At 37.6% G+C, this 72,089-nt stretch overlaps 1 pseudogene; it reads right to left on the bottom strand.

Moving 5' to 3' along the window:
- Positions 1–5,912: 5,912 nt before the first annotated feature.
- Positions 5,913–31,256, bottom strand: LOC149179751 (uncharacterized; annotated as a pseudogene).
- Positions 31,257–72,089: the final 40,833 nt, after the last annotated feature.

Here is a 72,089-nt window from a genome sequence, read left to right on the forward strand (position 1 = left end):
TTGATGGAGCCTCAGATATAAATGGCCGCTGTGGGGCTGGTTTAATAATTCATCTTTCAAAGGATAAGACTGTCAAGGCTTCAGTTGGCCTCGGACAAGGCTCCAATAATTTTGCTGAATTGAAAGCCCTCCACCTTCTCCTCGGTTGGCTTGTCCTGCGGAACATGCATGAGGTTCAGATCTTCGGGGACTCTATGAACACTGTGCGTTGGTTCAATGGGACGCAGTTATGCAACAATTTCACCCTGCTTCCCTTGCTCAGAGAAGTTTCTCGACTAAAAAATCACTTCACGGAGATCTCTCTCAATCACATTTACAGGGAAAGAAATTCTGATGCTGATCATCTCTCCAAAGAAGGTGTTAATCAAATGATGGGGTCGTGGATTGTACTGGAAGAAGAAAATGGGGTTGCTCATCCTCTTGAGCAGCCCATTTTCGCTTAGTTCTCTTCTCTGTTTTTCCCCTTCCTGTGCTCTGTACATACATGTTTTGTTTCTCTAGTTTTTTCTTTGCTGTTTCATTACTCTTTCTCAGGTCACTCGGGCTGCTTTCCTTGTAAAAGGAGGCTCGCTTCGACCTGGTCATCATTTCTATTTTCCTTTTCTCCAGAATCCTGGTCGTGTTTACATAGGTTTTCTGCCTGGACGATGGGTGCTCCTTCCCTGTGCGAAATCTTTGATTTTTTATGCATGGGAATTACTCTTCGTCGGTCTGCCTTTCCTCGGGCCTCAGAGAGGCGTGTTATCTGACAGGCTATATGCCTCTCTTCTTTTGGCTCTCTTCGGCGCACGACTTCTCCAATCTGAATGTAAACATATGGGATCTCTGCGTTGGTTCATAACCTCCCGGGTGCGCTTGACGGTGCTAATCTCTTTTTATTTCAGCAGCGACTCTGTTCTTTCCCCTGCCTCATGGAAAAGAACGAGTCCTCTTGCAATGCGTTGCATTTGCTGTGTAACTACCTATTATTCTTAATAGCTGGTTCGCTTTTTTCTGTGGAAAAAAAAATAATACTTCATTTCATTGATGTAAAATACTGAAATATGCTTACAAATAGAAATGGAAATAAACTAGCTAGAGCGATGGTAGCTTATCTCTGAGAAGATATGTGATGGCTACATGCCTCTGAACTTTCTTATAATGAGGTCCGAAGGCCTATTTATTGTTGAGAAACAATGGAAAACCCTAAACATCCAAAAACCTAACCCTAGGAGATGAAGCGCCAAACTATGGGCCCCGTTTTGGGTAAATTGGTACATCAACTTCCTGGGGTCGTAACTTTGGCATACGATCTCTGTTTGACACGCACAATACCTCATTAGAAAGATCTATCCGAGGACTACAACTTTGGGATGAGCAACATCGGTCCATGGACCCATTTTACTCCCAGGTTTCCCAAAAAACACTGTTTAGGGCCTCAAAACGACTCCGGAAATTCAAGACCCGAAAAACTGCTAAAAATAGTAAAGTGTGCTGCAATTAAGGAATTTGAAAAACTGAAAGAGACAGTTGTGGGGGTCCAAGTGGGATAGGTGGGTGGCCACGAACATCCACCTGGATCAAATACTATAGAGTTTAAATTTATGATGCTCATCCAACCAAGTTTTGAGAGGGAGAAGAGACTGAAATTGATGCAAAGGTTCTTTTCCATCATACTATCTATCCATATACTAATTTTCTCCCATTACCAGGGATCCAAGTTAACTTAATTTGGAGGAGAAGGAGGGTTGCAGAGAGAAGCTTCCAAATCTGTAATCCACTTCGTGACAAAAGGAAGTGGTGATATAGGTTAAAAATTCATTCCCCTTCCAAATGTTTTTTAACTATATCCTTTTTCCACCATTCATTTTTTACCTGAAAATGAACCTCTACAACAACTTGGATCCAAACACTATGTGAACCAGAGCGAGGTGTTGGATCCATAAGGGCTCAAACAATATTCCAATTGATTAAGTGAAACTTTTTTTATTGGATTCCATCCTTGCCACAAAAACCACCTTATATATTTTTCTATGGAGGACATTGACATTACACCATAAAAAGGTGCTTCACATAATCTTTCATTTGGAAGGAAACTACTACTTTTTTTCCCAAATCACACATATGGAAACTTTCAATAAGATACAAGACTAAGATATCCAATGTTTGTGGTGTTTTACAATAAATAGTACAAGGATAAATTCTTATCACAATTAGATTTATTTTTAAAATTTCAGCATACTCGCTTGTAATTATGTATAAAGATTAACAAACATTCTAACTTAGCAGTAACATTTGAAACTTTGCTAGCCACACAGGAAAGATCATACCTCTAATGTTCTTTGGTACGATTACAAAATTATGTTACGATATCTTCGTGTTGATAAGACACTAGAACCTCCCTCAGGTTGTGTGGGTGATGACATGCCACATCTTAATTTTAAAGAACCTCAGAAATTCCTGAGATAGACACACTATGTTTCCTATATTTTGAACTTGGAAAACATTAGAAATTTCTCAGGTATACACATTATGTGGTAAACAAAATAGGTCAAATATAAGCTTTAAGAAAAAAAAATATATATATATATATATAGAGAGAGAGAGAGAGAGAGAGAGAGAGATACAGAGAGAGAGAAAGACTTGTTTGATAAAAAAAACGTCAACTTACACTGAAGGAAAGGAATAAGATCTAAGAGTGTTGTATCATCTAGTTCAAGCTTCCATGGCTTAGTAGGTAGAGCATTCTCACATTGCATACATGTCTCCAAATGTCTCCAAAGCATGTCCACTCAAATAAATCACTTTTGCAAAATCTCTATTCAGCTTGGACAAGTCCTGCAATAATCCCCTGAACAATTAGACTATATGCACTAGAAATAAATAACTGGAATAAATTAGAAATAACTAGTATATAATCTTCAGAAAGGACCAGATTTGACATTATATAGAACATAATAAAAATATCAAATTAAGAGGAGAACGTATATCAAACACTTTAAAATAGATCATAAAAGGAAAATACAAGTTAAAAATTGAAGGCTCAATCCACATGTATATAATCTATATAACTACTAATTAATTCATAAGGATATCAATTAATATATACTATGTAGTAATAAGAATAATGCAAAGTTTGAATTGTTTGTAGATCACACATTAGCTGCGTAGGTTATAAATATACGAGGATTATATCAAGATTCAAGACTATCAAACATGATAATAAATCACATTACTTGGTTCATATAGCATTCCAATAGACACTCAATGTCAACTTTATCACCAAAAACCAATAATGAAGAAACTTGATCACCATGTACCAAAAAATGAAGTGTTTGATACACGGAAGAGGGAGAGGAATGTTCAAACCCCTAAAAATTTCAAAACTTAATAATAATGATTAAACAAATTAGATGATGCCCAACAAAATGAGAAAGGATTGAGAATTCTAGCTAGATAGGAAGGTTGTTGTGCCACGCACACAAACACAAGTTGTCTATGTAGGACAAATAGAAACTTTATCCAAGGTGATGCAAATAAGTGGGAAAAAAATATGAGAAAAGTTGAATGGGCTTTGTATGAGAAAACCCCATTGGAAAATTTTCAAGTCGTTCAACCCAAAGCGAGGCACAAAGTGAGAAAATATCATTAGAACAATCTAAAACAAAAGAATATCAACTTCAAAAAAGTTCATCAATTCAATCAAACCCCAATCTCTAATTATCACTCCTTTAAGAGATGCTCAGATTAAGAAGTCTAGAGAACAAACAAGTATTGTTGTTCCAAAGATTATTTCTAAAATTCCTTTCTTCCCTTCCTGGGGTTTCATTCCCAAAAGTAATTCATGTGGATTGCTTGACACCCATTGAAGAAAAATATATTCCTTCTCATGATGTCTAGCCTCGTAACTATGGATGGAAGTATCATTACCAGTTAAGGTAGCAATGGACCAAATGTGATATGAAAAATAAATACAATGTGATGAATCATCATATTGTATGTTGGTTACAAACACAATAATAGTGAATTCCATGCATGCAATCATTAGTTGTAAGAGAGAATATGGATGGCCAGTTAGGGTTATACGACATGCATAACTTGTAAGATGTATTTTAAACACAATAAACACCTACCTCTCTTTAATATGTACTTCATAATCCATAATCTTATTTCACTTTATTTAAATGGATAAGGAGCACTTCAAGAGATATACTAACTTGCAATCTCACATTGATTTTAAACAACATACATTATTGATTATTAACTATTAATATCTTAAAAATCCAAGTACCATGTCAAGTACTTTAAGGTATTTGTAGGCAAAAGTATCTACTTTGAAAATTACTAAATTGAACAATTCCAAATGCATGTCAAAACAACATGGCCTTTAATAGAATATCTCCTTGACAAATGCATATATTAATGTGTAAAAAGAGTTATCAAAACCCGCTTGAACTTAGAAAGTTACATCCTTGAGTATAGATCATATTACTTCTCATCACCCTTCGCATGATGCACTCTTTGAGAAATCAAATTCCAAATAGTTCATGGGTACAATGCTTCACCTCATTAGCTTATTCACTATTTCAGAAAAATTATCAACCTCAAGTGTAGAAAAGGGATTTTCTTGAGAGTAACTACAAACATGAATAGCTATGGAACAAACTCCCCTTTAATGTTAAGGACCCTAATGAAAATTTCATATACCAGACCAAGGAAACATCACAATAAACAATGACCTATCAAGGCCACACATGTAACTCATATCCTTTCACTATATATTATCTTATATATTAAAGTTTCAATAATAAACCAAGGTATAAGTTTTCTTTGTAACCCATTACCCACTACTTTGTTCTTAATCATAACAAGCTCATTAGTTCCATTACCACCTTTGGTTCTATGGCGACATATTATATGTCCTTCCTATTTTCTTATGGATTCATGTCCATTTAAATATAGTTTCCTTAGTTTGAATAAAAATAACTTTTGCAGTAATACGAGTGATGTTCATACAAATAGTGCAATGTGGTGCACATTTGTTCCGTTTTCTCAACATAAATAACTTATGGATGCTATGATACCTTAAGCTTTGGTTGTATCCACATTTTTTAGCAAAATATTCATCTTAATTTATATAAGAGTTGTGATATCATATAGAAAATTCATGTCTACCTAATTAACTCTAAAGCAAATTTATGATATATAGATGGCTAAGCTTTATGATTGATATTGATTTGTGCATACTTGAAATCACGCATGTTCCAATTGCCCCAAAATTTCTTAAGAAATATTTTAACTAATTGACATGTCATCCATTCGAGCATCTACAAAACCTCTTAGTAATGGCCCTAATATAAAAATAAGTTAGGATCACTAATGTTATATCCTAATATTTAGGAACAAAACAATGTAGCTACTATTAACCTAGTTAGTGGTATTCTATGGTATGGATTAAGGTTGTTATTTGTGCTACACATGGGCACATTTGCTATCAGAAATTTCAAGATCCAACAAAACTGACACATTACCAAATATTTTATTGCTCTGAAATACCATTTTTTTCCAACCCAACTATGCAACAAGAACATCTCAAATTTCTGCAATATCTAGTAAATATTGTGAAATAATAAGCTATATCTACTTACATGGGAACATCAATGTATAAGTCCATAAAACCTCAAATTGCCCTTGATGCCTTTTTTCACTATTAGTGTGAAAAATCCACTAAAAACAAAGCAATTGTTGAATAGATATATTTGTAAGAATACCTTTTTCTTTGTATCCTTCTGTTTTGACTTCAAAGTGTTCTACTCATCCCGGCTTAGCTGATTTACAAAATTCAATTCCAAAATTGGCATAATTCCAGGAACAACACCATGCATACCAAGTCAAGAAACCATGACTACATGCAGTTGTAAGCCTATGTTATGTTAAAGTGCCATGCCCAAGTTCAATTTTAACAGATCATAACCAACCAAAAAAAAACCCAAACAAACAAATATTCTTCCAGTGAATGATACAACTAAAAAAAATACGATAAACAATTACCAACTTTGAAGAAATCAAAATATAATTGAATCTATTCATAAAAAACAACTAATGTACAAACTTTTATTTACAAGACTTGAATACAAGATGAAATGAAAGTGTGAGTTTCAACCATAAGTATTTTTTCAGAAAACTGTCGTAAAAATGAAAAATACCTGGGTTTTGCTGCCAAGGCATTCCACTAAACACAACTGAACATTGAGTAGTAATTTGCACTTCAACTCCATACTTCAGTGCTTCATCAATCTAAATACCAAGAAAAAGCACTAGACAAAGGAAACAATCTTCTATATATTGTTCAAATAGAGTGCAATGCACCACTCCCTTAAAGAAACCATATTGTCCCGATCCTGGTCAGAGAAATCCCAAACTTGCTTTAAAACCTCTACATGATGCATCCAAGAAAACACCAACAATTAAAGTCAGAATAGTGTGATGGTGATGTCGCACAATCATTTCGTTCAAAATCTCCATTAAAGGCAGATCTTCTTTATAGATATGTGATATGTCATTGATAACATGGATCTTCAATCCTCAAATAATGGAACCAGAGTATATAGTGGCCAGTTGTTAGGATAACCTTATTGATTCAAACAACATAAAACACATAATAAAATGAGCACTAAGAAATTCATGGGCCGACTAAATTATTCTTTCATACAAAATTGAGAACCTTTAGAAAAGTTTCATGTGCCCACCGACATGTCTATATCAACCTTTAGAAATGTTACATTAAATTCCAATATTAATAAAGCCCACAACCAAGAATATATGGAGTAAACTCACACAACGACTTAATTAATCCAACACTTCAGTCAAATGACATAGAAATAATCATCAACTTTATATTCTCATTTGTCTCTTCAATACCTCTAGGAAGATTCTAGCTCAGGAAAATATCATGAGCTTGTTCATCGGTGATTTTACCATCCCTGTCGATGTCCACCTCAGAGAAAACCTTGGTATACTTTTGAGCATCATACTGCATCATCTTTGACAGGGACAATTGGGTGTTTCCTCCCAGACTTGAAGTTGTTGCAGCAACTCCAATAGATACAGGCACAATTGATGTGCTCTGTGATTTATCTAGCTGATTGTGCTTAGCCAGAGCTGGAGCAGGTGTAGCTGGTGTTGGTACAAGAGCCATAGAAGACGAAACATTGTTGACTGAACACAGAGGCTGGGAAGCTACAATCTGTTTAGATTGAGAGGGGTAGCAGAAAAAACATCTCCATCGAAAATTGGATCTAAATAAAAACCATTTCCATCAACAGACATGCCTTTAACATCACTTAGTCGTGCAAACAAGATGGATTGATGTTTTCTTGCAGGGGTTTTGATGGTACTGATGGAATTAACCCTTCTTGAAAAGCTGAATTTGCTTTCCTGAGACCATCTAGCTTGAGTGACAAGGGAGGATTTCCCCCTAATTTGTACATCCTGCGCAATAGAAACAATGCTAATAGGTCCAACGGAAGTTGGTCCAGAAATCCTTGAACCTGGCCACTCTGCCAAACCACTAGAATTTTTTGGCCGCTGACCAGCTGTGCCAACTCCAGGAATTCCCATGGAAGCTCCCTACAAAGGGGTTGGTGTTGGAATAGTTGGTGGAGACATAGGCTGTAAAAACTGATTATTTCCTGGAGGCAAATACTGTTGAGAAGCTCCCACACTCGGTTGTATTGTGGGACCTCTAATGCCCGCTGAGGGAAGAATGGGAGATGGTGTAGCTGCAGTGGGTGGTGAAATTTGAGGTGCAGGAATTTGAGATGCTGCTGGTCCAAACAAAGCTGCCCTCACAATATCTTGTGTCAACTCGCGACCACTCTGTGCTATTGTTACTAGCTTTAAAGTATTTTAAAATTGTGCCCTTCCAAGGAAGCCTGTACAATTCTGATCAGCATGAATCCATATCTGTAGAGTGCATAGAAATAATGATTACATAATGAAAAAGGCAATGAGGTCATCCAACTTCAGATCCAACAAGCTACGTTTCTGGGGCAATTGCTACAGCCAACGCATCTTCCTCTTTCTCAACATCATATTCTATAATATCTTAAGCTAAGGTCCAAACATCACACCAATTTAATTGTATTCAATCAAAGCATCCTTGAAAAAAGAGAATTTGAACCTTGGAAACAAAATGAATTGTAAAATTAAGCATCAAGTGTTTCATTAGTTCTTATGGTAACTATATTATTGTGCACCTGCAGATATCGAAGTCTACTGAGTCAGTGATCTCATCTTTATAGATTAATGGGCTACGTATCGTTGTCATTTACAACCTAAATCTATAACTGATTGAATCATATGATATATCCAGCCGAAAGATCTACGAGATGCCATCAAGTTCAGACAGTTCACTCAAGGGGATAGGGACAAAGAACATCATGCTCTGACCGCTTTTCAAATCCTTCAATTCAGAGTATAAGAAATTAAATTAAACCAATGACACAATCGGAAACTCTGTTATTGTGTCGTATGCTACCAAACTACTATAAGGGTTTAGCCCATCTTTAACATAAATTTCATTGCCAGTAAAGAAATTTCGTAGCTAGTGCATTTGAAGCTACAATCGTGAAAATACAAATAACATAATTTCAGGTCAACTTCGATGAATCATAATTTTGGGGAAAATCTTCATATCTTATTGTATACTCATTTAAAAAAAATTACATTTTAACTTTCTAAAATTACAAAATAATAACCAACTATGTTGTTAGTTATAGTTTTAAACACATTTACATTCAGATTTGGATTTTATATAATTAAGAAAAAAAATTATAAATACCTTTTATTAATGTTAATTATCTAATATTATAGGTTTCCATTTTATGAATAAAAGTGAGATTTAGTTTTATAATTGTTAAGTTAGATTTTAAAGTTAAAAAATAACTTTTAATAATATATTAACTCTCCATAACCAATTTCAATGTAGTTCATTATTATGATAGTCAAAAATGAATCTCATATGTCTTGCTTTTTCCTTAACCCTTTATAACCAATTTGAATGTAGTTTATTATGATGATACTAAAAAACGAATCTCATGAGTCCAACCCTCGCCCACACATTGGTACAATTCTACTCAAGGCGCCATTGATCTTTCTCCTTGAATCAATAATATTGTACCGAGAAACACCATAATGTATGACATTTCTATTTCCCACAATTGAAAAAGCATCATCAATCCTTCTACATGAGCATTTTTCTCCTGTAGTGTTGAGCTAAATATGGCAAGGCCCTCCTGTGGAAACAAGAATTTCCCAGACACCCTCCCCCCCAACAATATATCTTAGAATATTTCATGTTAGAGTGTGGTACCCCTAGTGAGCATATAGGAGTGTAGGGGAACACAACCTCATAAGACAATGGGTAGCCAAGGGGGAAGGTTTGTGCATCGAAGAGGGAGTCCTCGATTACATAGATGTGGTCTAAGCTTTTGCATCAATCAAATGTAGATTTGAGGGGAATTCAGCCAAAAAAAATACTTGGGTGAATTTTCATACAAAAGTGTTGATTCAACTTTGAATTTTGATACTTTGTATTTACTCACTTTAATGTCATAACATATAACTAATGATTTGAAAGTCCTTGTCTCATTTCATCTTATTTTATTTCAATTGTGAAGTGATTAAGCCTTGAACCCCAAATCCTCATAGCTATGTTTTACACTAAAGTACTAATTGCCTCATTTCCTCTCGTTTTACTTCAGTTAAATGGAGCAACTAGGCCTTGAGCCCCAAACCCACACAACTAGGCTTCACATACTACACAAGTCTCTCTCTCCTTGGCATTACACTTGGTTTAGATATCTTTTTCTTAGAAAAGAACCAATGCCTCACTAAATACCTTGCATGTTAACTTATCATCCAAACCCATTACATTTTCCAAGCATTGGGGACATTAATTAAAATTCTAAATTCAATTTCATACTCATTTGATGCAATCACCACATTCCATCAATTTCGGTTAAACTCTACAAACAAATCTTCTTGGGTTCTGACTCAGAGTCAGAACATGCATCTGATTCCAAAGCCTTCAGCTCGGACCCAACTAACATTTAGGACTCAGAACATGCCTGCATTCCTATGCTAAGATTATGCCTAAATGTTGCCCATCTAACTTAGAGGAGTGCTTGAAGAGTCTTGGCTTGGACTTGGACATCCACCAAAAGGAGGTCTCCAACATCAAGGCAATGGTTGTATGCTTCCCTTTTTGATTCATTAATATATACATCTGATGTTCACTTTCGATAAATGTCTCGATATTTATGCATTTAGATTGATACTCCTTGATATATCAAGTAGTTTATGTTTTATATATACTACGTATGCTCTTGTATCTTGTATTGTCTTTTGATCTCTCTTGCAGGTACCCGAACATAAATAACAAACAAGGAGTGAGCCTGGAAACTAGGAGATCAAAGCCATCACCAAAGGATTGAGCGATTAACATCAGAGCAAGGTAGGTTTCTCCTTCTCTCTACATTTTTAAACATAAGTGAGGAAAGTTTGAATTAGTTTGTTCAGTTTGTTGCTAGACCCACTCATTGGGATAGAGAGATTGCCTTTGTCCGCAAAGGGGACTGCCTGGTTAACATTGATGAAGATCCCTTGTTGTGTCTCGATGCAACCCTTCAATGCTTGATAAAACCTGCAACCATAAACATAAGAAGGATCAAAAGCATAGGCAACATAATAGTTGAAACAAACTTAACCTAATGATCAAGGATATTAGGAATTGAAATTGCTTGATGAACATTTAAACAATTATAGACCATTCATCATTCTGATGAGACAATTTAATGGGGGCATTCATTTGTGTTAATCAAAGATAAAGAAGAGCCTTACAACCTTTGCCTTGATGTAGCGAGGTTCCTCCCAAGTGCATCCAGTCTCCTCCTTAGATAATAATCTTTCCAATCTCAAACTAGCAACATAAGTTTATCTTCTTTGAGTTCTGACCTCCTCAATCCCTCTTCCCTCTAGTCATTTTATAGGCCAAGAGGAAGAATTTTCAAATCCAAAAGAGGAGGGTGAGATCCTCTAATTGAGGGATTATAGTTCCTTGAGGAAAGGTATTAAGATCCATCATCTGAGGGTTATGGCTCGAATAGGAATCGCCTGGAATATTTGAGTTGGGATATATTCGACCAACTATGTTTCTATAATGTACTTTTTTTTATTTTTACTTTCTTTGATTCACCTGCGCGGTCCACAGTGGTAGACAGAGCACAGTTCTTTGTTGTTCTCAGGGATAAGTTCAACGAATGCGCAAAAAAATCTAGGTAAAAGAGCGTAGGGCCTACTTAACAAAGAATACAAGACATTTTTCCCAAAGTTATCATCTTCTTCAAAGTATTTTTAAGGGAGTTCAATGAAACATGTTCACGGATGGTGAGATATTCATTTATATTGATCAAGTGTCATGGTGAAAAAATAATGTGTAATAGATTGCCCCCTAAAGTGTGAAGTCTGTATAATAAGTTTTAAAAGATTGAAGCGATTTATCATGCTAAATATCATATCAGAGACAATGGTTAGAAACTTGCAAGAAACATTCAAGGATTACAATGAAAATATATATATATATATATATATATATCACTGAGGTAGGCATTCCCATACTCAAAGTAAAGCTAACTCAATGAATAAGTGCGGAAAAAATCCAAAATCGTGTCGATAGTAGACACAGTATGGACGTAGCCATCCATTTATGATTTTGTCTACATGATCATGAATATAAAACTCCTCACAACCTGGATTGATGAAACTCGATCTAGGGTCTTGATATTCATCTTCTCGATCCACAGTATGAATCTAACCATGCGAGTGAATGTCTCGAAGTCAAAAACAATAGAAACCACTTGATTACTAATCAATGATATGAACCGTTAACAAGTGCGAGAGAAACCACCAATAATAACAATGGCTCTCAAGGTACTTCCAATACAATCTATAAAGTGCAAATAGGTGATCTAAAGTCGAACACTCATAGATTCATTTGATCGAAGGCCAATGATGAGAACCTATTGTCGAACCTGAGAAACATGCCATTAAGGCATGTAGGCTTCAAGGTATTGAAGGTTTCTAGATCAACTTCCTAGATAATGAGTTGAAGTCGATAGGAAGTGACCCGTCGCAGGAAAGCTTATGACACGAAACATAGTGTCAAGTTTTGAAAAATAGTTTGCAAGGACTAACTTAGGAATGGCTGACACGATTGAAGGCTAAAATTTTCAAAGGAACATGAACTGAGGTTGAACTTCTCTTGAACACATAACAACATGAAAATTTACTTGGCAACATTTGAATCAACGATAATACTCAAAACCAGCTGAAGACTTTCAATGTGGTTTGATTAACTATAAGATGAATGGATTAGCCAACCCGAACATTGGTGTGATGAAGTGTCATGTTCAAGAGCGACATACTGCCTTTATGATAAATGTAAAATGAACACCTTTTCCCAATTTTCCCCTACCATTGCTAGAAAGTACCTCTTTATTTTTTACAAGCTTGAGGAGGATAACATATGCTTGTCCTATAAGCTCATCCTTTGGATGAGTCCATAAAATTATTTTTAATGAACCCTAAAAAGGAATGGTTTGGTCTCGTTATGCTTAAAAAGTACTATGTTGTTTAATTTTTACGAGTCCAATAAAGGGGTAACTCGATGTCATTTTCTTTTAAGAGTTTGAAAAAGACACAAAAAGGAAACTCATTCAGTTCTTTTACTATAAAATTTTAATGAGCCTGGAGAAAGTAAAGTTCAGTGTTTTCACTTTTAGGGAGTCAGAAGAAAAACATAAGTAAACTCCATCATGTTATTTTACATACATTTAGTCTCTCAGGTTCGAAAAAGGATAAAATAATACAAGAGATAACTCTACTAACCATGATTGATCAACGTATACCTTTTTCGTAAACAGTCGTAGCTCAGTCCATAAAAGGGGTAAGCTTATACTAAGTGGATGGTTGTTCATTTACTTTTACGATTTCAAACAGTCAAGTACTCAACAATCTTTTCGTTTTTAAGGAGTCTGAAAAGGGCGTAAAGAGAACTCCATGGTTTCACTTTTCGTAATTTTTAGGAGCATGAAAAGTGATAAAAGTCTGCTGATAGTCAAAATTATTTCTTTTTACGCTGTAACCTATTCTGCACATTTAAACTTGATAAATCATCATAACTGCTCAGTATTAGGGTAAAACATACAATTTTCACTTTTACAAGTCTCAATCATAAAAAATAATATTTTAATCGCTCAAAAACCTATACAAGTTGAAAAAGCAATTCATTTTTTACCATTTGAGAGCAGAGAAAAAAGGATTTTTACCACCGAACTTCTAGGACTGATTCCGAGCCAACCGATGGAAGGAATCGTGAACCGTTTCCTCCAGGTAAGATACCTCCTCACGATCTATCTTTTCATCCGTTTAGATTTTCATTTTAGGCTTGCAATTTATTTTTGGGGGAAAGATTTTGTCAAAAAATGCACCCTTTTCCCTATGCAGACCGTCTTCATCGAGTTAGCACATGCTGATAATTTTTTACACGCAAAAAAGTGCTGCCTATGTGGAAATATTCCTAGAAATTTGCGTCGTTGTGCCCTGTTTGTAAAAGACCTGCAACGCAGGCATCGAGAGTTTTAAAAATAAAGAAAATAAACCCCAAAAATGAACAATTAGCTTCAAGACTGATTCTAAATCCTTTTAAATGTTATTTTAGGTCCATTAATCATTCCAAAATGGAATGGAGGGAGAGAGAAAATGAAGCCAATGATTTAGCAGCTTTAGCAAATCCAACTACTTTGCAGGCCTTGAGAACCTGTTTCCTTTTGAAATATTGGCTCATTCCTGGGATGAAAGCTCAGGTATATCTAATGACATGGTTGGTAAGGACCTGCAATGTCTAGGAATAATGCTTTGTGATCAGATATCATCGTGTTACCATCATGTCGATGTCATATACTTCTTGACTGGGCTTTCTCATTGGTGAGCACCAGTATTGCAGCAATAATGCTGCAACTCTTGGGTTGTCTACTTTACTCTTATCAACCCGGTAGTTCGTAACAAACTTGGAATCGTCAGTGCTATATGCACAAGTACTAGTTCTCACTACAGGTTGTCACTTGGTCAACCGACGCAAGATCACTAGGAGCTCAAGCCAAATTCTATGGATTCCAGAAGAAGCTCTATATGTGATGAAAGGAAAGAAAGATTACTCTACAGATTTTATTCTAATTGCAGAAAGGAGAAAGACTGAAATGTAAAGCAAACCTAGTAAACCCTAATTAACCAACTAATTCTACTTTTGTAGAAGGCACTATGAAAACAATGAAAGGAATGCCATTACCTACTCAAGGAAGTAAACAACATCTAACTATGCTATTTCTGGAAGTAAATAAGCAAAAAACATATTTTTGGATTTTTATGTGAATTTGACATGCATGTAATTTATTGTGTGTGAGTGTGGCAGCGAATAGGTGGCGTTGAAGGGCGGTTTTGGGATTTGAGAGGATGTAGGATGGTGTGGATGGGTCCTAGGAGGTCTCAGGTGGTCTTCTGGAGGCTTTTCCCACACTTGGCCTTCAAAAGAAAGCCTACAGGAAAATCTACAAGAGGACACAGGAAATCTACATGAGGAAAACAGGGAAACTATAGGAGGCCTACATGAGGAGGTCGAGAGAAGTTTTCACTGTTTTGAGGGTGTGAGAGTGGGTGAAAAAGATGGATGAAGGTTGGAGTGAGGTGTTAGGGCACCTAAGGTATACCATGAATCACCAGGAGAGAGAAAGATGATTGGTTTTGCTCAAGGAGAGAGGAAGATGTTCTATGGAAAAATGCAGGAAACTAGGGCAGAATTGAGGTGAGATTTTTTAGACCTATAGGGCATGGATCAGATGGAGGGTGTGTTTTCTGATAAGCTGGCCCACTGCTGGAAGAGATCTACTGCATAGAAACTGACAGTCAACCAAGGAAATCAAGCAACAAGTGAAATGAATGCATTTAGGAAAAACGGAGTTTTGCATAAAAATGGTCTAAACTATGATCTATGAAAGGAAATGCTGAGAAATGTTGTAGGAAAAGGTAAGCATGAAAGAAGACTATTGAAAATCAGGAAGTGAGCATGATGAAGAAGATCTAAAACAAAGCAAAACTGGACTATTAACCTACTAAAAAGCTACAAACACTAGAAGTCCTATGAAGGAGGAAAATCTGTGTTTTTGGGGCAGCAAGAGAGTCTTTGCCTCAAATCATGGTCCCAAAGGGAGGAAGAGAGGCCAAGGCACTATTTCTAGCCTTTTGAATATTTGCTGGTCACTGCTTAACCTACTACAGAAAGCACAAATGGAAGCAAACTACTAAATCATCAAAAGCAACCTATTCTTAACCATAAGAGAAATACATCTAACAACAAACTAATCTACAAACTGAAACAAAGCATACAAATACAAGTAAAGAGGAGCTTGGCTACTTGGATTGGGCCCTAACCCAAGAGCTTCATCCCTTTGAGGTAACTCAGTGCTAGCTCAAAAAGGATTCCATCTTTATTTTCAAAACAATAGCAAGATTACATGAAACTGTCACAAAATAATAAGCTCGAAATTTGAGCAGAGTTTACATAAGCAAAAATCCAACAAAAATCCAACCCTAGTGAGGCCCTAGGCCTCTCTACTTATACAAATGAAGCTACCAATAGCTTCCTTAAAATTAGGGAGGCTTGGCTCCCAAAACTCGAGATAATCATCAGTCATCCTCCACTTGCTCGGCTGCCTTCTAGTGCATGATTCGGCTGCTTGTACTCCGAGCTTAATGAAGGGGAATTCGAAGTGAGGAGTAATAAACGAGGGGGATTCCCTCCTATAAGTCCTCTTCTTTGTCCACTTCAAGTTATTGCTGCCATTTGTCCACTGGATCCTTGACTTTAACCTCGAAATTCATCAATAATCTGCATTAAACACATGTTAGACCACATGGCATCATAACTAACTCAACTCACTCCATAATCATAAATATAATCAAAAAAGCATACAATAAGCTAAGAGAATGGTTGATTTGACTAGGTTAGGAGGTAAAATGAACCCATATAATTACCCATTTATGAGGCTCATCATCGCCCCCCTACTGAAGTTGTTGCTCATCCTCTGAGCAACTTAGTCCATCTCCACATATTTTATAGCCCTAGTGTCCTCCCTAGCATCCCAAGCTTCTGATGTGGTCCACTCCTCTTTGTCATAGAATCCTACCTTCCTTTCTATCTCTTCCCACTGCTCCTCCTCTTCTTCTTCTCTTCTACCTTCCAACATGCCTAACAACAGTGGGGACTCAGTTTGAGGCCAATCCAGTTGACCTTCAGCCTCTGCATGGAGCGCTTGTACATTGGCACTCTTCTTAATGCCTCCTTTAGCCTCATGGGGGAATGATATTCCCTGATCTGCAGACTGTGTGGTAAGGTGTTCCATCTCCTCATGCATGCATGCACATAGTCATCCCCAAGTAGCCTTTGCATATCCTCAAAGTGTGCAATGGCTTGTGCCTGATCATTTAGATATCTAGGGGCAATCTGAGGATTATTGGCAAGCAGGTTGTGTGTGTTGATGAGTGCCATGGGATCTGATGGCTCAGCTCTTATCATTAATGGCTCATTCTGCTCTTTTATCATCAATCTTTTTATTTCTGTTGCCCTCAACTCTTCATGGTTCATCCATGAGGCCATGGCCATTAGTTGCATGTCCCCTAGCCTGGCATTGGGGTCCCACACATTCATGTCTGTGAGGGCCATGTTATGTAGGTAGAATTCTGCCATCTTTGCCTTATCCTCTGATGTGCTTTGGTCACACAGATCCATAAATTGCCTGTAATCTTGGAAAGGCATTGTGCCTCTTTGTGCCAGAGTCTTTATCTGGAATTGTAACCATTGGTCCTTGAGATATAGGCCATAGGATTTTTCTGGTGTTCTACATTGCAATGCCTCCATGGATAAGCTGGCCATGCATGCCAGCTAAGTCTCTTTCTCTTGCAACTGCCTCCTTAACAATTCATTTTCAGTTTCAAGGTGGCTTCTTGTAATTGCTTCCCTGTCTCTGAGAGCACTCAACTCTCTACCCATTTCTCTGAGTTTGTTTTCCATATGGCCAATATCCTCAACTCCTTTGGATTTGGCTATTTGCATCCACCTATGTGTTCTTATTCTTTCTTTCTCTAATTCAAAGAATAGTGGAATTGCAAATTTTTGTGGGATTATCCTTCCTCCCTCAAGTAGATTGTAATAGGAGGCAAGACTAGGCTGGGGATCAGGTTCTTGTAGCTCTGTTTCTTCCTCCTTTACCTGTGGCTGTCCTTCCATCCTTTTCTCAAGCTTTTGGGTCTCTTGTAGTTTTGACAGTGTCTCCTGTAGAACTGTCTGAGCCTCCTGTAGGACTGTTTTTGGGTCCTGTAGTTCTACCTTTTCTTTCCATGTGGAAGATCTAGGAGTCCCCCTTTCATATGTGATAGGTGCCTTGGAAGGGGATTCTTTCCCTTTGGCAGAGGGTGAATCTTCAATTGTAATTGGCATTTTTGAAGAGGGCTGAGGTTTGCCTGTTTTGATTCTTGTGCTCTTCCTAGCCCTGAAATACATGGAGGCCTGCCTTTTCCTCTTTTGCTTTGGCTTGATTGGTGTACTGAGGGCAGTGAGGGTAGCTGCTGCCTCCCTTTCTAGAGTCTCAGGGGACCCTTCTCCTTGTTCTGCCTTTTCTGCCTCTTTTTCTCCTCCTTCTGTCTCTTTTTGCTCTGTTTCTTCAGCTTTCTCCTCCTCTATTTTAGTTCCTTCCTCTTTCCTTCCTTGTTCTTCTAAGTCACCAATGGCTTCACCTTCTCCCCCTTGCTTCTCTTCCTCCTCACTGCCAGTAGGACTGACATCATAGGTTAAGGCCTTTAAGTCATCCTTAGTTGTCATGTTTCGGAAGACTTCCCATGCTATAGGGAGTGTAAATGTATGGAGGGCTTCCTCCACTATGATTTTGATTAATCCATGGTGAGCTAGCTTCTCTAAATTTCCTGTTTGAACCTTAGTGCTGGAGTCAATGAGGGACTGCAGGAGGAAGTAGGGGATACTGAGCTTCTGAGGTGCTGGAGTATCCATGCCATACCTTAATTCATGGAGGATTCTAAAGTGATAACCATAGACAATTTTGTACCTCCCCTCATAGGAAATGCATTTGATTATTTGATAGCTAACCTCATCCCAAGGATATAGTATGCTAGCCATTCTAATTCCATTTTTATCCTCTACAGGGGTTTCATTGTTTTGGAAAAAGTTGTTCTTGGCAGCCTGGCCAATTGTTTTTTCATCCTTACTCCAAGGTAGCCCAAGAGGAAGGGTAGTGACCCTACTGATAAATTCAGGGGTTATCTCCATGGAAATACCTCTAAAGGTGACAATGGCATGTGTTCTGGTGTGAGGGACCAAAGAGAGGGCAAATTCTTGGGCAATCTCCTCATCAAACCCTCAGAATTTCTCAAAGAAATTCATCCAATTTGCCCTTGTGAAGATGTCCACCACTTGTGGATGTGCATGGAGCCTAGTGGAGTTAGTGGGCTCCTTTCTCATAAACCCTCCTGTCATATTATCTATACTCTTTTTGGAAAACCCAATATGGAGGTGGAGACAATGAATTTTGAAAAAAACAGAGAAACAGAGGAGACTGTGTTTTTTTTTAAATAAGCAAAATTTCTTTTATGTATTTTCTCCTCTCCTAAAGACTTATTTCCCCCTCAAATTGAAACCACTTCTTGCATATATTGATATTCAATGGGGGCATTCATGGAACCTACCTCCTCAAACCGAAAATCGTGCTAAAACTCGTGTTTTCTCCCTTCAAAACAACTCACTACCCCTCTGGTAGAAGCATGCTATCCCTCCTGTAGAATTCCTATAGGTGCCCTTGTAGAACCTGTAGGTGCTCCTGTAGAAAATTCCGAGAGCAGGAATATGGGAGAGATTGATGGAGGACGATGGTTACGAGGCTGTGGGGGCACAAGGAGACCGCTGTAGCTGAGTTACGAGGAGAGAATGAACGAAAAGGTGGTGAGAATGCTCAGGGAGGAGTACTTATTACCCTTTATGGATATTTCCAGTGATGGGGGGTGAGCTGGCAAAGTATACGTTGGCCATATTTGGACCGTTGGTCCCCACTTGCCTTGTCATCATGGACCCTCCTCGTAATCATCCCTCATTATTGCGTCGAAGTTCACACTTCCTCCACTACCTGTCCTTAACATCTTTCTTGAGTTGACTGTGCGCATTTGTAGGTGACATCTCGGATGAGTGGAGTCAACTAGATGAAGGTGGGAAAGTTAACTGGCCACCTTTCCCTCGTTCAACCTCAACCATCTCATTTCTTTTGCATGACTTCTAATTACACAAATGCAAACAGAGGAGTGGGTTAGTTACTTACCTATGATCCGAATGTATTTGTTGTGAGGTGTTGTGGCTCTCTCTCTGCTGCATGCCTTTATTTCTTTTGATGCATGTTGTCTACTTGTTGATGTGTGGCTGTGTCTTGTGCAGGTTCTTCTCTAGTTGGGTCTGAGCTTCAGGTGCCTTCTCAACCTTCATGTGTGCATTCTCCTGCTGTTGGTGCTGGGTTTTGATGGGATCAGCTACTACAGGAATTCCTACAGGAGCTCCTGTAGCTGTTTCTCCCCTTGAAACTTCAGCTTCTTTCTGTGCTTGGAGCTTTGAGGATGATGCCAGAGGTGTAGATAGAGATGGAGAGGTAGTAGGTAGGCTTCAGGTGAGGTGGATGGTGCTGCTTCCTCTCTTAATTTTTGTTTTTGTTTTTGTTTTTTTTTTTGAAAACTGTTTTTTCTATGTTTCTCTTGGACAGGAAGAAGAATGATGCTTGGGGTGTGATGTAGGCTTGGAAATGATGGCAAGGAGGTTTGAAGAATGTAGGAGGTTTTATAGGTTCTTCATGAAGCTTCCCTGCCCCTCAAACTACCTTTTATATCCATTTCTGGCTCTCTGTAATTCCTACAGGAGCCTCCTGTAGAAAACACAGTTTTTGAAAAAGAAGCACAGTGGGGTGAAAGAAATGCCAAAAATGATGGAGAAAAGTGTGGAGAAGGTAGGATAGGTGCTAGTGTGGATGTCAAGGTTCCCTTGACACCTTCTTCTGCTTCCTGTAGTCCTCCTACAAACCTGCAATGCAAATGAAAATTCATTTTTCTTTTTCCCTTTTTTTCTTTTTTTTTTGAAAACAACTAGGGCGCCTCAGGGAGGTTTTCACCCTAATTGCCTGCCCTGGGCGCCTCCAAGGGAGGTTTTCACCCAGGGATCTTATTCTTTTTTCTCTTTTTTTTTTTTTTGACATCACTGGGCCGCCTCAGAAGAGGTTTTCAACCCAATGATGGGACTCAAGCGCCTCATGGAGGTTTTCACTTGAGTCCTTATTTTTTATTTATCTTTTTCTTTTTCTTCAGTGAGTGGGTGAAGTGGAGGCTAAGACATGCTCCACTACCATCACTATCTTATTCAAATCTTCAATGAAATCTCACTTGGAGAGGGGTTTCTTATAGAATTTCAACCGATGTCCATTGAAAAGCATGGGTATGGCTTCATCATCAATGGTTCTAATCAGAACTGAACCATTGTCATTTCATTTCTCCACAGTGTAGGGTCCCAACCATCTTGTCCTCAGCTTTCCTTTGAAATATTTGTATCTTGAATCATAGAGTAGTGCCCAATCTCCCTCTTGGAATTGCTTCTCCTTGATATTTTTGTCATGCCATATATTTCTCTAAAGCTGAACTACCTCTGTATGGATAAGGGCCTGCAATTTGTGTTCATCCAATCCATTGAGCTGAAGTAATATTTCTTTCTGTGCATGGCTAAGGTCTAGGTCCAGCTGAGTTGCCATCCATAGGGTATTGAATTCAAATTCTATTGACAGCAAAGCCTTCTTCCCATAGACTAGTTCATAGGGTGTGAACCCTGTGGTGGTCTTCCATGTTGTGTTGTAGGCCCAAGTGTCTTCAACTAATCTGTCCGCCCAGTCTTTTCTGTTGCTGCTCACTACCTTGGTCAGGATCCATTCCAATGCTCTATTAGTGACCTCCACCTACCCATTAGCTTGTGGATGGTAAGGGGTGGAAGTCCTGTGCTTGATTCTATGATGTGTGAGCAGATCTTCAATCAAATTGGAAGTGAACTAACTACCTTGATCTGTGACCATCTCTCTTGGATATCCGAACTTTTAGAATATGTTTTCTCTCAAAAACTCAACTACTTTTTCCTCTGTCGCTGCTTTGATTTCTTTTGTCTCTGCCCACTTTGTCAAGTAATCAGTGCACACAATGATGTATTGTTTTTGCTTTGAAGGAGGGCTGATAGGACCCACAAAGTCCATGCCCCACTTCTCAAATGGCTCAAAGGTCACTTGAGGTTGCATGGGCATCTCATCCTTTGGAGTAGGTTTCCCCATCCTCTGACACCGATCACACTAGCTGGTATATCTCCTCACATCCTGATGAAGAGTGGGCCAATAGTAGCCTACTTGCAATATCTTGAAGGCAGTTCTTTTTGCTGCAAAATGACCTCCACAAGGCTCGTCATGATAGGTCAAGAGGATGTCAAAGACTTCCTCCTCCTTGACACATCTTCTCAAGATCTGATCTGGGCCAAGTTTGAAGAGATTGCCCCCAATCCAGGTGAAAGGGGCACTTTTCCTTACTATCTTGCTCTTCTCTTTTGAGGACAGGTGTGGTGGGAACTGTGCTGAAACCAAGTAGTTTGCTATATCAACAAACCATGGAGAGAGTACTGAGATAGCAAACAAATGTTCATCTGGCATTTGGTCATCCACCATTCCTTCTTCACCTGCAGGCAAATTTACTCTAGACAAAAAGTCAGCAACAACATTTTCTTTACCAGGCTTATCAATAATGGTCAAATCAAACTGCTGCAGTAAAAGCAACCATCTAATAATGTGAGCATTTACATCTAGTTTGTTCATTAAATATCTAATTGCAGCATGATCAGTGTGCACAAAGGTTTGATAGCCTGTGATATAATGTTTGAATTTGTTTAAGGAATGCACGACAGCTAGGATTTCCTTCTCGGTCACTGTATAGTTTAACTCTGCCTTTGACAAGTTTTTGCTTATAAAGTATATGGCATAAGGTAACTTTTCATCAATTTGTCCTAAGGCTGTCCCTATTGCTTTGTTCGAGGCATCTGTGTGAATGCGGAAAGGTAGGGCCCAGTTTGGGCCTCTCAAAATTGGGGCAATCACAAGCTTGCTCTTCAAGGTATTTAGGGCTTCTTGACAGTTAACTTTTCCGACCATATGAACTCAACATCTTTGCCTAAGAGGCTAAACAAAGGAGAGGCTAGCTTGCTGAAATATTTAATGAATCTCCTGTAATACCCAGCTAAGCCTAGGAAACTTCTGACATCTCTCACCTTTTGAGGAGGTGGGACCCTTTGGATGATGGCAATTTTGTTGGGGTCCACCTACAGTCCTTGCTGAGATATTGCATGACCTAACATTGTCCCTTCAGTCATAAAAAATTCACATTTTTCCGAACTGAGGGATAGGTTCATCTCAATACACTTGTCTAGAACTTTTCCTAGGTTAGATAAAGCTTCCTGAAAGTCAAAGCCATAAGGAGTAAAGTCATCCATGTATATCTCTACTGCATCATGAACTAATTCAGAAAATATACTCAATACCGCTCTTTGGAAAGTGGCTAGAGCATTACACAAACCAAAAGGAAGGACCCGGTATGCAAAGGTACCCCAAGGACAAGTGAAAGTGGTCTTATCTTGGTCTTCCAGGCTGATTTGAATCTAATTGTACCCACTAAACCCACCTAGGAAAGAGAACAAAATTTTCCCTACTAGACCGTCTAACACTTGATCTATGAAAGGTAAAGGAAACTAGTCCTTTTTAGTGGCTTTGTTCAATTCCCAATAGTCGACACAGATTCTCCACTTACCATTTTTTTTGGCACAAGCACCAAAGGAGAGACCCATTCACTGTCAGAGATGGGATAGATGAATCATGCATCAAGCAATTTCTGTAGTTCTTCCTTAACAATATCTTTAAGTGCCGGATTCATCCTCCTTTGAGGCTGCCTGACTGGCTTGCAATCCTCCTTGATGTATATATGATGAGTACATAGTGAAGGGTGCACTCCCTTCATCTCCTTATAACTCCAGGCGAAGGCATCTAGGTGTTTTCTCAGTAGGCTACACAGTTCCTTTTCTTGGGAAATGGATAGGGATGGATTGATTTTCAAGGTTCTTTCTGGGCCGAACTCTATATTCTTAACATGGAGAGAAGTGGAGATGGCCGCACAGAGATCAACGGAGGGGTTGTTTTGGGTTTCTCTTACTATGTCCTCTAATGGTGATAAACTGGGAGGTGGATTCTGAATCAAATTTTCAATCATATCTTCCTCATCTTGCTATTTCCCCCCATGGTGATTTCTAATGCACAAAGAGGTGCAGAATAGACTTCATCCTCATCTTCTTCCTCCAACCAGAGAGGTAGATCATGTTCTAGCAAGGGTTGGGCAGGAGGATATAGGATTAATTGCTTGGACATGTGCCCGTTCTTTATGGTCATGTTCCCAGCTCGACAGCTGATGTAGGCATCGGCGATAGCCAACTAGGGTCTTCCCAGAATGAGAGGATACCTAGTGAGCTTTGCCTTTGGCTAGAGAACTAAGAAATCAACAGGGTACTCCCAAGAATCAATGGAGACCATCACATCTTCCACAATCCCCTCAGGGGTCACGGTGGAGCGGTTTGCTAGCTGTAGCACGGTCATGGTCTTCCTCAAGGAGACCTAGAGGTTAAGTTTGAGCATTGTGTCCTTTGTCATCACATTAATGGTAGCTCCCAGATCAATCAAGGTATGTGGGATCATGGTGCCATTGATGTGGACATCAACTACTGGGCTTCCAAGGTCCAGATATTTTGGAGAGATTACTTGCCCTAACATCAAGTTGGACAATTGCCCTATGACATTGATGGTTGGGGCATCTCTCTTGCGCCTTCCTGGGTGCCTAAAGCACTTCTCTTTGATCAACCTATTGTAGATAGGTACATCTTTTATGGCTTGGAGAAGTGGTATCTTCACACATAAATGTTTCAATTCTCCCAGGAGTTCAATTTCTTCTGGGGTAGGCTGGACTGTCACGGATAGTCTCTCAGGAAAGGGTGGAATTGCTTTAGGTTCACTTTCCTCTTTATCTTCCTCAACCTCCCTGGGTGGAGGCTGGCTATCTGGGAGAACTTTCCCAGATCACAAGTTAATTTCCTGAATCTCCACAACATAAGTTGGGCATGATGGTTCCCCACTATACACTTGCTGAGCCTATCTATTGTTCGGGTTCGGATTTGGCTGGGCAAGCATTTGGGGTTGCTTTGGTGGAGCAGGAGGTAACGGTTGTGGTTGGGCAGGTGGTGGAGGCAAAAGAGCGGGAAGAGAGTTGTATTGGGGCCTCCACCCCTGATGAGGTGCATTCCACTGAGGCTGTGGTTGAGCATAGGATTGAAATGAATGGGTGGCTGGTTGGGCATGATATTGAGATGCGAAGGACCAAGGAGGAGGCGTGGACCATGAAGGATGAGCAGGAGGGCCCCAAGAAGGTATGGAAGTGACTTGGTTGGGGTTGTAGTATGCCTGAGATGTCCCTTGCATCCCCTGCTAGTATGGTCTAGGTCCATGTAGCCTCCTTTGGTTTATGTAATAGAGTTGTTCAGTGACTCCCTCAACCCCTTGATATACAGCTTTAAGTCCAGGTAAGGAAGGGCACTTATCTGTACAATGATTTTCTTCACAGACTGAACAAACCTCTATAGAGTTCAATGGGCATTCATTCCTAGGATGCCTCCTGGTGCATCTAGGGCAAAAAATGGCCAAAGCCCTTTCTGCTTCCTCTTGTTTCCTTTTGATATGTAAGGTATCCATTTGCCTGGCAAGAGTCTGCAGCATCTCACTCTTGAAGTCTTTGAGCAAGTTTCCAATTTCTCCTTTAATGGATGAGTTAGAGGAAGAGGTACTGGCTATGGGTTGACTCCCCCTACCTACCTTTCTAGTTGCTCTAGAATGGTTTCTAAAAAGAGTCTTTATTTCCTCATAGGATAGTTGGTAGATGTCTCCCCTGGCCAATAGATGGAGGGTGTCTAAAAGATCTTCCTGAATTCCCCTGAGAAGGACCAACTTCAGAGTCTCAAGGTCAAGTGTACACCTAACCCTTTTGTAACTGAGCTAGAATCTCTCTTCATAGTCTTCCAGGGACTCATCACTTCCTATGGTCATTCAGAAAATTTCTTCTTTAGTATCTTTTGACCTACAATAGTCTCGATACTTGTTGTTAAAGGCTTGCTGCATCTGAGCCCAAGTTGTGATGCTATTGCCAGGTAATCCCATGAACCAGCACAGTGCTGCATCCTTGAGAGTAGAAGGGAACAATTTCAACTTTTGCTCATCTTCTGCATAGTCACAGGTTCGATAGATGACAACAAAATCAAACATGAAGGCGTTAGGATCTTCTGTAGTCAGACCATGGAAATGAGATAGGGTGGAAGGGCTTATATTCTTCATTTTGGTGTCCCCATTGGTCTCCCGAATGGGAAAGGTACCCTCTATTCTCTCTCCATTCCCCCTAGCATTTCTATTTTCAGCCATTGGCTCCAAAAGAATGTTTTCTTCTTCTTCTTCCACTATGGGTTCTTCAAATATGTCTTGTTGTTCACCTAAGGGTTCTTCTTAATCACAGCCGCCGAATAAGAGAGAAGGTTAGCTGTGTGAAGCAGTGGGGGTGTTGGGCAAAATTTTTCCTAAGTTATCTCTATTCCTGCGAGGCATGAAAGGAAATATTTTTGGTTGGTTTTTGTTTCTTTTTTCCCCATACTGATAGTACCTACAAAACTGAAATTGATTGAACAAAACAAATTGCAACTAACTAAAATGAACTTGCTGAAATGAAATTTGCAGAATTGAAGAGGAAAGCAAGGAGATGTAGAACTGAAGGAAAAGGAATGACTAGTATACTCTTGCTGAAATGAAATTTGAAAAATTAAAAAGGAAAGCAAGGAAATGCAGAACTTAAGGAAAAGAAAGGACTAGTCTACTTTTGCTGAAATAAACTATGAGCAAAATGTTGCAATAGAAAATAGAAGAAAGCAGTAATCTCAAAATACTCTGACGCTTCCCCAGCAACGACGCCAAAAAGTGGTGAGCACCAATATTGCAGAAATAATGCTGCAACTCCTGGGCTGCCTACTTTACTCTTATCAACCCGGTAGTTTGTAACAAACTTGGAAGCGTCGGTGCTATATGCACAAGTACTAGTTCTCACTGCAGGTTGTCACTTGGTCAGCCGGTGCAAGATCACTAGGAGCTCAAGCAAACTTCTATGGATTCCAGAAGAAGCTCTATATGTGATGAAAGGAAAGAAAGATTACTCTACAGATGCTATTCTAATTGCAGAAAGGAGAAAGACTGAAATGTAAAGCAAACCTAGTAAACCCTAATTAGCCAACTAATTCTACTTTTGCAGAAAGCACTATGAAAACCATGAAAGGAATGCCATTACCTACTCAAGGAAGTAAACAACATCTAACTATGCTATTTCTGGAAGTAAATAAGCAAAAAACATATTTTTTTATTTTTATGTATTTTTATGTGAATTTGACATGCGTGTAAATTATTGTGTGTGAGTGTGGCAGCGAATAGGTGGCGTTGAAGGGCAGTTTTGGGATTTGAGAGGATGTAGGATGGTTTGGATGGGCCCTAGGAGGTCTCAGGTGGCCTTCTGGAGGCTCTTCTCACACTTAGCCTTCAAAAGAAAGCCTACAGGAAAATCTACAGGAGGACACAGGAAATCTACAGGAGGACACAGGAAATCTACAGGAGGAGGCCGAGAGAAGTTTTCACTATTTTGAGGGTGTGAGAGTGGGTGAAAAAGGTGGATGAAGGTTGGAGTGAGGTGTTAAGGCACCTAAGGTCTACCATGAATCACTAGGAGAGAGAAAGATGATTAGGTTTGCTCAAGGAGAGAGGAAGATGTTTTATGGAAAAATGCAGGAAACTAGGGCAGAATTGAGGTGAGATTTTTTAGACCTATAGGGCATGGATCAGATGGAAGGTGTGTTTGCTGATGATATGGCCCACTTCTAGAAGAGATCTACTGCATATAAATTGACATTCAACCAAGGAAATCAAGCAACAAGTGAAATGAATGCAGTTAGGAAAAACAGTTTTTCATAAAAATGGTCTAAACTATGATCTATGAAAGGAAATGCTGAGAAATGTTGTAGGAAAATGTAAGCATGAAAGAAGACTATTGCAAATCAGGAAGTGAGCATGATGAAGAAGATCTAAATCAAAGAAAAGTTGGACTATTAACCTACTAAAAAGTTGAAAACACTAGAAGTCCAATGAAGGAGGAAAATCTGTGTTTTTGGGGCAGCAAGAGAGTCTTTGCCTCAAATCATGGTCCCAGAGGGAGGAAGAGAGGCCAAGGCACTATTGCTAGCCTTTTGAATCTTTGCTGGTCACTGCTTAACCTGCTATAGAAAGCACAAATGGAAGAAAACTACTAAATCATCAAAAGCAACCTATTCTTAACCATAAGAGAAATACATCTAACAACAAACTAATCTACAAACTGAAAAAAAAGCATACAAATAAAAGTAAAGAGGAGCTTTGCTGCTTGGATTGGGCCCTAACCCAAGAGCTTCAGCCCTCTGAGGTAACTCAGTGCTAGCTCAAAAAGGATTCCATCTTTATTTTCAAAACAATAGCAAGATTACATGAAACTATCACAAAATAATAAGCTCGAAATTTGAGCAGAGTTTACATAAGCAAAAATCCGACAAAAATTTGACCCTAGTGAGGACCTAGGCCTCTCTACTTATACAAATGAAGCTACCAACAGATTCCTTAAAATCAAGGAGGCTTGGCTCCCAAAACTCGAGATAATCATCAGTCATCCTCCACTTGCTCGGCTGCCTTCTAGTGCATGATTCGGTTGCTTGTACTCCGAGCTAAATGAAGGGGAATTCGAAGTGAGGAGTAATAAATGAGGGGAATTCCCTCCTATAAGTCCTCTCCTTTGTCCACTGGATCCTTGACTTTGACCTCAAAATTCATCAATAATTTGCATTAAACACATGTTAGACCATATGGCATCATAACTAACTCAACTCACTCCATAAGCATAAATATAATCAAAAAATCATACAATAAGCTAAGAGAATGGTTGATTTGACTAGCTTAGGAGGTAAAATGAGCCCATTTAATTACCCATTTATGAGGCTCATCGCTCGTATAGGAGTCAAAATTTCCTTATGTGCACAGAGAACAGGAGGATACACTATTTATGGGTACATATGACATTTTTGTGGGATCACACAACTCAAGGATGATAGGATTGACATTGAAACCATTAGGATTCTGCCCTTGAGGACCATACATTTTTGTTAGGTCCCTATAATACTAGTGATTCCCCCATTACTATTATCATTGTATCCCTTATTGTTATTGTTGTGCCCCTATTGTCCCCATATTTTTATTATTTTGCCCCATAGAAGCCCACTATTTTTATTTTTGTGCCCTTACATTATTATTGTTAGGTTGGATTGGGTTATATTGTGACCCCTTAGACTCCTATATATAGAAGGGAGGTTTTGTTATTTGTATCATCCAAGAATTGTTCATTTGTGTAATGTAAAGGAGGTTTTCCCCTCGAAGTGGATGATTTTTAAGTCGTTGATCTACCTTTTCTTTCTTTTTGTGAGATGGTTTCATAACATTTGGTATCAGAGCTTTGGATTCTAGGGTTTCGCTGCTCCAAATAGGTCATCGTGGAATTTTCTCTATAAATTTTTTTCTGCAACATTTCATAAGCTAGAAAAAACTCATTTGAGCCAAAATCTCTCTAAACCTCCGATCTAAATTGCAGATCTTTTCTCGCTATAGTTTCGGAGATATGATTCAAGAAAGTTAGGGTTTTTGCACAATCTCGAATTATATCTCAAATAGGTGACCTGGGGAAATTGTCATAACTTTTTTCTTTTTTTTTCTCTGAGTATCATATTGAAATTTCGTAAGAATTTGCAAAAATTGGATGACCTGTAGTTTTCTTTGTATTGGTTTCAGGTCCTAAGGTTGAAACAGTTACATGTGGCACTTTGTACAAGTTATTTCTATTGAACCAGTCTATAATTAGGTCATCGTGGGAGATTTGGCATAACTCTTCCTTGGAGAATCCGATATTGATCAGACTTGAGGGGTTAGAAAGAGAACTCGGAGGGCTACCGCAGCAAGCAATTTCAGACCTTTGAAATCCGAAATTATAGAGATACATCAGATTCAATATCGAACTCCTACAAAGTGAAAAAATATGTGTAGTTTTTTTAAATTTTTGCATAAGTTTGGTTTGAAAAATTAGTTTAAAGGAACTCAAAGGGCATAGTGAAGCATTATTATCATTAATTGATGCCCTGAAGAAAGAAAATGGAAACACCTAGTAAGAAACCTGAAATCTCTAGCATGACTCATGAAGAAGAGGAAGAAATGCAACTTGATATATCAAAATTACGAGACCAAGTGCAACAAAATTCACTCTCACAAAGAGTAACAGAAGCTAGGATGGATGGTTTAAAGAAAGGCGTAGAAGCTAAGATGAATGACGTGGAAGCTAATATGGATGGCATGGAAGCTGTTATCACTCAGTAATTTTCTCTAGAAGTTATCAAAAGAAAGAAAATGATAGAGGTAACCACAAACCAACTTTTAAGCATAGGCTCTAGCCAACCTACGCTCAGAGAGGGCTCTCTCTATATGATTTAGCTTTGTTTGCTAGGATTTCAAGCTAGTTTTGAAGGTTCAGGGGGTTTTTGATTTGTATTGAAGATTGGATGGTGGAATCCTTAAAATAGATGGATAGAGTGGTGTCTTTGGACCATTGGGCTATGGAGTCAAAAGAAGGGCAGTAGAACTAGAATTAACTCACTAAAGGGAGTGTTCAAAGGGCAAGCCAGTAGAGTAAAGTGCAGGTCTTTGGGCCAGATGGGTGAAATGGTATTAACCAGGGTGAGAGAGCAATTAAGAATTCTTAGACCGGGATTAAAATGAGGAACAAAGGATAATCGGAAACAAAGGGCAATTAAGAATCCTTTGCTATAGATTACAGAGAGACAACCTAAACTAAGAAGCAATTAAGAATTCCTTAACTCAGATAATTAGAAGAAAACATTTAAATGCATAACAGTTAAAATAGAGTGCAATGAAGCAAATTCTGAGATATCATTCCATATTATAGCATTCAGATTTCAGATATAAATTAAAGATTATGGAAAAACTTTTAAGAAAAATGACAACAACGTAATAAAATACTTGTTTGCACTTTTCCCTACACATGAATCCTGTGAAATATCTTGTCTTTATTCATTAATCCAGCTTGCTGGTCCAGTCAATGATATAATAGCTTTACAGTCCTTTGATCAAGAAGTCTATAGAAATGTCTAAGAATCCACCCTACATACTTCGAATTGTGAAGTATTTATACAAAAGTCTATTACAAAATATCTCAAACTAACTTGAGATTTAATCTAGAAAATACAAATATCTTCTTGCAAGAAGATAAAGATAGCTATTGAATTGTTTTCATGCTATCCCTTTTATTGTGGTGTTGTTGGCCTTTATAGTTTGGTTTGTAGCCCTTTATGCTGGCTTGCTGTTATGGTCTTTTACGCTGGAATCTTCTTCAACTTTTAACTTTCACCTGATACTCTTTGACCCTGATACACTTTGGCATGCCGACCTGTTTTCATCTATTTACCTGGATGTGCTACTTTTAATGTACAGTAACCTTTTTACTGTAAATTTATTATAGTAAATCAGTCATCGTTCCCACCATTTATTATCAGGTAACTTGACATTCATCATTCACCTATATATCTCATCAGCCTCAATATACTTGGAAAAATTGGGCTTGGTGATGAACAATTGTTTTATCTCATTCTAGAGAAAAAACAAGTTCTCAAATGTATTATACAAAACTTTTCCTGTTGGCAGTGCCTTTATTGCTGAAGTGCTAGCTTGTTCTTTAGCCAACTGCCTGAGTCTCTTATCATAGTCCTGTTGTTTCATAAGTTTGTCATTAATGACCAATGGACTGGGCAATCCTTTCTCCCTTAAAATTTGGAACTTAGTCATGAATCTATCAATGGCTACCTGCATGTTCTAGCAGTTTTCTTCTAAGTTTAGCATTAGGTTTCTCTTGGAAAGGACCTTTCTTATTTCGAAAATGGTTTCAGTTATGTCTTCTATATCCAACCCATGAAGCTCGTACCTGTTTTTGCTGTTAAGGAAGTGGATAATTCTATTGGCATCCTCAGGCATGTCTCCCAATTCCTCCTTGACTTTTTGGATAGCTTCTGTAACTATCTTGATCAATTTTGTCTGTTCAAAAATAACTTGAATATATGGCCAAATATCCTTGACGGAGTCAATGATATTGGTGCATAACAGTTCCTTGGCTTGCCCAAGGGGTTTCTCCAATGTTAGGTCTTTCTCCATAGATTTGACTCTCTCACTCATTCTACTAGCCTTTTGTGCCTCTTCCTTTTGCATAATTTGGGCAAGTTTGTAGTCATTTTCTAAACTTGCCACCTTTTCTTTCAGTTTGTTCATTTCTGTATCCTGAATAGACATTTCCTCCATGGCTCTGACCAACTTTGTCGCTTTTTCTCCTGATGCACCTGTTGTTGTAGACTCTGCTGTGACTGGTAATGCTGTGGCAGGTGGAGCTGTAGGTGCTAGTGTGGAAGGGACTACTGTAGATATTGTAGGGATGACATTGGTGGAAGTTGTGGCTATGTCAGTTTGTTTTAATTAGATCAAGCTATCCAATTCTTTCTCTATCTCTCTTAGTTGATCATTAAGTTTTAGGACCAAGTCCATCAACTCTTCATGCCTGGTTTGGCTCTCTAAGACTTCAAGTGTTTGAGGATGTTGCAGCTAATGTATCTTCAATTGCTTCTTAAGTGCAACAATATCATCATTTTTCTTCTTTATGGGCTGCTCTGTAGCTTTAATATCTTTGGGATCATGTCCCAACTCAATAACTAAGTCTTCCAAAGACTTAATCCTGGCATCCTTGGCCCATGAGGAGGCCTTCTCCAATTGAAACTGTGTCGATATATTATTCAATGAGTTCTATAGCTGATGGGCAGCTATGGCTTTACCTGTAAGGGTGGAGTATATCATCTCTCCAACCTATTTATGTAGTTCTATTTGGTCTATGGGATGAATATCCCTTTCCAATACTTCAAAGTCAACCCTCTTGAAGTCTGATGATGTCTTGGGCTGTTGTGCTATAGGTTTGATAAAGGACATTTGAAGCTTTCCCTCCTTGATGTCAAAAGCTGACATCAGCCTTGTTTGATTTGTGGGAGTGATTTTTAGATATTGAGCATATGTATGAGATTTGAGCTTCTCATTCCTCATTTTGATTTCTTTATATTTGTCCTTTATGTCTTGGTCTTTGTCAGCAGGCCTACTGAATGAAGACACTTCCACACTTAGCTGCCTTTCCAACATCTGAGTTTGTGATGTGGATGGTTCCTGTGTCTCCCCAGATGGGGTTGTGCCCTTGCTTCTATCCAAATCAGTGTTGGTCACCTGTGCTGATCCTTCTGTATCTTCCTATTCAGAAACAGGATTGAGCCTTTGCCTTTTGTTGTGACTGGTTTCACACTATACATTAGATGTATCCATGCCTGAAGTGGAAGCTCCCTCTTTGTTTCTCTTGGGATTTCTTTCTTCATTTTGGGAGTCTGCATGATAGGAGGGGTGCTCATGGCTGGCTCTTGCTGTTCAAGTACCTGCAAAAATGAGCTCTCATCAAACTGTCTTTCTAAGTCACATAAGGCATTCTCTACATCTACCTTTGTACTATCTCTATCTACAAGAGTGCTTTCCACCCACTCAGATTGATTTTCATATCTTTCCATCTCTGGTATGGGGTGGTGGATATAAGGTCCCAACTTGGCCTTTTTTCTAAATCTGGTCAGGAATTCTTGAGGGTCATACCTTCACATGAAACTCTGTTTGAACTTCATTTGCTGCAAAATTTTGTCTGCTTCCTTCCCTGCCTCTCTAGAATTGTGGATGAAGGGGTCTAACTGGTTTTTTACTTTGAATTGTGATCTTTTCTTGGCCGAGACAAAATTTGTCTCATCAGAGTTCATTATTTGCCTATAATAATCTAGAGCAAATAACCTCATGGGGAGGTATTTGGGTAGTTTATATGGTGCAAGTTGGCAACCATAAATCCTTATCTCTGTGTGGTTTTTGTAAAGGTACCAATCTCCCACTTTGCTTTGTTTAGACAACTGAATGACCCTTTTGATCTTTGGACTTATCCTGGGTGGAGGTCTCTTTCAGCATAGTCATGACTGGATGAACAAAAGAATCTAAGAAATTTGACTAGGTATATGGTGAGTCATACTTATGGAACAGTGGGGTCCAAAAAATTATAGACCTGGGTTGGCCTTTGGTATCCAGCTTCTGTAAGGTAAAAGGAAATCTGTCTAGCTGATAATATAAGAATATATGGTAGAGGACAGATGAGTATTTGAACATTGTTTCATTGTTCATCCTGGTGAACTATTCATGCATTCTCTCAGCTATGAACTCAGCATAATTGTACACAACAGCAGGAGGTTGTCCTGGGGGTATAGATCGACATGACATCCTGGACAATTTCATTAACAAATTCATCAATAGAGCAACCTAGGACACATGATATCATGGCGATGATTTGTTTGCCTCTTTCAGAGAATATGGCATAAAGATATGGGGCGGGGGGGATTTTAGGAATGTACTGCTCCTCAACAATGAAATCTTGGAACAATTGGGCCAGTCTAGAGGGACTTAATTTGGAATATTGGTCTAACAAATCTCCAATTGAGAGTGGAGTTAGGTTTGGTCCTAGTTGGAGTTGTAACATTTCATTGATGGATTCAGCTGTGATAGTAAACAACACCTTTTGGTCATGAGACATTATGGCTCTATGGCTAGGGATGTAGCATGCATGGCACATATGGACAATTTTTGGGAAGATATGTACTTGGGGGAACTGATATTTTGGAAAATTTGACTCCCAAAGGCCAATATCATCAGCATGGTTGAGGTATCTGTCCCTACTTTGACAATGGATTTTAAGGAGGAGGCCTTGGGTAGATGTATCCTTAATTTGGAAGTCCCTGTCAGCCAAGGGAAGGTGGTCGAGTTCCAAATGGGGAGTTGTGATCGGTCTAACGTCCAAGGCAACAGGGGCAGCCATAACTGAGTTCTTGTGGATTTAAATTAGGCGTTGGGGGTTTATTCAAAGGTTCTAAATGAAAATTGGAAACTTATCAGAGGGTTTGGCCGCAGGTTTTTTAAATTTAAGCTATTTTTCGATTGATTTTACTTAATGAAAATGCTTAACAAGCTGAACTTTTCCAATTTTGAACAGGGAGTGGTATTCTATGGTGAAATACCTGGAATTAGGCGAATTAGCTTCAAGTTGATGGTTCACGACAGCTACAAAGGTTTGTATGGTTCTGGTACGAACTAAGAGGTCACTTGGGTTGTTTGTAGTGTCTTCTGGAGTGAATTAGGAGGTCTGTGGGCAAGTTCGGCATTTGCAGGAGTCACAATGGTTTTCAGAGTTTACAGAGAAAAATGAGTGAAAAGGGCGAAAAGAGGGCTTCGCGAACTTTTATTAAAAAACAATTATTTTTGGCAGGTTCATTTATGAATGAACAGTTGGTGGTTTTTTCAGTTAAGCGGGGAAGCGGTTTTGCTTGGCCATCGCACCGCTTTTGTGGCGAGGGTGGTTTTTAGGAGGGGTCACCCGATCTACCTTAGAGTGTGACACGTAGCATTTGGGGGGTCGGGGAAAACCGCCTTATTAGGCGGGTAAAGATCGGTGATCTGGTTCAGACGATATGGCTGTAGGTTGTTAGATTTGGGCGTTTGTGATCTGACGGTAGTCGGGCGGAGAAGATGCGCAGAGGAAATGAACAAGAGTTGAGAGGGGGCCCATAGCTTTAATCTTCGGTGGTATGGGATTAGTTTAGGAATTAATCCTGGGTTAAGTGATCGGGTGGGGCTTTAATCGTGGGATTAGGGAATTGGGTGAGGTTAATGATGGGATTAACTTAGGTTTACTGGGATTAGGTAAACTAAGTAAGGTTGTATCGGGATATGGGTTATTTATATAGTTTTTTATTAAAACTAAGGGTTGGGATATTTAATTTAGGGGTTTAATTAATATATGGGAAAAAAGTAATTATAGGGGATTTAGACAATAAAATTAAAAATTAATATGAAATGAGTGGAGTGACTAATATTCCTTAAGCATAATGTAACATGTAATATTTGCGCGTTTTACTCAATACTTAGGATAAAAGGTTTTTGTGGGTTTTTCGAATAAAATAGAATTTGCATGGTGGTATTTACTTTCCCTAGGCAAATGAAGTTTTTCCTTAGGAAAAGGGATTTTATTAAGCTAATGAGGGGAAATGAAGGGAGATGAATTTTCCTGAAGGGGATTCTAGTACTTGTGTCCATTAGTCATTAAGTTGAGGGTCCGGTCCTTCCAAAAGTCAGAGAAATGCTTTGAGCCTCTTTGACTTAAAGGTTTTAAGTACTTATAACTTATTTATGGAAAATTAGTAAGTAGAGGGGTGAAATGACTGAGGGGATGTTAAATAAACCAAGTTGTAAACCATTGTCCTTGCTTTGTTTACTGCTTATGAACATTTGAAAGATGAATTTAAACATGACATAAGTGCTTTTGTGTAATCACTTGATATTTCTGCAACCTTTTTTCTACTTACCCATTTACTTACCCTACCATTTTTCCTTCATTTTATTTGGGCGCATTTAGGCTAGCAAACCCTTTTCAATCATTTTCTTTTACAAAGTAGACTATCTAATTCTAACCTTATATCATCCAAGGGCTCAGATTAAATTGGTGAGCTCCTTTTATTTTCTTTACCTATCTAATGATCTGCCAAGATTAAACTGTTTGATCAGATTTTATTCTCTAACTATAAACATAAAATTCAAAGCATGGTATAATCAAGATTAAACAGTGTGATTACCATGGATTGTGGCATGAATAACAAGCTGCACACAATCATTATTATGCATTAAAGTAAATAGTAGTGGCATTTTGACTTGCACACTTTCATGGTCTCTTTTGTTTTTTGGGGTTGATATATTTTCATTTTTTTTTACATTTTCTTATTCTTTTTGTCCTTTGATTTTTCTTTTAGGACATACCCTCTTTACATTTTTTAATTTTTTAATATGGAAAACAGCAGGAGGTTGTCCTCAGGTATAGATCGACATGACATCCAGGACAAGTTCATTAACAAATTCATCAGTAGAGCAGCCTAGGACACATGATATCTTGGTGATGATTTGTTTGCCTCTTTCAGAGAACATGGCATAAAGATATGGTGGGGGGGGGGATTTTAGGAATGTACTGCTCCTTAACAATGAAATCCTGGAACAATTGGGCCAATATAGAAGGACTTAATTTGGAATATTGGTCTAACAAATCTCCAATTGAGAGTGGAGTTAGGTTTGGTCCTGGTTGGAGTTGTAACATTTCATTGATGGATTCAGTTGTGATAGTAAACAACATCTTTTGGTCATGAGACATTATGGCTCTATGGCTAGGGATGTAGCATGCATGGCACATATGGGAAATTTCTGGGAAGATATGTACTTGGGGGAACTAATATTTTGGCAAATTTGACTCCCACAGGCCAATATCATCAACATGGTTGAGGTATCTGTCCCTAATTTGACAATGGATTTTAAGCAAGTGGCCCTGGGTAGATGTATCCTTTACTTGGAAGTCCCTGTCAGCCAAGGGAAGGTGGTCGAGGTCCAAATGGGGAGTTGTGATCGATCTAACATCCAAGGCAACAAGGGCAGCCATGACTTAGTTGTTGTGGATTTAAATTAGGCGTTGGGGGTTTATTCAAAGGTATTAAATGGAAATTGGAAACTTATCAAAGGGTTTGGCCACAGGTTTTTTACATTTAAGCTATTTTTCAATTAATTTTACTTAATGAAAATGCTTGACAGGCTGAACTTTTCAAAGTTTGAACAGGGGTGGTATTCTATGGTGAAATACCTGGAATTGGTCGAATTGGCTTCAAGTTGATGGTTCACGGCAGCTGCAAAGGTTTGTACGGTTCTGGTATGGACTCAGAGGTCTGTTGGGTTGTCTGCAGTGTCTTCTAGAGCGAATTTGAAAGTCTGTGGAAAAGTTCGACATTTGCAGGAGTCGCAATAGTTTTCAGAGTTTACAGAGAAAAATGAGTGAAAAGGGCAAAAAGAGGGCTTCGTGGCCTTTTATAAAAAAAAAAATTATTTTTGGCGGGTTCATTTATGAATGAATAGTTGGCAGTTTTTTCGGTTAAGTGGGGAAGCGGTTTTGCTTGGCCATCGCACCACTTTTGTGGCGAGGGTGGTTTTTAGGAGGGGTCATCCGATCTACCTTAGAGTGCGGTATGTAGCATTCGGGGGTTAGGGAAAACCGCCTTATCGGGCGGGTAAAGGTCGATGATCCGGTTCGGACGAGATGGTTGTAGGCCGTTAGATTTGGACGCTTGTGATCTGACGATAGTCGGGAGAGAAGATGCGCGAAGGAAATGAATGAGAGTTGAGAGGGGGCCCATAGCTTTAATCTTCGGCAGTATGGGATTAGTTTAGGAATTATTCATGGGTTAAGTGATTGGGCGGGGGTTTAATCGTGGGATTAGGGAATCGGGTGACGTTAATGACGGGATTAACTTAGGTTTATCGGGATTAGGTAAACTAAGTAAGGTTGTATCGGGATATGGGTCATTTATATAGTTTTTTTATTAAAACTAAGGGTTGGGATATTTAATTTAGGGGTTTATTTAATATACGGGAAAAAGGTAATTATAGGGGATTTATACAATAAAATTAAAAATTAATATGAAATGAGCGAAGTGACTAATATTCCTTAAGCATAATGTAACATGTAATATTTGCGCGTTTTACTCAATACTTAGGATAAAAGGTTTTTGTGGGTTTTTCGAATAAAATAGAATTTTCATGGTGGTATTTACTTTCCCTAGGAAAATGAAGTTTTTCCTTAAGAAAATGGATTTTATTAAGCTAATGAGGGGAAATGAAGGGAGATGAATTTTCATGAAGGGGATTCTAACACTTGTGTCCATTAATCATTAAGTCGAGGGTCCAGTCCCTCCAAAAGTCAAAGAAATGCTCTGAACCTCTTTGAGTTAAAAGTTTTAAGTACTTAGAACTTATTTATGGGAAATTAGTAAGTAGAGGGGTGAAATGACTTTGGGGATGTTAAATAAACCAAGTTGTAAACCATTATCCTTGCTTTGTTTACTGCTTATGCACATTTAAAAGATGCATTTAAACATGACATAAGTGCTTTTGTGTAATCACTTGATATTTCTGCAACCTTTCTTCTACTTACCCATTTACTTACCCTATCATTTTTCCTTCATTTTATTTGGGCGTATTTAGGCTGGCAAACCCTTATCAATCCTTTTCTTTTACAAAGTAGACTATCTAATTCTAACCTTATATCATCCAAGGGCTCAGATTAAACTAGTGAGCTCCTTTTATTTTCTCTACCTATCTAATGATCTACCAAGATTAAATTGTTTGATCAGATTTTATTCTCTAACTATAAACATAAAATTCAAAGCATGGTATAATCAAGATTAAATAGTTTGATTACCATAGATTGTGGCATGAATAACAAGCTGCACACAATCATTATTATGCATTAAAGTAAATAGTAGTGGCATTTTGACTTGCACACTTTCATGGTCTCTTTTGTTTTTTGGGGTTCATATATTTTCATTTTTTTGACCTTTTCTTATTCTTTTTGTCCTTTGATTTTTCTTTTATGACATACCCTCTTTACATTTTTTAATTTTTTAATATGGAAAATAGCAGGAGGTTGTCCTCAGATATAGATCGACATGACATCCAAGACAAGTTCATCAACAAATTCATCAACAGAGCAGCCTAGGACACATGATATCATGGTGATGATTTGTTTGCCTCTTTCAAAGAACATGGCATAAAGATATGGGGGGATTTTTAGGAATGTACTGCTCCTCAACAATGAAATCTTGGAATAATTGGGCCAGTCTATAGGGACTTAATTTGGAATATTGGTCTAACAAATATCCAATTGAGAGTGGAGTTAGGTTTGGTTCTGGTTGAAGTTGTAACATTTCATTGACGGATTCATCTGTGATAGTAAACAACACCTTTTGGTCATGAGACATTATGGCTCTATGGCTAGGGATGTAGCATGCATGGCACATATGGACAATTTCTGGGAAGATATGTACTTGGGGGAACTGATATTTTGGTAAATTTGACTCCCACAGGCCAATATCATTAGCATGGTTGAGATATATGTCCCTACTTTGACAATGGATTTTAAGAAAGTGGCCTGGGTAGATGTATCCTTAATTTGGAAGTCCCTATCAGCCAAGGGAAGGTGGTTGAGGTCCAAATGGGGAGTTGTGATCGGTCTAACATCCAAGGCAATAGGGGCAGCCATAACTTAGTTGTTGTGGATTTAAATTAGGCATTGGGGGTTTATTCAAAGGTTTTAAATGGAAATTGGAAACTTATCAGAGGGTTTGGCCGCAGGTTTTTTAAATTTAAGCTATTTTTCAATTAATTTTACTTAATGAAAATGCTTGACAAGCTGAACTTTTCCAATTTTGAACAAGGAGTGGTATTCTATGGTGAAATACCTGGAATTGGTCGAATTGGCTTCAAGTTGATGGTTCACGGCAGCTGCAAAGGTTGGTATGGTTCTGGTACAGACTAAGAGGTCAGTTGGGTTGTCTGCAGCATCTTCTGGAGCGAATTTGGAGGCCTGTGGGCAAGTTCAGCATTTGCAGGAGTTGCAAATGTTTTCAGAGTTTACAAAGAAAAATGAGTGAAAAGGGCGAAAAGAGGTAATGATTTTGAAAGTTTGATCAGTTTCGGATTTTCATTGGTGCCTATATTACATTCCTCTACATCAGACCTTAATGGTTCCATTTTAGGTTTCCTAGGAACATCATTTGAGTCAAATAAATCTTCTAGAGGGGTTAATCCCTTTGGTAAGAAGTTATCCTTGAGATTAATTACTTTGGTTTCTTGACTGATTATTTCATCAATCTTAATTTTCTCTAAGTTATCTACATCTAATTTAGTAAATTTAGTTGGATTGACTCTATCTAGTTCATCACCTTCTATCTCGCTTATTTCTATCTTATCATTAGTGTCAGGATCTATGGATGTATTAGTATCTTTATTGTTATTTACAAACTCTTCTTTTGAAATTAAAAAGTTGTTTATATGTTTGTCATTAGAAAATATTTGCCAATTCTTCAAATTATCTGGAATTGCAGGTTTATGCCTAACTTCAGCAGTGTATTGATGGTTAGGTTGGAAAGGTAATTTGCAAGTGTTGGCAAACATTGCTAAACTATGGGCTTGCATATTGTGTTTTCTAGGGATTACTGCAAGCTTTGTTTCTAGGAAAGTATTAAGTATTTCTACAATAGTTCCTCTATAACAACTTAGTATAGGGTCCTTTGTCATATATACAACATCTATCTGTTTTATAATTAGTTCAGAGTCTCCCATGATAGAAACTCTTTTAGCTCCTAGATTCCTAACTAGCGTAAGACCCAAAATTAATGTTTCATACTCAGCCATATTATTGGTACATTTAAAATTCAATCTATATGCATGGCCTTTTGAGTGATTATTTTCTAAATTATATATCCACACTCCTGCTCCTGCTCCTAACTTATTGACTGACCCATCAAATTCTAAATGCCATAATATCTCATGATCATAATTTTCACTATCTGATGCAACAAAATTTTCATCACTTACGGCATTTTGACCATCTTGTTCATTGAAAAGTTTTGTAGTTTGTTTAGTTTCATTTTGTGTAGAAACTGCAATTTCTTTTGGTTTTTTATTAGTACTGTCTAAAATTTCTTCTTGTGTTTGATTAGCATTATACAGGATAAAAGAGTCGATATCTAAATGTATGGAGTAGATGGGAAAGTTTTGAGGCCGATCCTAGCTACTTACCATATATTTCATTAAGGTTTCTCGGTATAGTTTCTTAGGTTGTCCAAAAACAAAGATTGTTACATATGACATATCTAGTTGTAAGGATCCTTGAAGTTTGGCTCCAAATGAGCTGGATAACAGCATGCCATACTTTGGTGGGATGTCAACAACTACAATATCCATAAGGATGTTTTTGGCAGGATATTGGACTAAAGTGACACATAAATCTTTAATCAATCCTAGACACTTTATTTGACTAGAGTCAAATGAGAATAAGTCTTTGTAATGCCTTGTAATGTCTAGGTTTAATTTCTCCATTACTAGTTTGGGCATTAACTTGTGAGAGGCCCCAGAATCCAACATTGCATTGTGTATAATTTTGTCATGGATACTAAGGCTAATGTAAAAAGGTGGAACTCCTCCTTCTAATGGTTTTCCATTAACATCTGGACCAAATATGAGTTTTGGTTTGTCATCAAACAATTTGACTGAATCCTCATTTTCAGCAATGTTTAAGGTATGGTTTATCTGTGATTTGTAAGTTTCATTCTTGATTAGTTTTATTAAAGGAAATGAAATATTTAGCTTTGATATCCATGCTCCCAAATTGAATGGTGAAGAAACTTTTTTTGTTTGAAGGTTTTGAAATCTTTGCAGTAGGGATTTGAGTATGCTTATCTTCTTTTCCTTTAATGGGGATCTCCTTATGTGGATTTTCAGATCTATTGTTTTGAGTTTTTTCCACTAGTTCCTTAGGTGGAATCGAAGCGAATGGTGGATCAACAGAGGGTTGATCAGAGGTTATATCTACAATTGTGGGGCTAGAAGGATTTGGGTTCTGCCTAGGGAGAATTTGGAGGATCTTTGAAACGGGGGCTTCTTTTATTTTCTTGGGTTGGCTTTGCACTGTTTTCTTGGTTTGGTCAGGGACATCATCATTCTTTTTGCTTCTTAGATTATATTGTTTATGTACTTCAAAAATGGTAGAATCATATCCCTGTTTATAATCAAATGACTCTCCAGACTGGATTTGTAATTGTAGCATCATATGCAATTCTTGCTCATCTTGGGTTAGAAAAATAGTATCCTCATCATTTATTCCCATTAGGTTAATTTGTATATCTTGTTCTCGATCTTCCGGATGGGATGTTTCTACATAATTTTCTTGGAAAGGAGGCCTAATGTTCTGATTTGGTCCATTTTTCCCAATGTTTTGGTTTTGGTTTTTTTCTAAAATTCGGGTTTCTAACTGGAGGTGCTTGTTGGTTATCCCATTGGGGTTTCCTTTCTATGTTATCTATTCTATCCATTAATCTTTCCATACTTTTGGCTAAACTATCTATTTTGATGTCAGATGGTGAAGTTTCATCTTAAGCAATTCCTCTTTTTTCATCTCTAACTCTAGCCCTTTTAGCTAACAAATTAACTTCAACACTAACAACTACACTTTGAATTTCTTCTAATGTTGGGGGGTTTCTTTCCCTAAGTTGGTATGCCATATCTATGTCAAAACCATTAGGGAACTTTATTAATGCTAAGTCAGGTGGGGGTCTAAGATTAACTGGGATGGCGTTATATATACTATTGAATCTAGTGCAGTAATCTTGAACAGTCTCATTAGGTCCCCTTCTAATATTCTCATATTCTGAAAGGATTTGTAGGGGATTCTTTTTCTTTTCCCATTTGTTCAAAAATTGTAGGTGAAGTGCATCTAAACTATCAATACTATTAGCAGTCAATGCTCTAAACCATTTCCTAACATCACCAGCTAAAGTATGAGAAAAGAGTCTCATTTGAACATTATCTGTGTCAATTTTGTGCAACTCAAAGTAATATGTTATCTTGTTAACATGTCGCTGAGTAGTGTAATGTCCTGTGCCATCAAATTGAACAATTTTACTTTGGTAGTATGCTGGCATAGCACCAAGTTGGGTAGGTAAAACAAGAGGAGCATATCTATTTTCCATGGCTGTAAGCTGGGAGGGGTTAAGATGTGGATGAAGAATGGATGAAGAACCAGGACTAGTAGGTGATGAATGGGAGATGATAGGTTGGTGAGGAAGAGTAGGTACAAATGGTGGTGAAGAATGGACTTCAGAAGGTATTATTGATGAAGTTGAAGGGAAAAATGGTGAACTTAAGGTAATGGATGATTGTTCAGAAAGCTCAGGGGTTATGGAAGTATTAATGGATGACTGTGGAGATTTTAGAATGTATTCATCAATGGATTTGTTGGCCTGCTGAACTTCAAGGTCTGTAATAAAGTCAGGATCTAGAATAGTTTCACAGAGTGCATTTTCGGATTTTGTTCTAAATAATGACTATTCAAATGGTACATCAAAGGGAAGTTCTTATAAGAAATAGCCACTCATCAGGACATGAATTAGCTTTAACTAATGGTATCTGGCTAACTGAACTTTCTTCTTTTCTTTTATTTTTTTCTTGAAATTTGGTTGGGATTATCAACTACTGGGGCAGGATTTGGGTCTGGATTAGCCCTAGTAAAATGAGTCTTCCTGGAAGCCAGAATTTCAAATTTTTTTAGTTGGTTTTGTGAGATTTTTTCAAGAAAAGTTCTAAAAAATGACTTTAAGAGGCTTAGAATGAAGATTTAGAATTTTCTTAAAGCTTTATTAGGATTGAGGATTCGAATTCCTCAGTATGGTCACCACTATGTTATCACTCAGTAATTTTCTCTAAAAGTTATCAGAAGAAAGAAAATGACAAAGGTAACCACAAACCAACTTTTAAGCATAGGCTCTAGCCAACCTATGGCTCAGAGAGGGCTCTCTCTATATGATTTAACTTTGTTTGTTGGGATTTCAGGCTAGTTCTAAAGGTTCAGGGGGTTTTTGATTTGTATTGAAGATTAGATGGTGGAATCCTTAAAATAGATGGATAGAATGATGTCTTTGGACCATTGGGCTATGGAGTCAAAAGAAGGGCGGCAGAACTGGAATTAAATCACTAAAGGGAGTGTTCAAAGGGCAAGCTAGTAGAGTAAAGTGCAGGTCTTTGGGCCAAATGGGTGAAATGGTCTTAACTAGGGTGAAAGAGAAATTAAGAATTCTCAAACTGGGATTAAAACGAGGAACAGAGGATAATTGAAAACAAATGGAAATTAAAAATCCTTTGCTATAGATTACAGAGAGACAACCTAAACTAAGGAGAAATTAAGATTTCCTTAACTCAGATAATCAGTACAAAACATTTAAATGCAAAACAGTTAAAACAGAGTGAAATGAAGCAAATTCTAAGATATCATTCCATATTATAACATTCAAATTTCAGATATACATTAAAGATTGTGGAAATTTTTTTAAGAAAAATGACAACAACGTAAGAAAATACTTGTCTGCACTTCGCTCTACACATGAATCCTATGAAATATCTTGTCTTTATTCATTAATCCAGCTTGTTGTTCAGTTAGTGATACAATAGCTTTACAGTCATTTGATCAAGAAGTCTATAGAAATGTCTAAGAATCCACCTTACATATTTCGAATTGTGAAGTATTTATACAAAATTTTATTACAAAATATCTCAAACTAACTTGAGATTTAATCTAGGAAATACAAATATCTTCTTGCAAGAAGATAGAGACAACTATTGAACTGTTTCCATCCTATCCCTTTTATTGTGTTGCTGCTGGCCTTTATAGTTTGGTTTGTAGCCCTTTATGCTAGCTTGTTGTTATGGTCTTTTATGCTGGAATCTTCTTCAACTTTTAACTTTCACTTGATACTCTTTGACCCTGATACACTTTGGCATGCTGACCTATTTTCATCTATTTACCTGGTTGTTCTACTTTTACTGTACAGTAACCTTTTTACTGTAAATTTCTTACAGTAAATCAGTCATCGTTTCCCACCATTTATTATCAGGTAACTTGACATTCATCATTCGCCTATATATTTCATCAGCCTCAGTATACTTGGAAAAATTGGGCTTGGTGATGAGCAAGTGTTTTATCTCATTCTGGAGAAAAAACAAATTCTCAAATGTATTATACAAAACTTTTCCTATTGGCAGTGCTTTTATTGCTGAAGTGCTAACTTGTTCTTTAGCCAACTACCTGAGTCTCTTATCATAGTCCTGTTGTGTCATAAGTTTGTCATTAATGACCAATGGACTAGTCAATCCTTTCTCCCTTAAAATTTGGAACTTAGTCATGAATCTATCAATGGCTGCCTGCATGTTCTGGCACTTTTCTTCTAAGTTTAGCATTACGTTTCTCTTGGAAAGGACCTTCCTTATTTCCAAAATGGTTTCAGTTTTGTCTTCTATTTCCATCTCATGAAGCTCGTACCTATTTTTGCTGTTGAGGAAGTGGATGAGTCTATTGGCATCCTCAGGCATGTCTCCCAATTCCTCCTTGACTTTTTGGATAGCTTCTGTAGCTATCTTTATCAATTCTGTCTGTTCAAAAATAACTTGAATAGATAGCCAAATATCCTTGATGGAGTCAATGATATTGGTCCATAACAGTTCCTTGGCTTGCCCAAGGGGTTTCTCCAATGTTAGGTCTTTCTCCATAGCTTTGAATCTCTCATTCATTCTACTGGCCTTTTGTGCCTCTTCCTTTTGCATAATTTGGGAAAGTTTGTAGTCAGTTTCTAAACTTGCCACCTTTTCTTTCAGTTTGTTCATTTCTGTAGCCTGAATAGACATTTCCTCCATGGCTCTGACCAACTCTGTTGATTTTTCTCCTGATGAACCTGCTGTTGTAGACTCTGTTGTGACTGGTAATGTTATGGTAGGTGGAGTTGTAGGTGCTAGTGAAGCTGGTAGTGTGGAAGTGACTGTTGTAGATACTGTAGGGATGAAATTGGTGGAAGTTGTGGCTATGTTAGTTTTTTTTAATTGGATCAAGCTATCCAATTCTTTCACTGTCTCTCTTAGTTGATCATTAAGTTTTAGGACCAAGTCCATCAACTCTTCATGTCTGGTTTGGCTCTCTAAGACTTAAAGTGTTTGAGGATGTTGCAGCTAAGGTATCTTCAGTTGCTTCTTAAGTGCAACAATATCATCATTTTTCTTCTTTATGAGCTACTATGTAGCTTTAATATCTTTGGGATCATGTCCCAACTCAATACCTAAGTCTTCCAAAGACTTAATCCTGGTATCTTTGGCCTATGAGGAGGCCTTCTCCAACTAAAACTGTGCCTAGATATTATTCAATGAATTTTGTAGTTGATGGGCAACTATGGCTTTACCTGTAAGGGTGGAGTATATCATCTCTCCAGCTTGTTTATGTAGTTCTATTTGCTCTATGGGATGAATATCCCTTACCAATACTTCAAAGTCAACCCTCTTGAAGTCTGATGATGTCTTGGGCTACTGTGCTGTAGGTTTGATAAAGGACATTTGAAGCTTTCCCTCCTTGATGTCAAAAGCTGACATCAACCTTGTTTCATTTGTGGGAGTGTTTTTAAGATACTGAGCATATGTCTGAGCTTTGAGCTACTCATTCCTCATTTTGATTTCTTTATATCTGTCCTATATGTCTTGGTCTTTGTCAACATGCCTACTAAATGAAGACACTTCCACACTTAGCTGCCTTTCCAGCATCTAAGTTTGTGATGTGGATGATTCCTGTGTCTCCCCAGATGGGTTTGTGCCATTGCTTCTGTCCAAATCAGTGTTGGTCACCTGTGCTGATCCTTTTGTATCTTCCTATTTAGAAACAAGATTGAGCCTTTGCCTTTTGTTGTGACTGGTTTCAGTACATTAGATGTATCCATGCCTGAAGTGGAAGCTCCCTCTCTGTTTCTCTTGGGATTTCTTTCTTCATTTTGGGGAGTCTGCATGATAGGAAGGGTGCTCATGGCTAGCTCTTGGTGTTCAGCTACCTGTAGAAACGAGCTCTCATAAAACTGTCTTTCTAAGTCACATAAGGCATTCTATGCATCTACCTTTGTATTGTCTTTGTCTACAAGATTGTTTTCCACCCACTCAGATTGATTTGCATATCTTTCTATCGTTGGTATGGGGTGGTGGATATAAGGTCCCAACTTGGCTTTTTTTCTCAATCTGGTCATGAATTCTTGAGGGTTATACCTCCACATGAAACTCTGTTGGAACTTCATTTGCTTCAAAATTTGGTCTGCTTCCTTCCCTGCCTCTCTAGAAATGCAAATGAAGGGGCCTAACTGGCTTTTTACTTTGAATTGTGATCTTTTCTTGACCGAGAGAAAATTTATCTCATCAGAGTTCATTATTTGCTTATAGTACTCTAGAGCAAATAACATCATGGGGAGGTATTTGGGTAGTTTATATTGTGCAAGCTGTCAACCATAAATTCTTATCTCTGTGTGGTTTTGGTAAAGGTACCAATCTCCCACTTTGCTTTGTTTAGAAAACTAAAGGACCCTTTTGATCTCTGGACTTATCCTGGGTGGAGGGCTTCCTTTTAGAATAGTCATGACTGGATGAACAAAAGAATATATGAAATCTGAATAAGTATATGGTGAGTCATACTTATGGAACAGTGGGGTCCAAAAAATGACAGACTTGGGCTGGCCTTTGGTATCCAGCTTCTGGAGGGGAAAAGGAAATTTGTCTGGCTGATAATATAAGAACATATGGTAGAGGACAGATGAGTATTTGAACACTCTTTCATTGTTCATCCTAGTGAACTGTTCATGCATTCTCTCAGCTATGAACTCAGCATAATTGTACACAATAGCAGGAGGTTGTCCTGGGGTATAGATTGACATGACAACCAGGACAAGTTCATCAACAAATTCATTAGTAGAGCAGCCTAGGACACATGATATCATGGTGATGATTTGTTTTCCCCTTTCAGAGAACATGGCATAAAGATATGGGGGAGGGGGGGGATTTTTAGGAATGTACTGCTCCTCAACAATGAAATCTTGGAACAATTGGGCTAGTCTAGAGGGACTTAATTTGGAATATTGGTCTAACAAATCTCCAATTGAGAGTGGAGTTAGGTTTGGTCCTGGTTGGAGTTGTAACATTTCATTGATGGATTCATCTGTGATAATAAACAACACCTTTTGGTCATGATACATTATGGCTCTACAGCTAGGGATGTAGCATGCATGGCACATATGGACAATTTCTGGGAAGATATGTACTTGGGGGAACTGATATTTTGGAAAATTTGACTCCCAAAGGCCAATATCATCAGCATGGTTGAGGTATCTGTCCCTACTTTGACAATGGATTTTAAGAAGGTGGCTCTGGGAAGATGTATCCTTAATTTGGAAGTCCCTGTCAAACAAGGGAAGGTGGTCGAGGCCAAATGGGGAGTTGTGATATGTCTAATGTCCAAGGCAACAGGGGCAGCCATAACTTAGTTCTTGTGGATTTAAATTAGGTTTTGGGGGTTTATTCAAAGGTTTTAAATGGAAATTGGAAACTTATCAAAGGGTTTGGCCGCAAGTTTTTAAATTTAAGCTATTTTTCAATTAATTTTACTTAATGAAAATGCTTGATAGGCTAAACTTTTCCAATTTTGAACAGGGAGTGGTATTCTATGGTTAAATAACTGGAGTTGGGTAAATTGGCTTCAAGTTGATGGTTCACGGTAGCTGCAGAGGTTTGTATGGTTTTGTTACGAGCTGAGAGGTCAGTTGGGTTGTCTGCAGCGTTCTTCTGAAGCGAATTTGGAGGTCTGTGGGTGAGTTCGGTGTTTGCAGGAGTCACAATGGTTTTCAGAGTTTACAGAAAAAAATGAGTGAAAAGGGTGAAAAGAGGGCTTCATGAACTTTTATTAAAAACAACTATTTTTGGCGGGTTCATTTGTGAATGAATAGTTGGCAGTTTTTTCAGTTAAGCGGGGAAGTGGTTTTGCTTGGCCATCGCATCACTGTTGTGGCGAGGGCGGTTTTTGGGACGGGTCACCCGATCTACCTTAGAGTGTGACACATAACATTTGAGGGGTTGGGGAAAACTGCCTTATCGGGCGGGTAAAGGTCGGCGATTGGGTTCGGCCGATATGGCTGAAGGCCGTTAGATTTGGGCGCTTGTGATCTGACGGTAGTCGGCGGAGAAGATGCACGGAGGAAATGAACGGGAGTTGAGATGGGGCCCATAGCTTTAATCTTCAGCGGTATGGGATTAGTTTAGGAATTAATCCTGGGTTAAGTGATCGGGCGGGGCTTTAATCATGGGATTAGGGAATCGGGTGAGGTTAATGACGGATTAACTTAGGTTTACCGGGATTAGGTAAACTAAGTAAGGTTGTATCGGGATATGGGTAATTTATATAGTTTTTATTAAAACTAAGGGTTGGGATATTTAATTTAGGGGTTTAATTAATATACGGGAAAAAGGTAATTATAGGGGATTTATACAATAAAATTAAAAATTAATATGAAATGATCAGACTGATTAATATTCCTTAAGCATAATGTAACATGTAATATTTTCGCGTTTTACTCAATACTTAGGATAAAAGGTTTTTGTGGGTTTTTCGAATAAAATAGAATTTGCATGGTGGTATTTACTTTCCCTAGGAAAATGAAGTTTTTCCTTAGGAAAAGGGATTTTATTAAGCTAATGAGCGGAAATGAAGGGAGATGTATTTTCATGAAGGGGATTCTAGCACTTCTGTCCATTAGTCATTAAGTTGAGGGTACGGTCCCTCCAAAAGTCAGAGAAATGCTTTGAGCCTCTTTGAATTAAAGGTTTTAAGTACTTATAACTTATTTATGGGAAATTAGTAAGTAGAGAGGTGAAATGACTGAGGGGATGTTAAATAAACCAAGTTGTAAACCATTGTCCTTTCTTTGTTTACTGCTTATGCACATTTGAAAGATGCATTTAAACATGACATAAGTGATTTTGTGTAATCACTTGATATTTCTGTAACCTTTCTACTTACCCATTTACTTACTCTACCATTTTTCCTTCATTTTATTTGGGCGCATTTAGGCTGGCAAACCCTTATCAATCCTTTTCTTTTACAAAGTAGACTATCTAATTCTAACCTTATATCATCCAAGGGCTCAGATTAAACTGGTGAGCTCCTTTTATTTTCTCTACCTATCTAATGATCTGCCAAGAATAAACTATTTGGTTAGATTTTATTCTCTAACTATAAACATAAAATTCAAAACATGGTATAATCAAGATTAAACAGTTTGATTACCTTGGATTGTGGCATGAATAACAAGCTACACATAATCATTATTATGCATTAAAGTAAATAGTAGTGGCATTTTGACTTGCACACTTTCATGGTCTCTTTTGTTTTTTGGGGTTCATATATTTTCTTTTTTTTTGACCTTTTCTTATTCTTTTTGTCCTTTGATTTTTCTTTTAGGACATACCCTCTTTACATTTTTTAATTTTTTAATATGGAAAACTGTTATGAAACCAGCTCAAGAAAAGATAGAAAAGATAGATCAACGCCTTAGAATTCAGCCTCTTCGAGGGGGAAACCTCCTTTACATTACATAAATGAACAATTCTTGGATGATTCAAATGACAAAACCTCCTTTCTATATATAGGAGTCTAAGGAGTCACAATATAATCTAGCCGACCTAACAATAATAATATAAAGCCACAAAAATAATAATAGAGGGATTCTATGGGGCACAGTAATAACAATATGGGGGCAATAGGGGCACAACAATATTAATAAGGGGTATAACTACAATAGTAATGGGGTAATCACTAGTATTATGGGGACCCAACATGCCCCTCTCCTTCAAAAAAGTGTTGTCCTCAACGCTTGAGTAGTTCTGGATACTTCTGCATAAAATTCTCATCCTCCCATGTGGAATCTTCAGCGGATAAGTTCTTCCACTTGATAAGGTACTCTGAAATTGATCGATTTCCTAGCTGTCGAGTTCTTGTTTCTGTGACTGCTTCCGGTTCCAATATAATTTTTCCTTCCTCGTCAAGTTCTGGCAATATTGTTTGAACTGGGAGCTTGTCGCCTATAACCTTATTTAAACATGAAACATGGAAAACTGGGTGCAATCGAGAAGCTGCAAGAAGCTCCAATTTGTATGCCATAGTACCAATCTTTTGCAACACCTTGTACGGACCATAATACTTTTGTGATAATTTATTATCCTTCTTAGCTTGCTTGAGGGACATTTGCTTATATGGTTGTAGACGTAGGAATACCCAATCACCTACATCAAAACTTCTTTCACTGCGATGTTGATCTGCCTGTTGTTTCATTCTATTATGTGCCAACACGAGGTTATCCTTTAAGAGTTGGAGGACTTGTTGTTGATGTTCAATGTGATGTTCCACTGCCTGAACCTTAGAATTTTCTCTTAAATATGATGTGATGGATGGTGGTTGATACCCATAAAGTGCCATAAATGGGGTCATTTTTGTTGCTGTATGGAAGGAAGTGTTATACCACCATTCAGCCAGAGGCAACCATTTGACCCATTGTGTTTGTTTAGCAGATACAAAGCAACGAATATATCCTTCCAAACATTTGTTTACTATCTCAGTTTGCCCATCAGATTGAGGATGATAAGATGAGCTATGAGCTAACTGAGTACCAAGACAAGAAAATAATTCTGTCCAAAAATTTCCAGTGAAAATGGGATCTCTGTCACTTACAATAATCTTTGGGTTTCCATGTAGCTTTTGAATTGTTTCCATAAATGCAGTAGAAACTGTACTGGCTTTAAATGGATGTGATAATGCACAAAAGTGTGCATACTTGGTAAGTCTGTCAACTACCACGATGATGACACTCTTTCCCTCAGACTTGGGTAAACCTGTGATAAAATCCATTGAAACCTCCTCCCAATGTTGGCTTGGAATGGATAAAGGTTGTAGTAGACCCAGTGTCTTAATTGTTTCAACTTTATTTTGTTGGCAAACCAAACATTCCGCCACAAACTTTTGAATATCTTATTTAAGGCCATCCCAAAAAAATTCCTTATTAACCCTGTGGTAAGTTTTTAAAAATCATGAGTGCCCTCCTAAGGTAGAAGTGTGCAATTCCATAAGAATATTTTGTTTTAGCTGGGAATTCTTATAGAGGTATAAGCGATCTTTGTACCATAACGAATCATTTTTCCAGCTAAATGTATCAGACGTACTGGAATCTTGTTGTAACTTTCGAATAAGTGCCCACACTTCTTCGTCATTCTTCCATTCCTCCCTTGCTTCATTTATCCATTCTAGTTGGATAATAGAAATGGCGCATAACAATGCTTCCACATCCTCATCCTTTCTTGAGAGTGCATCTGCCACCACATTTTGCTTCCCTTTTTTGTAGATGATTTCAAAGTCATAACCCAACATCTTTGTGACCCACTTTTGTTGCTCTTAAGAGGATAATCTTTGTTCTAAAAAGTATTTAAGGCTATCATGATCTGTTTTTACCTTGAAGTGTCTTCCCATTAGGTAGGGTCGCCATTTCTTAAGTGCATGGAGTATTTCCAACATTTCCTTCTCATAAATAGCTTTGCTTAAAAACTTTCCCTTGATTGGACGACTTTCAAAAGCAATGGGTCTTTCATCTTGCATTAGAACAGCACCAATTCCATTTCCTGAAGCATCACATTCCACAATAAAGGTTTTTGTGAAGTCCGGTGTAGCTAAGACCGGTGCTTGACACAATGCCTCTTTAAGATGTTCAAAGGCCTTTGTTGCTTCCGGAGTCCATGAAAATGCATCTTTCTTCAATAATGTTGTTAGAGGTGCTGCTATTCTCCCATAATTCTTAACAAACTTGCGATAATACCCTGTCAACCCGAGAAATCCTCGCAGATGCTTTATGGATGTGGGGATTTTCCATTCCTTAATGGCTTTAATTTTGCTAGGGTCTACCTTAACTCCTTCATGAGATACAATATGACCCAGATATTCCACCTCCTGGACTCCAAAGAAACATTTGGATCTTTTTGCATATAATTGTTTCTCCTCCAATAGTTGTAGCACCCTGTCAACATGTTCAATATGATCCTTCCAAGACTTGTTGTAGATTAGTATATCATCAAAAAATACTAACACAAATTTTCTAAGGAATGGTTTGAAAATTGAATTCATCAAACCTTGAAATGTTGAAGGTGCATTGGTAAGGCCAAAAGGCATGACCAAAAATTCATAATGACCCTCATGAGTTCTAAATGTTGTTTTCGGAATGTCTTCAATCTTCATTCTGATTTGATGATATCCTGAACGAAGATCCAACTTGGTGAAGTAAATTGATCCATGCAATTCATCCAGTAATTCATCAATGACAGGAATGGGGAACTTATCTTTAATAGTGAGCTTGTTGAGCTCCCTATAATCCGGACACATGCGCCATGATCAATCCTTCTTGTGCACCAATACTACTGGAGCAGAGAAAGAACTTTGACTTGGTTGAATTATACCAGCCTCTAGCATTTCTGCAACCATACGTTCAATTTCACTCTTTTGGACATAGGGATATCTGTACGGCCTGATGTTTGGAGGAACACTTCCTGGAATCAGATGAATAGCATGATCATGATCACGCATAGGTGGGAGACCTTTGGGAGTCTCAAATACCTTGGAATGATTGTCCAGGACTTTTTGGAGATCTGGAGAAATAGATGATTCCGATGTGGAAACATCTAGCGAACATAATTGTGCAATTACACCTCTTTGCTCCCTTTTTAGAAGCTTTGTCATACCATTAGAGCTGATTATCTTTCCTGGTTTCCCTGCAATACCCCTTAATTCAACTTCCTTTCCTTCCGTAGAAAATTTGATGAAAAGTTCTTGAAAATTAAAAGCTATTGTACCCAAGGATTGTAGCCATTGGACTCCTAGTACAACATCAGCACCTGCCATTGGAATGGAAAGCATTGGGCTAGTTAGTACATATTCTCCCATGGATAGCTTGATATTATGGCACTTTCCAGAGCATTTTATTGTTCCTCCATTTGCAATCATCACTTGACACTCTGGTGCTGGATATAGGAAGCAATTCAATTCTTTTGCTACCTTACAATAAATAAAATTGTGGGTGCTTCCTGAATCAATCAACACTATTACCTTTTTCTTCTTGATTTGTCCTTCTATATTGATGATTTGAGGAGTGGTAATTCCCGCCAATGCATTACAAGATACGGTTGGATTTATTTGTTCTTCATCTAGGCTTTGTTCCTGGAGTATATCCTTTTCTTTTGACCTTTCTTGCTCCTTTTCTTCTTCCTCTTCACAATCTATGTAGAATAATTTATTCTCAGCACACTTATGACCTTTAGTGTATTTGCTATCACAACTGTAACAAAGCCCTTTTACTCTTTTTTCTTCCAATTGTTGTGTTGTCAACCTTATAGGTTGTGGAAGACTAGGGGCAACAACACTTCCGTATTTATAGTTGTGAGTGGTATGCTTCCTAGTTGCCATAATTTTGCTTTCCATTTTTCTTGCTAACCTGAATGCCTTCTCTAATGAATCAGGTTCCCAAAGGCGAACATCATGTTCGATATTATCCTTTAAAGACCCTATGAACACATCAATCATATGCTCCTCTGGAATATCTTTTACCCTTATGTTCATTTTTTGGAACTCCTCAATGTGCTCCATTATTGAACCCTTTTGTTTGAGACTTATCAATTGGCTAAAAAAAGTGTTGCTTTTTGTATCCTCATAATGTACTATCAATTCTTCCGTAAAAATTGCCTAAGTGATAAATTGTTTACGAGAGAAAAGCCATTGATACCATACAAACTGATTTGGTTCCAAATATAAAGTTGCCATACGTACCTTTTGTGTGTTTTGCACATTATTGAGATCGAAGAATTGCTCCATCTGTAATATCCATGTTGCGGGATCCTTGCCATCAAACTTCCTCATATCGATTTTTGGAATATGGTGGGTCTTCGATCCAACATTAGAGTCTATGGAATCATGATTAACATTTCTTTTGTTCTCATCATGAGTTTCCTTTACTACCCTTTCACCATTAGTGACCCTTTCTTGTAGCAACTTCTTCAATTCTTCCATGTTTGTCTTCAAATCTATCTTCAAATCTTCCATCTTAGCTTCTACGCCTTTCTTTAAACCATCCATCTTAGCTTCTACATCTTTCTTTAAACCATCCATCTTAGATTCTGTTCCTTTTTGTGCAAGTGACACTTGTTGCACTTGGTCTCGTAATTTTGCTATATCATGTTGCATTTCTTCCTCTTCTTCATAAGTCATGCTAGAGCTTTCAGATTGCTTACTAGGTGTTTTAATTTTCTTTCCTTAGGGCATCAATTACCGATAATAATGCTTTACTATGCCCTTTGAATTCCTTCAAACCAATCTTACGCAAAAATTTAAGAAAAACTACACACCTTTTTTCACTTTGTAGAAGCCTGATATTGAATCTGATGTATCTCTGTAATTTCGAATCATCCAGTTCTAAAATTGTGACCTGTAGTAGCCTTCTATGTCCTCTTTCCAATGCCACTAGTCTCATCCAAATTGGATTTTCCAAGAAAGAGTTATGCACAATCTCCCGCAGTGACCTGATTGTAGACTAGTTCAGTAGAGCGAACTTGTATGAAGTGCCATGTGTCAATGTTTCGATCTTTAACTCTGAAAAATATATAAAAGAAAACTACAATCCGTCCTCTTTCTATACCTTCTTACGAAATTTCAATCCGATGCTCAGAAAGAAAGTTATGACGATTTTCCCCAGGTCACCTATTTGGAATGTAATTCAGGAGTCTGCAAAAAGACCAACTTCCTCAGATCATATCTCCACAAATATAGCACGAAAAGCTCTGAAATTCGGACCTGAGGTTTAGCACGATTTCTTCGCAAATGGGTTTTTTTTTTAACTTCTGAAACGTCGCAGAAAAAAAGTTATAGCGAAAATTCCACGATGACCTGTTTGGAGCAGCGAAACCCTAAAATCCAAAGCTCTGATACCAAATGTTATGAAACCAGCTCAAGAAAAGATAGAAAAGATAGATCAACGCCTTAGAATTCACCTCTTCGAGGGGAAAACCTCCTTTACATTACATAAATGAACAATTCTTGGATGATTCAAATGACAAAACCTCCTTTCTATATATAGGAGTCTAAGGAGTCACAATATAATCCAGCCGACCTAACAATAATAATATAAAGCCACAAAAATAATAATAGAGGGATTCTATGGGGCACAGTAATAACAATATGGGGGCAATAGGGGCACAACAATATTAATAAGGGGTATAACTACAATAGTACTGGGGTAATCACTAGTATTATGGGGACCCAACAAAAACATTTGCAAAAAGTAAAGGTATGTACAATATTACAAGGTTTAACCTTAGTCATTCAAAATTATGACTCCTATTGGTATAGGAACCTAAAAGAAGCTAAGATGGATGATTTAAAGAAAGGCGTGGAAGATAAGATGGAAGATTTGAAGACAGATTTGACAAAGTTTCTACAAGAAATGCTTACTAATGGTAAATGGTAGTAAAGCAAACTCATGATGAGAAAAAAATAAATTTTAATCATGATTTCATAGACTCTAACATTGAATTGAAGATCCACAATGTTCCAAAGATAGATATGAGGAAGTTTGATGGCAAGGAACCTGTAACATGGATACTACAGATGGAGCAATATTTCAATCTCCATAATGTGCAAAACACACAAAAGGTACGAATTGCAACTTTATATTTGGAACCAAATCAGTTTGTATGGTATCGATGGCTTTGCTCTCGTAAACAAATTGTCACTTGGGAAATTTTAATGGATGAAATGATAGCACACTATGAGGATACAAAAAGAAACACCTTTTTTGGCCAATTGATAAATCTCATGTTAGAGAATTATATATTACAGAGCAATGGAACACATCAAATATTGCAGAAATATAAACACAGAAAATGCATAAAACAAGAGAGACACAAATATATGTGGTTCACCCAGTTTGGGCTACGTCCATAGAGAAACAACCAGCCCTTCCTTTTATATTATCTAGCAAACTGAAGAGATACAACCTACAGCAGATCCGCTGTAATTCCCTCTTCGCTCTCAATCTCCTCTCTCTTCCTCACTCAGAATACAAATATACATAGACGCAATACAATTCCCTCATATATAGCGAGGGGTTACCTTCTAGGGAAAAAACCCTAAATTAAACATAACTTCTACCGTCAGATCTCTGCCTAATGAACGACCCAGATTGACTACGAAATTACAACATTTTACAAGGCAATTTTACATCTATTCTTAGCTTCGGGGGCACTGCCCCTGATCCCCCTGCCAGGGGGGGCTCCCAAAGGTCGCAACCGCCCCCCGGACCCCCCCTGCAGCGAATATTTTATGGGCGACGTTGCCGCCCCATTACAAACTGGGGTCTAATGCAGCCATACCTTTGAATACATAAGATAATTAGGCTCCACATCCAACATCTCAAACAAAAGGGTTCAATGATGGAGCACATTGAGGACTTCCAAAAATTGAATATATGGGTAAAATATATTTCAGAGGAGCATAGGATTGATGTGTTCATAGGGACTTTAAAAGATAACATCCAACATGAAGTTCACCTTTGGGAACCTGATTCATCTAAGAAGGCATTCAGGTTGGCAAGAAAAATGGAAAGCAAAATTATGGCAACAAGGAAGCCTACCACTCACAATTATAAAGATGGAATTGTTGTTTACCCTAGCCTTCCACAACCTACAAGGTTGACACCACAACAATTGGAAGAAAAAAGAGCAAAAGGGTTTTGTTACAGTTGTGATAGAAAATACACTAAAGGTCATAAGTGTGCTGGGAAGAAATTATTTTACATAGATTGTGAAGAGGAGGAAGAAAAGGAACAAGAAACGTCAAAAGAAGAGGATATACACCAGGAACAAACCCTGGAGAAAGAAGAAATGAATCTGATCATATCTTGTAATGCATTGGATAGAATTACCACTCCTCAAACTATCAAAATAGAAGGGCATATCAAGAAGAAAAAGGTAATAGTGTTGATTGATTCAGTAAGTACCCGTAATTTTATTCATTGTAAGATAGCCAAGGAATTGAATTTCTTCCTATATCCAACACCAAAGTTTCAAGTGATGGTTGCAAGTGGAGGAACCATAAATTTATCTAGAAAGTGTCATAATATCAAGCTATCCATGGGAGAATATGTATTGAATATCCCAATGCTTTCCATTCCAATGGGTGGTGCTGATGTTGTACTAGGAGTCCAATGGCTAAAATCCTTGGGTACAATAGATTTTAATTTCCAAGAACTTTTCATGAAATTTTCTTCAGAAGGAAAGGAAGTTTAATTAAGGGGTATCGCATGGAAACCGAGAAATATAATCAGCTCTAACATAATGAAAAAGATTCTAAAGAAAGAACAACGAGGCATAATTGCACAATTATGTTCACTAAATGTTCCCACATCAAAATCATCTATTTCTCCAGATCTCCAAAGAGTATTCGACAATCATTCCAAGATATTTGAGACTCCCAAAGGCCTCCCGCCTATTCATGATCATGATCATGCTATTCATTTGATTCTAGGAAGTGTTCCTCCAAACATCAGGCCTTATAGATATCCCTATGCCCAAAAGAGTGAAATTGAACGTATGGTTGCAGAAATGCTAGAGGCTGGTATAATTCAACCTAGTCAAAGTTATTTCTCTGCTCTAGTAGTATTGGTTCATAAGAAGGATGGATCATGGCACGCGTGTCCAGATTATAGGGAGCTCAACAAGCTCATTATTAAAGATAAATTTCCCATTCCTATCATTCATGAATTATTGGATGAATTGCATGGATCAATTTACTTCACCAATTTGGATCTTCGTTTAGGATATCATCATATCAGAATGAAGATTGAAGATATTCTGAAAACATCATTTAGAACTCATGAGGGTCATTATGAATTTTTGGTCATGCCTTTTGGCCTTACCAATGCACCTTCTACATTTCAAGGTTTGATGAATTCAATTTTCAAACCCTTAGAAAATTTGTGTTAGTATTTTTTGATGATATACTAATCTACAACAAGTCTTGGAAGGATCATGTTCAACATGTTGACAGGGTGCTCAAACTATTGGAGGAGAAACAATTATATGAAAAAAGCTCCAAATGTTTCTTTGGAGTACAAGAGGTGGAATATCTTGGTCATATTGTATCTCATGAAGGTGTTAAGGTAGACCCTAGAAAAATTAAAACCATTAAGGAATGGAAAATCCCCACATCCATAAAGCATCTATGAGGATTTCTTAGGTTGACAGGGTATTATTGCAAGTTTGTTAAGAATTATGGGAGAATATCAGCACCTCTAACAACATTATTGAAGAAAGATGAATTTTCATGGACTCCAGAAGCAACGAAGGCCTTTGAACATCTTAAAGAGGCAATGTGCCAAGCACCGGTCTTAGCTACGTAGGACTTCACAAAAACCTTTATTGCAGAATGTGATGCCTCAGGAAATGGAATTGGCATTGTTTTAATGCAAGAAGAAAGACCCATTGCTTTTGAAAGTCGTCTAATCAAAGGAAAGTATTTACACAAATCTATTTATGAGAAGGAAATGTTGGCAATACTACATGCACTTAAGAAATGGTGACCCTACCTAATGGGAAGACACTTCAAGATAAAAACAGATCATGATAGTCTTAAATACTTTTTAGAACAAAGATTATCTTCAGAAGAGAAACAAAAATGGATCACAAAGATGTTGGGTTATGACTTTGAAATCATCTACAAAAAAGGGAAGAAAAATGTTGTGGCAGACGCACTCTCAATAAAGGATGAGGATTTGGAAGCATTTCTTTGCGCCATTTCTATTATCCATCCAGATTGGATAAAAGAAGCAAGGGATGAATGGAAGAATGACGAAGAAGTGTGGGCACGCATTCAAATGTTACAACAAGATCCTAGTACATCTGATACATTTAGCTGGAAAAATGATTCGTTATGGTACAAAGATTGGTTATACCTATGTAAGAATTCCCAACTCAAACAAAAGATTCTTAGGGAATTGCACACCTCTCCTTTAGGAGGGCACTCAGAATTTCTAAAAACTTACCACAGGGTTAAGAAGGATTTTTTTTGGGATGGCCTTAAATTGGATATTCAAAATTTTGTGGCGGAATGTTTGGTTTGCTAACAAAATAAAGTTGAAACAATTAAGACCCTAGGTCTATTACAACCTTTATCCATTCCAATCCAATGTTGGGAGGAGGTTTCAATGGATTTTATCACAGGTTTACCCAAGTCTGAAGGAAAGAGTGTTATCATGGTGGTAGTTGACAGACTTACCAAGTATGCACACTTTTGTGCATTATCTCATTCATTTAAAGCGAGTACAGTTTCTACTACATTTATGGAAACAATTCAAAAGCTACATGGAAACCCAAAGATTATTGTACATGACAAAGATCCCATTTTCACTGGAAATTTTTGGACATAATTATTTTCTTGTCTTGGTACTTAGTTAGCTCATAGCTCATCTTATCATCCTCAATTTGATGGGAAAACTGAGATAGTAAACAAATGTTTGGAAGGATATCTTCGTTTCTTTGTATCTGATAAATAGACATAATGGGTCAAATGGTTGCCTCTGGCTGAATGGTGGTATAACACTTCCTTCCATACTGCAACAAAAATGACCCCATTTATGGCACTTTATGAATATCATCCACCATCCATCACATCATATTTAAGAGAAAATTCTAAGGTTCAAGCAGTCGAAGATCACATCGAGCATCAACAACAAGTTCTCCGACTCTTAAATGATAGCCTCACTTTGGCTTGGAATAGAATGAAAAAGCAGGCATATGAACATCGCAGCGAAATAAGTTTTGATGTAGGTGATAGGGTATTCCTATGGCTACAACCATATAAAAAATTGTCCCTCAAGCAAGCTAAGAAGGATAATAAATTATCACCAAAGTATTATGGTTTGTACAAGGTGTTCCAAAAGATATGTACTATGGCATACAAATTGGAGCTTCCTATAGCTTCCTGAGTGCAACCAGTTTTCCATGTTTCATGCTTAAAGAAGATTATAGGTGACAAGCTCCCAGTTCAAACAATATTGCCAGAACTTGATGAGGAAGCAAAAATCATATTGGAACTTGAAGCAGTCACAGAAACAAGAACTCGACAGCTACGAAATCGATCAATTTCAGAGTATCTCATCAAGTGGAAGAACTTACCCGCTGAAGGTTCCACATGGGAGGATGAGAATTTTATACAGAAGCATACAGAACTACTCAAGAGTTGAGGAAAACACTTTTTTGAGCGAGAGGGGCATGTTAGGTCCCTATAATACTAGTGGTTCCCCCATTACTATTGTCTTGTTATTTTTGTGCCCCTATTGTCCCCATATTGTTATTATTGTGCCCCATAGAAGCCCACTATTGTTATTTTTGTGCCCTTATATTATTATTGTTAGGTTGGCTTGGGTTATATTGTGACCACTTACATTCCTATATATGGAAGGGAGGTTTTGTCATTTGTATCATCCAAGAAGTGTTCATTTGTGTAATGTAAAGGAGGTTGCCCCCTCGAAGAGGCTGATTTTTAAGTCGTTGATCTATCTTTTCTATATTTTTGTGAGCTGATTTCATAACACTTTTACTGTCAGCAAACTGTGTGGTAGCGCAACTCTTCATTTGGCCACACAGGCGCAGATGCAGAGTCATGGAATGCTGTGAATCCACGATATTTAACTGGTGTGAGGCAATAGTTATGAACATGAAAGGACAGTTAACCAGATGCAAAAATGGAAAAATAAAGAACTTAGGTTATGGTGCCATTCTAGTTTCTTTTTCCCTATAGAGGATTCCACTCCTTTGGCCACAATATATTTTAGCAGATGAGGGAGGCCCCAAGGATCCACGTATGTTGATATGGGTCTTGCTTATGGCACGTCATGGAGGTGATGGACTGGTGATGAGATATACCCCTGAGTTTTTTGACTGGTTGGGTCAACAAATCATTTCAAAATAGGGCTTACCATATTAAGGGATGGATTATAGAGGTGACCCTGATATCCCACTTCCAGTAGGAGTGTAGTGGGTTGACCTAGGGAAGAACTTCTCATTTTGATATATTTTTAAAAATTTTAAATTTTATGTGCTTTTTTTCTTCAAAGGCTAATTATCTGAAATGCATATGTAGATGTGGGCCTAAACCAACCAGAAGGGTTGAAACACTTTGACAAGCGAGGTGAGCAGCCTATAGCAGTAGCGGCAGTTAGCCCATATGCAACAGAGGCATTAATAGAGTTGGAACACACCCTTGAGAGGTTGACTTTAGACATCCCATAGACTGGGAAAGATGATATATCTCGTCGATACCACCGACATGCGGTTGGAGTTCCAGGACCACTTAGGCGATTGCTGCGTCGAGTTACCTATGCCATAGTTTTCTATCATGAGAATCATTATGCTTATCTTTTTAGTAGTTTGCGTCACATTTTGATTTTTGTATCGACATATTCGGATAATAAAGGCCACATCACCTTATGTCCTCGGATGACATATTTTTGTATGACACACTTTTATACAAACTAATGAAGACTACTAATTTGATTCCAGTTTATCTTTGATCAATATGTGGATGAATATTTTTTTACTTATAAATGTCGCAAATGTCTATTTAACACATGATTAGCTAGTGCATCAGTTAATATGTTCAAATTTCTTGGAATGTGTTGATATTCAATGTAATCAAACTGCCTTTCCAAAACACAGACCCGTAAAAACATTCTTAACATTAATGAACTTCTTACCGCATAGACATTGTTTAAATGTAATACTACGAGTTGTGAATATAACCTAACAATCAAATGTCGCATACCAAATGAGATGGCATCAGGTAATAGTTCAATATTTGTACTATATTCTACTATAGTATTCTTTGTTTGATCAAGGCTTATTCCATGAATAGAGACTAACTCATCATTGGGTGAAATAATAGCCCAGGCTACGGAAGACTAATTCTGAGTACTACGAATATCACCCTCAGTAAAGCCAATGTAAGTTTGAGGGAACATTGACATCTGAAAATCAAGCGAAAAACAAGAGAAGCACGAGAAGTAGCAAGAAATTGTAAAATATTAGCTATCTCACACACCTAAGAACTAATGAATAATGTACAAATCTCCACCAAATATTTTATGCATAATATTTATTTAGGTAAAGACCATTTATGGGATTTCCTAAATGAATGCCATCATAAGCCGCCAGCTCATAGGCTTCTTTAGCTAATACATGTTTTGTAATGTAAGGGTCATGCCACATGAGTTTGAATTTTCCTGCACCTAACTTGTCATGAGCTTGATCACAAACTAAGATTAGGTCACCTTCTGCGTATGAACGAGGATTCAAATTTTGATCAAATTGAGATTTAAATCATTTTTATGAGCCTCGCTAACCAATCCAGCTTCACAATGAGTTTCATCTAAACGTGCCAAGTGTAAAAAATGTTCTTCCTCTGCAGAGGTAGCTGGTAGCAATTCGATGGCTAGTTTCAAAGATGGAATTTCACATTCAATCGACAATACTGCCTCCAATCCATAAACAAGTTGGAAGGGAGTAAAACTTGTAGATGTTTTTGCAGTAGTATGATATGTCCACAATGTTGGAAAAAGCATGGTATGACAATTTCCTTTATAAATACCAACTATCCCTTTAATCATGCTTGTTAAAACTTTATTGGCGACTTCAACCTAACAATTTGCTTGTGGATAATAAGGAGTAGAGTTATCATGGCATAGGCCGATCTATTCTGATAGTTCAATCATCATAAAGTCACAAAAATGGCTACCATGGTCCGTAACAATAGAATGTGGGACACCGAACTGAGAAATCACATGATTGAATATGAAATTTTTTGTTGTTTTGTCGTCATATTTATATGTAGGCATCGCTTCGACCCATTTCATAAAGTAATCAACTGCAAGGATAATATACCCATGCCCCTCGACCAAGTGAGGGTTACAGGTGACGAAATCTATGCCCCATTTTGCAAAAGGACCGAAAACTATAATAGGGTGAAGAGGAGCTGGAGGCACTCACATCTTACGATTGTAGACCTGACAATTATGGCATTTTGACTGCAATTATGCAATATTTAAACATGGAAGACCAAAAATAAGCAATGTGCAATATCTTTTGGGTAGTGGCATACCCAAACATATGACCGCCACATGCTCCATAATGGCAATCATTTAATGTGTTTTTAGCCTCTTGGTGAGTTAAACAAAGCCGAAAGATATAATCAACACCGCGACGGTATAAAGTGTCACCAACAATATTGTATTGCTGGGATTGGTACCAGATTCGACGACGATGAGTTCGAGATAACTTAGGCCTAAAAGTTTGGGTTTGAAGATATATAATGATATCTCCATACCATGGATCGAACGTATTGATCAGAAAGAGAGATTCATCAACAAGAGAATCTTTTGCCATAGGTTCTGTATCAGTATGGGGAAAGTCACACAACAATTCAGTGAAAACCAAATATTTCTTTGATTTAGATCTTTCGAACTCCAAATCAAATTCTTGTAAAATCACTATCCATTTGGAATATTTACCCCCTAACAATTGCTTGGTAAGAATATACATCATAGAGTTGCAATCTAAAATGATAGTTGTTTTTTACAAAAGGATATAGTGACGAAAATTTTGAACAACTTCAATAGCTGCCAAAGCTAGCTTCTCCACATGTGCGTATTTGATCTCAGTTTTAGTGAGATTCCTACTCAAATAATAAATCACATGTTCGCTGCTAGAGTCATCTTCTTAAACTAACACCATGCCAATGGTGGCATCAGACACAACTAGGTATAGAAAGTAATCCCGATGATAATTAGGTGGATGCAACAATGGTGCATTAGTCAACGCGTGTTTTAATGCATCAAAATATTTTTGATCAAGCTCATCCCAAATAAATGGAATTCCTTTTTTCAATAGTCGAGTAAAACCCTGGGTCAGTTCAGCATAGTTATGGATGAATCTAAGCAAAAAAAATTCTCTCTTGCAAACTCTAGAGTTGGTGAAGACTAGAAGGAGCAAGCAAGTTCAGAATTGCTTCTACCTCAAGGGGATTGACACGAATGCCTTCTTTCGAGACTATGATTCCTAGAAGTTGACCGGATTGTATGCAGAAAACACATTTGTACGAATTCAAACGAATATTGTAGTGCTTGCATCTAATAAAAATTTCTTTCAAATGCAATAGGTGATCCTTTCTTTTCATTGAATGAGTTGGTAGGTCATCTGAATATGGCTAAAAAATATGTTTGATATCATGAAATGCGTAAGACATTGCTCTTTGAAAAGTTGCGCTAGCATTTTTCAATCCAAATGGGAGTTTGTGATAGGCAAAGGTTCCCCATGGAAAAATAAATGCAATGTTATGTTGATCAGTAGGGAGTATGTTTATTTGATTGTAACTGGAAAAACCATCCATGAAAGAGAAAATCTCATTTCTAGCACAATCATCAACAATTTGATCGATATATGGGGTTGGATAGTTGTCTTTGGGACAAGCTTTATTAATGTCCCTGTAATCGACACATACTCAAATAGTTCCTTGATTTTTATTAATAGGTACAATATTTGATACCCAATCAGTTAAAGGAACGGGGTAAATGAATCCTGCCTTTAATAGTTTCTCAACCTCAGTTTTTATAGTGGCAACTTTTCGTGGATGCACCGGACATAGTCTTTGCCTGACAGGCTTGGTATCCGGGTAAGTTTTTATTTCATGTATTACAATACTAGGGTCGATTCCTGGCATTTCTTCGTAAGATCAGGCAAAAATGTCATGAAATTCTTGAAATAGGGCTTTATATGTATGAATCTCTTCTAAAGAACAATAAGCTCCTATATGAATATTTTCAGTAATTCCTAGTTTCACCGAGATGATAATTGGTACAGTTGCCGATATGTTTCCTAAATTCTTCTTAGAATCAGAAGAAAGGATAGGCATGGGACATTGAGGATCAGTAATAATCTCTGATGAAAACATAGACAAGAAATCATTCTCAATTTTTTCAAGATAGGGTAAGAAAGATGAGCAATGATGATGATTGTCGCATGGAATTTCGTCCAAAGTCATTACCTCCATAATACCTTCATCAGTTAAAAATTCTTTATCAAAATGATCAGGCATTGAAATTGGTTATAGATGTGACAAATGAGAATATTCATTAATGATCCTATTCATTCATTCATTTTTTTAGATGTTGATGGATTGGAAAAAGATTGGACTACCTGATAATCCAATTCAAAAGGACTAAGAGGCATCTCATTGCCATATAAGGTTGATTCCAACTCTAAAGGAACTTTCCAAGGATCCGAAGATTCAAAAGTACTTGATGTAATCATATTAACTTGGGAAACATTATGAGGAGGAATTGGTGGAGGGAATGTGAAAGTTCCCATTAAAGATGAGTATTTAAGAAGACCAACACTAACTTCTTCATACAAAGTAGTCGATTTTTCAACAAAAGGAATCTATGTGTGAGGTTTTCAGTTGTGAAATATTCTCAACTATGTGAGAATATAAGGGATAATTGATATGGATAATCTCACAGAGATCTTAAGGATTATGAGATCCTCAAATAGGAATTAGTTGAGTGAATTATGGAAAATATCATGGATTTAGTATAATCCATAATTATGTAATTATGCTATAAATGTAAGCCTATGAGGAGAGTGTGGAAGACAGAGGTTACAGTGTTAAAGAGTTAGAGAGTTAGATAGAGCTAAGTAGTGGAGTGAATAGATCAGAGCACGAGATGTCCTGAACATATATTTAAATACTGTTATGAATGAATAAAGGAGTTTTGCGTTTAAAAGTGGTTTCTACATGGTTTTTATTATGTGATTTGATTCTTTAATCGTAGGCTGAATCTTTGTTAAATACATGAATTTGTCTGTGAAATTAAACCTTTAGTGGAGTCTTTGTTTGAAGATCGACAGTGTTCGCTGGTGAATGTGCATGCACCTTAACATGAGAAATGGACCCGAAACATTATAAGATCGAGTTGATTGATAAATTCATGAAGAAACCTGGAAGAAGATCAAGATCGTCCGATCGACAGATCCAACAGATCTACGGTCATTGCATGCCAATAAGCGCAAAGGTTAATTCCAAAAATGGGCGCGATCATTTATAAAACTAAGTTAATAACTTAGTTAATCATGACTTTCCACTTGAAAAGTTCAGATTGGACGGTAATCGCGTCGAAAAATGCGCGGAGTTTAATCCAGATTTTGGATGCGATATGTTATGAACTATGGTTTAATCCATTGAGTTCCAGATCGATCGTAACCGTTCATTATGAATGGATGACATTCGATGGATATCGCTCCGGAAGATGCATGTTGGTTAGAATAGTTTTTAGATGCGATAATTTTTAAACTGGAATTTAACTTGTTTTGAGTTCCACTAAAGAGGTCGAGGTCCGATAATTTAATTAAACAGGGGTTTAATTAAATTAAAATCCTAAATTATGTAAAGCAACATTTTCGCTGCATCAAAGTGGTATCAGAGTAGAAGAAGATTCTGTGTGAAGTATGATTATTTGTCAATGTTAGTCTTTATAATTTTTGTGCAGAGTAATAACAGAGAAAGGTGAGAAGATTTGTAGTGGCCTAGAGCAAGGAGTGCTCATATGGTTCCAGAGGAGAGAACCAAAAAGATGTCGAAAGACTGAGCTCAGGGGAGGAAAGCTTAATGAGGTATCATGTAGCAGGGATATTTGCTATTGCAGAGGCTAATTGCAGCTCACAAGTTAAAGTTTTTAGAAAGATAAGAAAGCATATGACAAGGAAAATCAAAGGTGCAACGGAAGCAAAGGGAAAAATAGAGCAGTCAGTTTTAGAATTTGATTGTGGTAAATATTTTCTTTTATTTGAGTTTGAAGTATTAGTGAAAGTGAACATGGAGAAACTTAGGGAAGGTTCGAATAAACGTCAGATGAGTGATAAAGAGCGTAGGATAAGTATTGCAGTGATGAAATCAAATTTGAATATACTACAGGAATGGTTTCAAGAGAAAGAGAATGAAGACCGAAGACATGGATGGAGAATAAGGAAACAGGTCAAGTGGAATCTATTGCAACAGAAATGGAATGCTATGTTGATGAACAAACTTGAACAATTACATATTTCTTTGTTGGAGAACGAGAGACTCATAGAAATTGAGTCACAACAAAGAGGATTTGCTAAAAACCAGAAATTCCATGGTGGGAATTTGGTGCTTGAAGCATCAAAAGAGACCGAAAGGTCTGATATTTTTAAAACTGATAGTTTGTCTGTGAATGCAGGTATGGTACTAAATAAGGAATTTGTTGCTATAGAGACAACTAATGACCATTGTTATGATCAAGAAGTCTTTTGTGAACCTGAAGGAAATTGGGATGATTGTTTTTCATTCCATGAAGTTGAGTTTGCAGCTCAATTAGAGAAGGAAACAGTAGCTAAAGAGACAGAAGCCAAAGAAGTTGAGACCAGAGAAACTGTAACAAAAGAAGGAAAGGACACCATAGAGAACATCAACTGTGTTGATGTGATTAACAAAGAGGAATTACTCCTAGAGCATTGTGGAGGAAATTGCTTTACAGATATATAGAATTTGGTTGACAGTTCGAGTAATGATGATGGTGAAATTTCAGATTTAGTTCCTACTAATCTCAGAAAGGCAAAGTTACCTGGCAAAGCTATAGGTGCAGACGGTGAACCAATTCAAGACTCGTTCAAAATTTTGAAACCAAGAAAATGGATATTCAAGTTTCCACATGTAGTTCACAAGTCTGTATTTCTAGAAATAAAGATGGTGTGGTATGGAAAATCAAGAGTTACATCCAATAGTGTTCTGAAAATACTATTCCTAGAATTTTGTGCAAAATTATAGAATGGAGTTGATACTTTGAAGGACCATCAACAAAACAGAGTTTGGAATCCTAGAGGTAGCAAGTCATTCAGACTTGTAATTGTCACATTACTACAGAAAAGTGACAGACCTCATAGACAGGAGTCTACGATTTTTTTCTACATCGGGAGTCTAATGCAGGAGCATCCTGCTCATAATATTATTGTTCATTTGGTTGATTTAAGGGGTGATGTTTTTATGTATTTTAGGAATCTTGTATAGATTGAGTGAGAAATCTATGTGTGAGGTTTTCAGTTGTGAAATATTCTCAACTATGTGAGAATATAAGGGATAATTGATATGGATAATCTCACAGAGATCTTAGGGATTATGAGATCCTCGAATAGGAATTAGTTGAGTGAATTATGGAAAATATCATGGATTTAGTATCATCCATAATTATGTAATTATGCTATAAATATAACACTGCGAGTAGAGTGTGGAAGACAGAGGTTACAGTGTTAAAGAGTTAGAGAGTTAGAGAGAGCTAAGTAGTGGAGTGAATAGATCAGAGCACGAGATGTTCTGAACATATATTTAAATACTGTTATGAAGGAAGGAGTTTTGTGTTTAAAAGTGGTTTCTGCATGGTTTTTATTATGTGATTTGATTCTTTAATCGTAGGCTGAATCTCTGTTAAATCCAGGAATTTGTCTGTGAAATTAAACCTTTAGTGGAGAATTTGTTTGAAGATCGACGGTGTTTTCTGGTGAATGTGCATGCACCTTAACACAAGAAACAGACCCGAAACATTATAAGATCGATTTGATTGATAAATTCGAGAAGAAACCTGGAAGAAGATCAGGATCGTCCGATCGATAGATCCAATAGATCTACGGTCATTGCGTGCCAATAATCAGAGAGGTTAATTACAAAAATGGACGCGATCATTTATAAAATTGAGTTAATAACTCAATTAATCATGACCGTCCGCTTGAAAAGCTCAGATCAGACGGTAATCGCATCGAAAAATGCACAAAGTTTAATCCAGATTTCTGACGCGATATGTTATGAACTGTGGTTTAATCCATTGATTTCTGATCGATCATAACCATTCATTGTGAATGGATGAGATTCGACGAATAAAGCTCCGGAAGATGCGTGCTAGTTAGCATAGTTTTCAGACACAATAAGTTTTAAACTGTAATTTAACTTGTTTTGAGTTCCGCTAAAGAGGCCGGGGTCCGATAATTTAATTAAACCGGGCTTTAATTAAATTAATATCCCGAATTATGTAAAGTGTCAGTTTCGCTACATCACCATCAACGACATGTGATCCTGTAAGGGTTGGGTTGGTTAGACCAGGATGAGGCAAGTCTGGTATCTTCTCATACAAAGTACAAGACTGAGTATAAACAAGATCCAAGTATTAGGCACGAGCAATAACTTTCTCCTTAGTTACAATGCCCCCTTTGGCAACATCTTCAGTAATTACCGACAAAAGAGATTTTATGAACCATTTGGCCAAAATTGGCCTTGGATATAAAATTTAACCAAATGATGTCTTCGTCTCCATTCATGAATGTGATCTGAGATATAGTTGGACGCTGACTATTTTAAAGAGGTTAAAAGTTCAGTTCCATTATCGTATCGAATGGGTAACTGAAAACGTGTCAAAAAAACAATAGCAAGGGCGTTGAATGTACCGAAAGAAGCTCGTGGTAATTATACATACCATTTGGTTGTCGAACCAGTTAAGGTTCATTGAAAAAGTTGTAATCTAATAGAATCATCGATTAATTAGTTCAACGTGCACCAAAGATGATAAGTCATAACATGATTTTATGTGTCTTCTCTTGATTGACCTTCAAATTTAGGAATATCACTGGGAAACTTTGTAGGGATTTCCAGTCAATACGGTAAATAGTAAATGGGATCGTTTATTAACCGAGATAGGTTCGGTAAATCAAAAGTTGCAATAAATGGTAACTGACGGTTAGGATCCTATTACGCGTATTGATAACCCTGAGGGATGAGTCCTGTTCTAGGAGGAGGATATCCATGATATCCTGGAATAGCCCAAGCAGTTGGAATTTTCATACCTCCTGGATATCCAAGATGAGCCACACCAAATTGTTGTTGAATAGGTACTTGAAAATTATTACGGGGGTACGATTGATTCTGGAAAAGAGGACCCTGACCCATTTGACCCTGGCTACACTATCCTTGAAAGGGTTGATTCTGATATGATTGACCTTGAAAGAACTGATTTTGAAAAGGTTGGCCTTGAAAAAACTAACTTTGAGGTTAACCTTGCAAAACCTACCCTTGAAATGAAGTTTTCACATATGGTATACTAGACTACACCATAGGTATTTGGGGTATATACTGAATCGTAGAAGCAGTTTGATAAGAAGATACCTTAGGAATAGTCTGAGTAATTGGTTGTATCATTACTTGAGATGAAATGGGAATAATTACCTATGATACTCCTAGAATGGGAGTTCGTGGTGAACTTGTAATTGGATTTTGAACAAATATTGGCACAACAGACTGAACCAGGTTTTGTGGAGTACTTGGGACAGGGTGTTGCAATGGTTGTTGAACAGGTGTCGATGGATAGCCATGAGAAGTTTGTTGGACTTGAATAGGAATTCCTTAAACAATCATTGCATGGATAGGCTATCCAATAGGCTGAAAAGGGTGATAATTGGGTACTTAACGAGCAACTAGCAATGATTGTTGGTTATATGACGAATTCCAGATAGTGTTCATTCCAGGGAACATAGTACCAACAATGAGTTGAGATACAACAGGTTTTCCTAAACCAGTTTGAGGGATTTGACCATAAAGTGGATAATTTCTGATAGGAGGTTTCCCTCCACCTGTAGGATAAGTTCCAACAAAAGGTTGTCCTCCTGGAGGAGGATATGATGGTTGCCCCCCAGGTGGGTAATAACCGCCTATTGGGTTTGTTTGAGGATTACCTACATTGTTAGAAATCATGTTTATATACTAATCAGATGTCAAACCCTGAAGTGTAGGACCCATTAACCTAGTTGACACAGTTAAAGGTTGACTTGAGGGAGAAGCTCCTGAAT

The sequence above is a fragment of the Pinus tabuliformis genome, chromosome 3_2 (genome assembly GCF_031772625.1).
Source record: "Pinus tabuliformis cultivar Carrire ecotype Pingquan chromosome 3_2, CPIR1, whole genome shotgun sequence".
NCBI classification, from domain to species: domain Eukaryota; kingdom Viridiplantae; phylum Streptophyta; class Pinopsida; order Pinales; family Pinaceae; genus Pinus; species Pinus tabuliformis.